The sequence below is a fragment of the Mustela putorius genome, unplaced genomic scaffold (assembly GCF_011764305.1).
Source record: "Mustela putorius furo isolate JIRA1106 unplaced genomic scaffold, ASM1176430v1.1 tig00000508_pilon_pilon_pilon, whole genome shotgun sequence".
Lineage (NCBI taxonomy): Eukaryota > Metazoa > Chordata > Mammalia > Carnivora > Mustelidae > Mustela > Mustela putorius.
Genome location: NW_025421402.1, coordinates 1,995,197 through 2,063,562, shown reverse-complemented (window position 1 = coordinate 2,063,562; position 68,366 = coordinate 1,995,197). Strand labels below are relative to the sequence as shown.

The 68,366-nt window shown below is 54.5% G+C and overlaps 3 protein-coding genes across 10 annotated transcripts in view; all 3 read left to right on the top strand.

Moving 5' to 3' along the window:
- The first annotated feature begins 22,158 nt into the window (after positions 1-22,158).
- TNNI1 (troponin I1, slow skeletal type) lies at positions 22,159-35,529 on the top strand. The gene is made up of 9 exons (XM_013058139.1): positions 22,159-22,245; positions 25,596-25,634; positions 26,271-26,274; positions 27,862-27,903; positions 28,543-28,674; positions 29,573-29,662; positions 30,823-30,999; positions 31,932-32,041; positions 32,949-35,529. Exons 2-8 carry the CDS (start codon positions 25,624-25,626, stop codon positions 32,037-32,039), a joined length of 564 nt encoding a protein of 187 aa, XP_012913593.1. The 5' UTR covers positions 22,159-22,245; positions 25,596-25,623; the 3' UTR covers positions 32,040-32,041; positions 32,949-35,529.
- Positions 35,530-41,712: 6,183 nt separating this feature from the next.
- On the top strand, positions 41,713-58,623 carry LAD1 (ladinin 1). 3 transcript variants are annotated; one of them, XM_045080995.1, is made up of 11 exons: positions 41,713-42,069; positions 51,106-51,243; positions 52,938-53,772; positions 54,268-54,372; positions 55,167-55,210; positions 56,571-56,643; positions 56,750-56,887; positions 57,223-57,309; positions 57,578-57,652; positions 57,819-57,851; positions 57,977-58,623. In XM_045080995.1, the coding sequence occupies exons 1-11, from the start codon at positions 42,032-42,034 to the stop codon at positions 57,980-57,982; spliced, it is 1,572 nt and encodes a 523-aa protein (XP_044936930.1). In that variant the 5' UTR covers positions 41,713-42,031; the 3' UTR covers positions 57,983-58,623. The 3 variants fall into 3 exon arrangements, with proteins under 3 accessions (XP_044936930.1, XP_044936932.1, XP_044936931.1); XM_045080996.1 differs by lacking the exon at positions 57,819-57,851 and having other exon boundaries at positions 41,714-42,069; XM_045080997.1 differs by lacking the exons at positions 57,578-57,652; positions 57,819-57,851.
- A 3,728-nt stretch (positions 58,624-62,351) lies between these two features.
- Positions 62,352-68,366, top strand: part of TNNT2 (troponin T2, cardiac type) — a 19,468-nt gene continuing 13,453 nt past the window's right edge. Inside the window, exons 1-4 of one of the 6 annotated variants that reach the window (XM_004756266.3) lie at positions 62,352-62,481; positions 66,997-67,048; positions 67,982-67,992; positions 68,097-68,111. In XM_004756266.3, coding sequence (XP_004756323.1) covers positions 67,011-67,048; positions 67,982-67,992; positions 68,097-68,111 — 64 coding nt within the window. In that variant the 5' untranslated portion in view covers positions 62,352-62,481; positions 66,997-67,010. The remainder of the gene's footprint in view (positions 62,482-66,996; positions 67,049-67,981; positions 67,993-68,096; positions 68,112-68,366) is intronic. The other 5 variants (XM_013058137.2, XM_013058135.2, XM_004756265.3 and 2 more) reach the window with 5 other exon arrangements.

Sequence of the window (68,366 nt, the reverse complement as noted above, 5' to 3'; positions counted from 1 at the left end):
TTCCTTCTTACCTCAGGATATTCTAGAATGTTTCCAGACTGGAAGGATGTCCTTTGGCCAATTAAAAGTGCTATCCCAGGGGTGCCTGGGTGGCTCAGTGGGTTAAAGCCTCTGCCTTTGGCTCAGGTCATGATCCCTGGTCATGGAATTGAGGTCCTGGAATTGAGCCCCACATCGGGCTCTCTGCTCTGCGGGGAGCCTGCTTCCCCCTCTCTTCTTCCTGCCTCTCTGCCTCCTTGTGATCTCTGTCTGTCAAATAAATAAATAAAATCTTAAAAAAAAACGTGTAAAGTGTTACCCCCAATGGCAGGGAAAATCAACTCCTAGAAAAATAAATTCCCCAGTGCAACCTAAAAAAGAGCTACTTTGCAAGAAGCCAGCCCAAGTCCCTGCTCACCTCCTTCCGCCAGGCCAAGAGAGCACAACCAAGAGCTTCCTGCTGTAACAATCTACCATGATCTTGGTGGCTTAAAACTGCAGACATGTATTCTTTCCCAGTTCTGGAAGCCAGGAGTCCAGAGTCAGTACTGGCTGATACCAGCCTGAAAGCAGGCCATTGGTAGGCCATGCTCGCTCTAGAGGGTCAGGAGGAAAAGTGGCTCCTGGCCCCTCCCAGCTTCTGGTGGCTCCAGGCGTTCCTTGGCTGGTGGCAGCATCACACCACTCTCCAATTCTGTGGTCACATTGCCCTCTTCTCTTCTGTCTGTGATCTCTCTGTGCCTCTCTCTTAAAAAGATGCTTGTCATACCATTTACAGCCCGCCCGGATAGTCCTGAATAATCACCGTAAATGTAACCCCATTTGCAAGGTCTTTGCCATGGGAGAGATACTCACAGGTTCCACGGATTAGAGTATGTGCATTTTGGGGGGCAATTACCAAGCCTACCCTGGAGGGTGTGCCCAGGAGAGAAACTGAGGCATAGAGCAGCCCAACATTCTAGTCTCAGTCAGAAAATTAAGGACGGGAGCCCCAGAACAGACAGGGGGCCAGCTCTGCCTTTGCCTCTCCTGGTATGGAGGGAGTCTGGCCCTGCCTTCTCCTGGATCCCTTCGTTCCTCTTTCCTGGCCCTCCCCTCTGCTGGCGCCTGCGTGGGAGGCCCTGGCTGCATGACAGGGGAGTCTGGCTTCAGAGCGGGGACTCTTCCTTTTCTCTCCTGAGAGCAGCATCTTTCCCCAGCTCCAGCTTGGTAGCCCCACAGGGGGAGAGGTTGTAAATCCCCCACCTACCCACCAGAAACAGCTGGGTCCCAGGCACCCTTTCCAGGCCTGCTGACCACTCCCTGGGCCTGAGCTTCTGCTCCTGTGTAAAGCTGGAGAATGGCCCCAGTATTATTTATCATGATACTTAAAACTGCCCGTCCTGCTGGGATCCAGGAAGGGGCAGGGTCTGCTTACACCTTGGGGTGGCTGGTGATGACCACAGCAGGAAAGGGCTTGCCTGGGTCACATGAGCCTCCTCTTTGGTCATCCCTAGCATCCAAAAGGCCTTTGTTGGGCATTGAACTCTCCAGGGCTCTGGGATGAACCGGGACCAGCTGGAAATACCCATATTGGCCCCAGGGTGAGGCTGCTGGAATCTGTTTACTTAGCTTTCTCCTCACCAGACTGTATGTGTCTAGGGAGTAGGAACTTTGTTTATCTTTGCTTGATAATAAATTCTTATAAATGGCCTGGATAATGCTGAAAGTTTCCAGCTGTCCATAATTATTCTCCCTCTCTGCCTCTTCTGACACCGAATTCATTTGGGAAAGTTGCCATGGTTCGAAGGGTGTGAAAATGTTTCACAAAGTTAGGAAATCACACACCTCAGGGATGATTATTATTTCTTTTTAAAAAGATTTTATTTATTTATTTGACAGAGATCACAAGTAGGCAGAGAGGGAGGGGAGAACAGGCTCCCTGCTGAGCAGAGAGCCCGATGCGGGGCTCAATCCCAGGACCCCGAGATCATGACCTGAGCCAAAGGCAGAGGCTTAACCCACTAAGCCACCCAGGCGCCCCAGGGATGATTATTATTAGAGTCTCAGAGAGGCTGGAAGTGGACCCTTATCTGCGGGAGGGTGGGGAGGCTGGTTCATTAGCAGGTTCACGATGGTAATAATCTCTCTACTGGTGTGTGCTGGTAATAAAATTTCATGGGGCTTTCATAACACCTATCTTATTTCATCCTTCCCACTGCCTGGAGCAGAGATGATCCTTCTCACTCGTGGTAAAGAAATAAGAATGCAGAGACATTTAGTAATCTGTTCAAAATCACCCAGTGATTGTGTGATGTCGGGGCTGGGATCAAAACCCAGGTCTGTGGGGCTCAGAGCCGGCCAGGGCAGAGCAAGGAGATGCTGTAGGCGCTGGGGTGGGAAAAAGCAGGACCAGCAGGAGGGACAGCCAACAAAAACTGGAATATGAGGCCCAGGATAAAAGTTGGGCAGTTTTAGGGGTGCCTGGGTGCCTCAATGGGTTAAGGCCTCTGGCTTTGGCTCGGGTCGGGTCGTGGTCTCAGGGACCTGGGATAGGGCCCAGGTCAGGCTCTCTGCTTGGCGGAGAGCCTGCTTCCTCCTTTCTCTCTCTCTGCCTGCCTCTCTGCTTGTGATTTCTGTCTGTCAAGTAAATAAAAAAGTCTTAAAAAAAAAAAAAAAGTTGGGCAGGTTTAGATCCCTACCCTGGGTGACTGAGGGTGGTGGTCAGGCCATAATAGCATTTTATTGAATGCTAAATGTGGGCCAGGACTCTGCTAAGTGCATTGTGTGAGTTATGAATGATTCATGCAGTAAAGATAGTAAAGGAACAAGGATGGGATGGAAAATGTGAAGATAGAAAATGGGAATTGAGGTTTTTCAGGAGAAAGGGGCCTGGGGCAAAGGCGTCATGATTAACTGCATGCTTGCTGGCTCAGAACAAATCCCAGCAGATGTGTAGGCCACTTTGGGCTGGGAGAGAGGCATGAAAACCTAGCACTCCAGAAGTGGGCTGGGGTGTGAGCCTGGACACTCTGGCGCCGCCCCCTGGGCTCCGATTGGCCCCGCCCCCAAGTCTCAACAGAAAGACAATAGTCCCAGAGAGCCACCTCCTCAGGGGACAGGACAGGCGGGTGCCAGCCTGCCCAGCAGGACAAGGAGGCCTTGTCCAGGCCTCCGGTCCAGATCCTGCTCCACCCTCGCTGGCCCTGGGGGGTGGTCGGAAGTTTAGATTCTGGGGTGGGAGGAGGCCTGGAGCTCACAGTAAGGGCCAGCGCTGGGGCTGGGGTCACCTGGAGGTCTCCAGGGAGCCAGGGTGGGGCTGGGGAGCAAGCTCTGGCTTCTGAGGAGTGGAACAGACATGTTGAGGCTTCCAGACCTTTCTATTTGATCCACAAGACATCCCTGTGGGGCGTGAATGGAAGGGATGATTGGTCCCATTTTACAGATGAGAAAATAGAAGTTCGAAGAGGTGGAAGCTTTCCTGGAGGCCACCCAGGGAGAAAAGACAAAAGAGGAAGCGTCTGGATTCCTGCCAGCATGGGGAGTGCGGGGAGGAGGTGGGGGCTGAAGAGTTTATTGGCGGCTAAGCAGACTCAGGAGACCAGAGGCCATCTGAGAAGACGGAGGCAGGCTCCTGTTAGCCTGTTCTCCGCCAGTCCACCTTTTGCGTCCCCCATTGCCCTCCCCCCAGCCCGCAGGCCCCCCGGGGGGCACAGGCCAAGCCTGCAGCATTCCAGGAAGGGAGGCACAGGGTCCCGGGCCGCACAGCCCAAATCTGCTCAGCTTCTCCTTGAAATTCCACACACCCTGAGCATTTGGCAGGAGCCCGGAATGCGCTTCATCTGAACAATTTGTCTTTCATGGCGCATTTGCATCAATTACCCCATTGTTCCTCTCCCCTTTCCAGGACCACTAGGGCTGCGGAGGAGCTCCGTGAGCGCTTTGGGGGCGGGGCAGTGCGCGGCGCGGGGAGGCAGGGGCGCTCCCTGGCGGTCCAGTCTGCACGCACACATGCTGGTGCCCCTGCCGGGCTTGTCAGGGGCGGCAAGCTCAGCAAACTTTCCCGGGTGGCCACCCCAGCTCATCCCTCCCAGTCCCCAGGGTTTCCGGCTGGAGCAGGAGAGAGATTCTGGGTGGCAAGAAGACACAACACATGCGGATCAGGCACTTCATAAGAGGAGGGGTGCTCTTGTGAGAAAAAGGGATTGTCCCTGGGTCCAAAGCCAGGCTTCCACCCCCCCCCAACTTCCCCCACACCTGCATGGCCATAGGTGATTCAGCTTTGAGGTTCAGGGCCTCTAGGAAATGAGAAGCCTGCCGGGGAGAACAGTGTACAATGGCGCTAAAATCCTGAGTGTAGATGCCTACCACACCAGGTCTGAATCCAGGCTCTGCCCCTGGCTGGCTGGGGGCCAGCTGTTTACCCTGATGAGTGTCTGGTCCTTGCCTTGTTTGTTTGTTTAAAAAAAATTTTTTTTTAAAGATTTTATTTATTTATTTGACAGAGAGAGATTACAAGTAGGCAGAGAGGCAGGCAGAGAGAGAGGAGGAAGCAGGTTCCCTGCTGAGCAGAGAGCCCGATGCGAGTCCCGGGACCCCGAGATCATGACCTGAGCCAAAGGCAGAGGCTTAACCCACTGAGCCACCCAGGAAACCCTAGTCCTTGCTTTGTAATCTGGTGGCAATGATAGAGTCAATCTTCATGATGGGTGGATTCTGTACTTGCAAATCAGCCTGCTTGCCAACATTTATTAGTAACCCCCAATAGATACTCAGGCAGTTTAGCCATTGTTTGCAGACATGTGTGGACCCGGGAACAATTGGCCTTGTGCAGAGCCCACGTTCCCAGCTGCCTTCTCCTGTTGGCTCTGTACTGGAGACGACCACTCCTTCTGCAGTCTATTTAGTGCCACATTTTTTGCATTTTTGTACTTTTTCTTGGTCATTTCCCTGTTGACAAAGGCTGCCTAGCACCATGCTGGAATGCAGGCTGGTGTTCCTAAGCTCTGGGAGCCTGTGATGCGTCTCACAGAGAAAATATGTGTCTTTTTTTTTTTTTTAAAGATTTTATTTATTTATCAGAGAGAGAGAGGGAGAGCGAGCGAGCACAGGCAGACAGAATGGCAGGCAGAGGCAGAGGGAGAAGCAGGCTCCCCGCTGAGCAAGGAGCCCAACGTGGGACTCGATCCCAGGACATTGGGATCATGACCCGAACTGAAGGCAGCTGCTTAACCAACTGAGCCACCCAGGCGTCCCGAGAAAATCTGTGTCTTAGAAAAGCTTCGTGTGGGGGTGAGTTACGGTGCTGCTGGCCAAGAGTTCAATGTTAATGAATCAACAGTATGTATTAATAAGGTGTCTTTAAACAGAAACACACAGACAATCAGGTTCTGTGCTGATGGGTTGGGGAAAACGTGGTGACCAGAGGCTCACGGGAACCTAACCCGTATTTCCCCAGGAGCAGTGGTTCCGTATTTGCTCATTCAGTGTTTGGGCGGCTTAATGGAACCCAAGAACCCAGAGTAACGAGAATCCACCATACTTACCTCACGGCTCTGCTCTGAGCCTGGACTATGTCCCGGGCGGCCCTGCAGTTCTTACACTCTTTGTTCTGTGATGTGTGCATCCGTGTGTCCATCTCCTAAAGCCCCTCAGCTGCTCTGAGCTGGGATCGCTCCACGGGCACACACAGAAGCCTCGCTAGCCAGCCTCTGCAGCTCAGATGTGGAACTTCCAATGACTCTTCATTCATTTGGTTTCATTGAAAGGTCCACACTGTTCTTGATGACCCTGGAAGACTTTCCACAGACATGACCTCATTTGCTTCTCACAACAATACTGGGGTGACAGCGTCATTGTTCCCCTTTCATAGGTGAGCCTGAGGTTCAGAGAGGCTACATCCAAGTTCAAGGTTACCGGGTTATTTAGCTGGAGCCAGAAAGCTGCTCATTCCACTGGCTTTTCACCTCCAGGCTTGTCCCTATTAAAACATGATGCTCAAGGGAAGGTAAGAGCCAGACCTTGTAAGATTTTATTTATTTATTTGTCAGAGAGAGAGAGAGAGAGAGAGAGCACGAGCAGGGGGAGCGGCAGGCAGAGGGAGATGCAGCTGCCCGCTGAGCAAGGAGCTCCATGCAGGACTTGATCCCAGGACCTGGGGATCATGACCTGAGCCAAAGGCAGCCGCTTAACCGAATACACCACTCAGGCGTCCCTTGCTATTGACACTTTAGCGTGAATGAGTGCACTGAGGTCCCCAAAGAAACTGGCTGAGAGCAAGTGGGAGATGACTATCTGAGCGACGCCTCTGCAGGTAACCCTAGTCACCCCACTTCTCCTACCTTCTTTTTGCCTGCAGCCCCTGCGGGCTCTGAGTCACCTGCGCAGCTGTCACCGTGGTTACCATCCTACACACTCGGTACATCACAGCTACACTCCCTCCCCCATCTCACCCACCTGCCCACCCCTCCCACATCCTCTCAATCAATTTAGTTCTATCTCAAGTTTCGGTTAAATTAAAAGTATTTGCATATTTTGGGGCTATGTAAATATTTTGCCTATCCAAGCCACGTCGTCTATGATGATTCACATCCCCTGTCATACAACTTCGTTCTCTGAAGTTAAGTTGTGCCCTGTTTCTATTTGCTCAGTGGTGTGTGTGTGTCTGGGACCCTATCGACCTCTATTTTGCTGATGGCGGAAGAAGTTCAGGACATCCAGACCCACAAGTGAATTTAGGAATGTTCTTTCCCTCTCTGCCCCTCGCCTTTCTTTCTTTTTCCTTTTAGAACTTCTCAGCAGCCACCCCCTGCCCCACCCCCACCTCCTGCTCTAATCCGTGGGGGGCCACTTCCCTGTGCCTCCCCCAGAGTCCAGCCTGGTCTCAGGTGCTTTCCTCCCCATCACCCTGGGAACTCCCTTTGCCTCTTACCTACCCATTCTCAATCTCCTAAGCCCCATGCCTTCCCCTTCTGTGGTTTGCTCCTTCATTTTGGGGAAACACCATCTCCAGAAGCTTCCTGGGAAAAGACGCAAGAGAGTTTTGAGGCTTTGCATATTTGAAAACATCTGTTCCCTGCCTTACAGTTAACTGATAGTTTGGCTGGGTATCTCTAGCATTCTGGTTGGAAATGGTTTTCCCTTAAAATTTTGAAGGCAGTTTTTGTTTTTTTTTTTTTTTTTTTGTATTCTAGCTCCCAGTATTGCTGTTGAGAGACCTACAGCCATTCATTCATCTTTTCAGTCTTTTGCATATGACCCACTTTTCCTCCCTGGAAACTTGAAATATCTTTTGTCTCCTCTCTCTTGGGTCTTTGTTGTAACAGAGCCCGGTGCTTGGTGACCCGACCCCTTCCGTTCTGGGAGGTGTGGGTTTAATTGCTTTGATAACCATCTCCTTCTGAATTCTCTGATGTCTCTTTCTGGAACTTCAAATAGTAAAATATTTGACCTCCTGGATGATCCTATAATTTTCTTATCCTTCCTGATCTTTTTCCTATCTCTTTTTGTACTTTTGGGATGATTTCTTCAACTTTCTCATCCAGCCCTTCTATTGAATGTTTGATTGTTGCTATCGTATTTCTCATTTCCAAGAGTTTTAAAAACACTTTCTGAGTGTTTCTTGTCCTTTTGACACAGCCCTGTGTTCCCAGTTCGTGGACAGAACAACTTCTTTCTCTATTAATCATAGTTTTTCCAAGTTTTATTCTGTTTCTTGCATTGTGTGCTTTTTCCGTGACTTTTAATCTGCTTGTTTTAGTTCTCTTTCAACTTAGATGTCTTCCTTAAATATCTGGTGATCCTGCAGCACCTGACTGGCTCGGTGGGTTAAGCATCCAACTCTTGATTTCAGCTCAGATCCTGATCTCAGGGTCCCAGGCTCTAAGCTCAGTGGGGAGTCTGCTTGAGGATTCTACCTCTCCCTCTCTCTCTGAAATAAATAACTAAATCTTAAAAAAAAAAAAAAAGATTTATTTATTTATTTGACAGACAGAGATCACAAGTAGGCAGAGGGACAGGCTGAGCAGAGAGCCCGATGCGGGACTCGATCCCAGGACTCTGGGATCATGACCTGAGCCAAAGGCAGAGGCTTTAACCCACTGAGCCACCCAGGTGCCCCTAAATAACGAAATCTTTAAACAAAATCTGGTGATCCTTAAATGTCCACTTATATATATATGAACTTAAGACACTCAAAAGCCAATTGGGAGCTCTGTGTGGAGTGGGGCTGGCCTCTCCTGGCTCTGACTTCCGGTGATCAAGCCACACACTTGTGGCCTTCTTGCAGGACCCTCAGATGTGAATGCCTTCTCTTGGGGTGGCCAGTTTCCCTGGATCAGAGTCTTCACATCTCCTACCAGGTAGTAGGAACGAGGCTACTCGTGCCTCCACTCCTGGAACAGAAGGAGGAGGGAGTGCGTGTGTCTTACCCTTCCATTGGTCAACTTCCCTTCATCCCTTTGTTTTTAGGATGATGCCCCTGTTCTCAGCTGTGCCTGCTGTCCCAAATCCCAGGACTCTCTGGTCCAGGGTATCTGGAGACAACACCTCTCTTTTTTCACTAAGGCCTGAAACCCTAGCCTTTCGGTGTTTGCACTGAAACCACGCCCACCAAGATAACCAAAGACGTCCCACTTGCTGAACACGGTTGGTGGAATGAGCTTCAAGGATGTTGACTCAGTTGATTACCCCTCCCTCCTGGGACTCTGTCTTCTCTTGACTTCTATGCTGAACTTGTTCGACCCACATTTCTTTTCCACTCTGGATTCCTTCCTCGGCCTCTCCTTTCCACATCCATTCTCCATGGGGCTTCGTCCTCGGCTTTCTGTTCCCATCGTTCCCCTCTCCTCTTTCCTGCCGAAGATTGTCCTTCTAATTCCCTCTTGAACCTCCTCGGCTCCTTGCGACTGCTGCTGCCTTCATTCAGGTCCTCCTCAGCAGTCACCCCTTATTGTTATCATTATTTGGTTACGTTTGTATATTATTTATATGATAGTATTAATGTTTATTGTATTTGTTTATTATTATTATTACCTCTCAACAGGATCCCTGGGCCTCCAATTCTTCCACTCACTAATCCAGCTTTTATAGCGCAGTCTCTTGTGAGCTTTCTACAATTCACACCTGACTGTGTTACTCTGTTTACAACCCTTTAATAGACCTTAATTAAACGCACCAAGACTGGGCTCCCTGGCCCCTAACATGTAGATCAGGTTTTGTGACTTGTCCTCATCCCACATGTACTCCCAGCTTCATCTCCTCCTGCTGTCCCCAGTCTAGTCCTTCACACCCTAGCAAGAGCAAACTGCCCATAGTTCCCCAGCCCCCATACCTCATGCTACTGTGCCATTCTTTGGGGCGTGATGCCCTTTCTCCTTAGTTTCCTGATGAACTCCTATACCTCTTAAAAAACCTAGCTCAGGGGTTGCTTCCTTGCTGAAGCTTCTTTTGAGTACACCCCCCCCACCGCCTTTTTAAAATTTAAGTAGGCTCCCTGCCCAGTCCAGTTCAAACTCATGACCCTGAGATCAAGACCTGAGCTGAGATCAAGAGTCAGACGTTTAACCGACTGAGCCACCCAGGCGCCCCTTGAGTCCTTCGGAGAGAATTTATCACACCTTGTCAGTACTGTAATAAAACACATAGTTGTGTGTATAACAAAAGCTTGGGAGTTTTAAAATATATTCATGTGGACCACAAAGCAGGAGATGAAGGCTATCTTCTGTGTGCATTTCAGTCTGAATCATGAAGAATTCGCACTGAACAAGGTAGGGGGAGGATACCAGGGAGGGTCTAGCAAGTGTGGATTTCATCCCAGGCTGAAAATATTTTGAGCTGAGTATGCATGAAGATAGAGGTGTTGGTGAGTATAAATACCATTTTGTCACAGGCTATGAACTATCTTGGCTCCCTGGCCTCCACAAGGTATCCTGAGAACCTCAATATCCTTAAATAGCAGAAACAGTAGTAGGAATATTCTTCATCCTTCCATACCTTTATTCTTTGCCTACGGAGTCAAGAAATGGTCCGTTTACTCCCTGCTTCACACTGCCCTCTAGTGTCAGCTGCCTTGTCCTGCATCCCCCTTTCGTCCGCTTCAGCCCCGCTGGTGTCCAGAGAGGGCCAGGGGCTGGAGGTGCCCCTCCCTGGAAGGAGGCTCTGTAAAGCCTTGGAGTCAACTGTGAACACACGACTGCCTCAGGCACTCCCCAATCCCCCGTGGCTGTTTGAACGGGTTTTTGGAGGGTTTCTGTGTTCCATGGAATTGGTGTGTGTGAAAGCTTATAGCTCTCAAAATGTTTATGAATGCTATGGATTTCAAAAGTTTTCAAAAAAGTTCTATCCTCTCCCAAAAGTAAAGAACCACATAACCACTTAGATCCTCCAAGGAACTTCTAGATTGCAGGGAGACCCCACCTTGAGAAAGATAAACATTGGGACGACTTGGGTGACTCAGCCGGTTAAGTGTCTGCCTTCAGCTCAGGTCATGATCTTGGGGTCCTGGGATCAAACCCCCTGTTGGGCTCCCTGCTCAGCGGGGAGCCAGCTTCTCCCTCTCCTTCTGCCTGCCGCTCCCCCTGCTTGTGCTCGCTCTGTCAAATAAATAAATAATATCTTAAAAAAAAAAAAGAAAGATAAACATTGTCAAAGCACCTATATTGTTACAGTAATTGCACTGAAAAAACCACTTCTGTCAGAGATGCTGTATTTGTCGCTTTCCAAGCTTTCCTACTGCAGTTGACCCAGACTGCCAAGGGTGAACAAGGAATGCACTCGGGGAAAGTTCTGCCGGTGATCGATAAGGGCCCGGGACTAGACACACTCTTGATTGTTTATCATCTGGGGGGAGGGGTGGGGGAAGAGATAAAATGGAAAGGCATTCACATTCTCTTAAGTTTTCACGACCAGTCTCATATATATAGTTGATAGGTACCACAAGAAAGTCACACACACATTCTTTCTGAGAGAGAGAGAGAGAGAGAGAGAGCAAGCGCTCTCCCTCTGGTGGCAAGGAGGAGAACTTCATCTCCAGCTCCTAAGAATTGGGATTTCATCTCCTGGGCATACAGAGATTAATGCCAGTTTTCTCATACAGAAACACACAGAGGACGGAAATAAAAATCACAGCTGCACAAACTGTTTCATGCACTTTCTTATGAAAATTTCCCTAACTTGTAATTTTAGGGACATTTTATTAAATCACAAATCCCCAGAGCTTACATGCAGTGGCCAATCCTGCCTTTAATAATATCTTGGGTATTATGAAACTTATTGATTAATTCCTGTCAAACGAATCTCACTGAGAGGGAGTTTTTTTTCTTTTTAAGATTTTATTTATTTATTTGACAGAGAGAGATCACAAGTATGCACAGAGGCAGGCAGAGAGGAAGGGAAGCAGGCTCCCTGCTGAGCAGACAGCCCCATGCGGGTCTCCATCCCAAGACCCCGGGATCATGACCTGAGCCAAAGGCAGAGGCTTTAACCCACTGAGCCACCCAGGCACCCCAAGAGAGGGAGGTTTTTTTTTAAAGGTTAGTTACCATGTGGAATCTGAAATGATATAATGAAGTTTTCATAGTCAATTACATTAAAATCCCATTTTTAAAAAAGATTTTATTTATTTATTTGACAGAGAGAGACACAGCAAGAGAGGGAACACAGCAGAGGAAGTGTGAGAGGGAGAAGCAGGCGAGCCGGATGTGGGACTCCATCCCAGGACCCTGGGATCATGACCTGAGCTGAAGGCAGACACTGAACGACTGAGCCACCCAGGCACCCCCAAATCCCATGTTTTATGTAGCACTTAAAAAAAAGATTTATTGGGGCGCCTGGGTGGCTCAGTCATTCAGTGTCTGCCTTCAGCTCAGGTCATGATCCCAGGGTCCTGGGATGGAGTCCCACATTGGGCTCCCTGCTTGGTAGGGAGCCTGCTTCTCCCTCCGACCCTCCCCCTCCTCATGCTCTCTCTCTCTCTCAAATAAATAAATAAAATCTTAAAAAAAAAAAAACAAAAAACCTCCCTCTCAGTGTGCGCGCACACAAGTGGGGGAGGGGCAGAGGGGGAGAGACTGTTCAGGCAGACTCCCTGATGAGCATGGAGCCCAATGTGGGGCTCAATCCCAGGACCCTGAGATCATGACCTGAGCTGAAACCAAGAGTTTGATGCCCAACCAGCTGAGCCACCCAGGTGCCCCTATGTCACACGGAATGCATCTCTGGCCTGTGTGTGATTTTGTAGCAGTATGCATTGGGCATTTGGAAAATATTGGAACTCTGATTTCTGCCTATCTTCCAAATGTTAACACACTTTATATGTTATACTGTGAGTTTTCTTAAAGTCACATTCGTTCACATCACCCCTGATCTCTTCAGAAAAGTGTGCGTAATTGGGAAACTCTTGCGTTCACAAAGGCAGATACAAATTTTTCAAGACTTGAACTTTCCCCCCAAAGCCTGGATTTTATAACTGACCACCAGTACACTCAGCTGTCGTCTTTGAAGCGAGAAGCCCATGTGTTTCATTTTTGAGAAAATACCTACCAAATATTCAGGTCCAACTAACCAGAGTTTTTCAATTAGTTGTTCCATCAAGTCAAAATGACACACCATGAGAAAAGCAGTGGGCTGGGTGCCTGGGTGGCTCAGTGGGTTAAGCTGCTGCCTTCGGCTCAGGTCATGATCTCAGGGTCCTGGGATCGAGTTCCGCATCGGGCTCTCTGCTCAGCAAGGAGCCTGCTTCCCTCTCTCTCTCTCTCTCTACCTGCCTCTCCATCTACTTGTGATTTCTCTCTGTCAAATAAATAAATAAAACCTTAAAAAAAAAAAAAAAAAAGCAGTGGGCAGCACCGCACTCCCTCCCACGTTGGTAGAGAGCTGATGCCTCCGCTATATGCGGACCATATTTAATTGAAGACAAGGCACACTTCCTCCTGTTTCATCTCGAGTAAAGCTGGCTTTCCCTCCAGGGAACATAGCGTGAGGAAGCACACTATAATCGCTAGGGGCACGGGTTTGGCGCTCCGGGCTATTCCTGGCCTCACAAGTTTTCTCCAGCCTTTGCACCGTTAAAAGAAGTGATGCCCAACCAAGGGTCAGCAGACTGTACTCCGAGAGGCACTGGCCTGGACAAGCACTGGGGAAGGGATGGTCTGTCCTATGAGGCTCACCATAACTTCCACCTCCTGCTCTGGCTGGGAGAATGAGTTTCACCCCAACTCCTACCCCCCACCGCCCTCCCTTTCGTGTTCCCTATCTTTGCTCCCATGGTTTCCCTCTAGACGTACAGTGCCGTTTCCCCTGCTGGACCGGCAGCAAGCAACCCGAGGGCAGGGCTCTGCGTCAGAAAGCCTCCTGTAGGTGACCCCTGCGAGGAAAGAGGGGATGAGTGGGACCTGACATGTGGCTTGGAAATCTGCACTGGGGAGGACATAGAGGAGGCGCTCCTTTTCCTGGCACAGAGAGGCGTGTAGCAGCTTTCCTATTTCTCTGCCCCAGTGTGAAAAGGGGTGGGGAGCTTCTGCCTTCAGAAAGAGATTCACCCAGCCTTGGGGTTTTGGTGAGTTTGTTTTTCATTTTGGCTCAGGTCTTTTTTTTTTTTTTTTTAAGATTTTATTTATTTGGGAGGAGAGAGAGTCAGCATGAGTGGGGGGAGGGGCAGAGGGAGGAGAAGCAGATTCTCTGTTTAGCAAGGAGCCTGATGTGGGGCTCAATTCCAGGACACTGGGATCGTGACCTGAGCCGAAGGCAGATAGATGCTTAACCAACTGAGTCACCCAGGAGCCCCTTGGCGTGTCTTAAAGGAACTTCACTGGAACCTTGGATCAGGAAGCCGCTTCCTGGCCAATTTCTCCCCAAGATTCCGGAGCCACAGTCATGGCATGGGGGCAGGTGAGAGAGAGGGTGAAGAATGAGGGTTGGAGTCTGCAGGGGGGGCGGTTGGAGCAGAATGGTGAGGGGAGGAGGAAGCTGGCCGGGCCCTAGGTGTTCACCTGGCATCAAGGCAGAGCCCTTTGTCTGTGTTGGTGCCTCTTCCCCTGACGTTCCTGGCCCCAGCCTGGACATGGGGTGAGGAGGTGGTCATAGTCCAGGATGACCTCGGAGAGGCTAAGTTTACCATCAACAAAGGCCCAGCTGTCCAGCTGTTGTTTCTATGTATGTCCCAGCACATTGTTGGAGGGGAGAGTGGTTCATCACCTAAGTCAAGGTCAGGAACTAGCTATGGCTGCTTCTCCCAGGGGGAGAGTGCCCAGACCTCTGGGTGCCAAGAACTTGAACAAGATGGCTTCCCAGATAGCCCTTTCCCTGCGCCCTTAACCATGAGCACTCCCACCTTACTTCAGGACCCTGGGGAACAAGCAAGGATTCTCCTGAGCCCCAAAGGACGATTTCCTGGACTGTCTTTGGTCAGAAGTGTTCTCTCTGTGTTGTTCATTTGTCCATTCATTTATTCAACAAACACGTATTGAGCACCTACTATGTGTTAGACACTGTGCTGGGTACTGAGGAAACAAATGAATAAGACATGGTGTCAAGATTCAAGTTTGTTGTGGCTTCAAAATTGTGGGTTAAGTGCAGGGAAAGAGGGACACCTGGGGGCTGTGGAACCTGGATGAGGGCTCCTAATGCAGTCTGGGGTGGTCTGGGAAGGCTTCCTGGAGGAGGCAGTGTAATGCTAAGATTTGGAGGAGGGTAGGTGCAGGGGGCTGGAGGTTTAGTGGGAGACAAAGGCCTTCTGAGAAGCCTCTGCTGCTCCAGCAGCTTTGAGCAGCTCTGTATGGCTGGAGCTAAGGGATGTGGAAGTCAGGGAAGCTTCAAGAGTGAGGTCCCCTAGGGCACCTGGGTGGCTCAGTGGGTTAAAGCCTCTGCCTTTGGCTCGGGTCATGATCTCTGGGTCCTGGGATCGAGACCTGCATCGGGCTCTCTGCTCAGCAGGGAGCCTGCTTTCCCCTCTTTCTCTGCCTGCCTCTCTGCCTGCTTGTGATCTCTCTCTCTCTCTCTCTCTCTGTCAAATAAATAAATAAAATCTTAAAAAAAAAAAAAAAGTGAGGTCCCAAAGGGCATGTAACTTGATTTTGATTACGGGGTTTGCATTTCATCCTGAGGCCACTGATGGGGGAAATGGGGAAGTGACATGACTGTATCCTCATTTTCAGAAGATGGTTCAGGCAGCAGGGGGATCCTAGAGAGGCTGCAACCAAGCGGGCCACCTGTGGTGACCCAAGATGACAGAGGCAGGTTGGGGACCCCGAGCAGGGAGCTGGACCAAACTCGGGGCTTCACTGATCCTGGGGAGTGGGGGAAGAGAGGAGTGGTGGGTAACCCTGGGATTGGGGGGGTTGGCTCGGGGGGGTGGCTGTGCCATTTTCTGTGATGTGAAGAACAAAAGGAGGGACAGACATGGGGTTTGGGTTGGGACCCAGGTGTGAGGAGGGGCTTGCCGATGGCTGAGCGAGCATGGCAAACAGGCAGCCGCGCGCCCCGGTCTGAGGCGGGGGTGTCCCCAGCAGGAGACACAGCTTTGGCACCAGGGAAGGACAGTAGGCTGGGATTCTGTCCCCACTGACTCACTGTCCCCTCTTAGCCCTGGGACTAAGTTCAGCCTTCTGAAAAGAAGAAAACAATGTCTTCTGCATTCTGGGAAGAAGGAATAGAGGGAAAGCTATGAGATAGGACCAGGACCCAGGAAACCTGTGTCCAGGTGCCCAAGCCTGGCTTGGAGGCCCTGGCAGGGGGGTGGATCTGAGGCTCACTGTGGTGTCCCCAGGGCCTGAGTCAGTGCCTAGGACCCAGGCTGCCTCCATCATGAATACCTGAATGATGGGATGGCAGCTGTGTGGGGACTTCCAGAGTCCCCTGGGTCTAGAGCACTAGGGGGGGGGGTAGGGCAACAGGCAGGAGGTGGGGCAGGGCCATCTGGGTTGTGTGTCGCCGGCTCTGCTGAGGAGTGGCGCAGGTTGAAGTCAAGCCATTGATCCAAAGGGTTGTGTCTGTCCACAGTGGGGGCCTTTTCTAATTGGCCTAACTATAGTAGTTCTTAAGGTATCTCTTCCCCAGCCCAGCAGTGTCAGCACCAGCCGAGAACTTGTCAGAAATGCAAATTTCCAGGCTCTACCCACAAACCTGCTCAGCGAATCAGAAACTCTGGGGCTGGGGACAGGGAATCTGTGTTTTGCCAAGCCCTGCAGGGGATAAAGGCAGACAACCATGGTGCTAGCAGAGGCGGGCTCTTCTGACACCCTGCTGTGCCTGAGCCCCATCTGGGGCCAACAACTTTCTCAGCGGAGAGAGAAAACTGTCCCTGGAGAGAGGTGGTGCAATGCTTTGAACCAGCTGAGCTGCATGGACAGAAGAGGGGTGTGGAGTCCAGGAAGGCCTCGAGGAGGAGGTGGCTTCCAGCAGGGACTCCACCGACTGACTGAAAGCAGAAGAGGGAAACGTTGCTGCCTCAGAAGACCGCAAGCTCCAAGATACAGAAGGGGAAAGCCAGGGAATTCGGGTGGGAGGCAGGAATGGACTCATGTGGCTCGGATGGAGGGGCAGGCAAACTGGTACCTGGGCAGGAGAGGCCTGGCTGGGGATACATTGTGGGGGGGACAGGGAGAGGAGGAGGTGGAATGGGGAGAGAGACACAGTGAGCTGGCTTCTGGTTCCAGCCTTGCTGACTGCTCATGTGCCCCTTTGCAAAGATTTTGTTTCTAGCGTGGGGTCCACCCCTGGTCTGCCAGCTCACTCTTACCTCTGTCCCCCCACATCCCCACCCAACCCCACAGAGTCGGCCCCAAACCCCACCTGCTTATTATGGGATTTCCGGAGAAGCAGCCTGTTTTTCAGGGACCTGTCCAGGCCAGGGCCGGCCCCAGGCTCTTGGGTGCGAGGGCTTAGCTGGCAGCACACAGGAGGTCTGGGCTGGGACTGGGGGTGGCCTTTGGTCCCCCTTCTCCATTATAGCCCTGGGCAGATAGGGGAACTGAGAAGGACTCAGGTCGGGCAATGCTGAGCTGGAGGAGAAGGTTGCTCAAGGGTGGACACGAGAGGCTTGGGCAGGGTGTGGGAGGAAGTCAAGGGTGTGGGAAGGGGGTGGGGACCGTGCAGAGCTTGGAAGGAGGGAGTGTGACAGATGCCTGCTGTCGAGCTGGGGGTCAGCCCGCTCTTTGCCCAGGCTCGGGGCCTTGCTGGGGCTCTCCCTGCCATGCCCTCCCCAGCTTCCAGTGCCCATCCCAGGCCCCAGCCAGGCCTCCCTGGAGGGGAGGGAGAGGCCTCGTCCTGATGGTGTCTCAGCGCGGACGAAACTGGCTAACACCATCTGTCGCTGCACAGCAGACTTCTTACAATTAGGTAGATAGAGAACAGCTCATCAAAGCATCACTTACAGCTTCTAACGTTGGGGCTTTGGGGGCCCAAGGTTGATCCGTTCCAGACTCCTGGCAGAAAGCCTCCTGCTGGCTGAAGACACATGTGGCCCATATCTCTGTGTCTGGATGGCAGGGGCAGGGCTGGTCAAAGAGCACAGAGATCTGGGTGCTGGTCTCACCACGGACCCTTCCTTGCCGTAGGATCTTGGGTGAGCGGCTTCATCATTCCAAGCCCCCAGTTTGCTCGTTGGTAGAATGGGTTGGTGATAGTACCTACCTCAGCGTGTCACCTTGAGGCTTCAGTGAGAATCTCCTCAGAGCTATCTCGTTCGTCAAGCATTCACTTTGTGCCACACATTTACAAAGCCTATCAGACACATCACCTCACTTGGGCCTCACGGCAACCCTCTGAGGTAAGCACCGTTATTGACCCATTTTACAGAAGATGAAATAGAGGCTGGGAAGGATTAAATTGTTGAGGTTACACTAGGGAGTGTTACTAGCGAGTTGTGTGTCCATTCCCTGGCTTGTCTCCAATGCCATAGGCTTTAATGGCGAGTCTAGGTTGTGGCAGAAATTTGAAGGGTGAATCGGAAAGCTTTTAGTTCCTTGTTCCTTCTGCCCTGGTCTCCTCAGCCCATAGCCCTGCCTCCTCTCAGAACACAGCTGCAGGGAAACCTGGCCCTGGATCAACTGATGGGCTCACGAGGAGGTGGATGGAGAAGGCAGGGAGGGGACTGGGGGCTGCTGAGGTGATGGCTGGAGTGCGTGGGGGCAGGGCTGCCTGGGAGGCAGGCTGAGCCTGTCACTTGCTAACCTGGGCTCCTTGGCTTCCCAGACAATGCCTGGACAGTCTCGAGGGCTGTCGGGCTGACAGGTGTCACCACTGAGGGGATGGGGCCTTGACTCCACAACCTACAGCCTTACAAGGCTTAGCTCCTCTGGCCAGACACTTCCTTCCTCGCCCTGTGGCCTCCCCAGCCCTGGGACATTGGAAGCCGTGGGACCGGAGGCTGGAAACCCCTCCAGGTTTTTTCCCCTCCCCTCATCTACCCCAAATTGCTCCCTCTTCCTGGGTTGGCCCCTTTCTCCCTAGATCCAGCGAGTCCTGGTTCTCATTCCTTCTCCAGCAATTGTTGCATCTGTTTTCCATCGAGCGGGGAAGTCTTGGGAAATCTGAGAGGGCACAGACCACCTGGACCCAGGTCATGGCTGCCTCAGACTCTCCCTGAACTTCAAAAGAAGCTAAGAGAAGGCCATCAGCTTTGCCCCAGGGAGAGCGCGTTCCTAAGGAGGCCAGGCTCGCCCTCGGGCCACTAAAGCAATCATCTGAATGAGGAAGCCATTTCAGAGTTTCAGAGAGGACACCACTGCTGGGTCAATCACGGTGACCCTACATTGTGTTAGGGTCCAGAAAACCTACAGCAGGGTCAGGCTAAGGGCAGGGGGTGGGGGCACCAAAGCTCCATTCACTGGCTCTGTACAGGGTGGGGCTGGAGATGAAGCTGGTTAAGGTGTGTGAACGAGATCAGTCTGAGCATTTCACACAAAACTGTTCACAGAAGGGATCACAAGAGAGTGAGTGCAATCTCACGTGAGAGAATAGAGAGCCAGAGGACGAAGGTTCTAGTTGGTTAGGGCTGGGGCGGCCAGGTACAGCTGTGGGGGTTGTTCAGCTCACATGGACCTCGGAGCAGGCTGGGCCCGGCTGCAGGAGCCCCCACTGGCTGTGGGGCACCGCTTTCCAGGGCACCTGGAGGGCACGTGTGAGGGTAAAAGACAGAGCCAGGGTTATAGGAGAGTTCAAGGAAGGATGATAGGGAGACAACTGGGTGTAGCCAAGGGGACAGTGTGCCAGGCTGGCCTTTAGGAGACCTGGCCCACTCACTGTGTGGCCCCTTCTCTCTGGGCCTCTCTTTCCTCCAGGCGACAGTGACTGCCCTGGGCAGTCTTCCTGTTCTGACATCCTGGGATCCTCTGGACAAGTTCAGAGCTGACTTCCAGGAAGCCAGGCCCTGGTGGGCTGGATTCTGGCCAGGGATGCGTGAGGGTCTGCTCTGGGCTGTCGGGCCCAGAGGACACTGGATCTGAGTGCCACCAGGCCTGCCATTTTTCTTCCTGGCCTCCTGAGCCCAGCCCGAATCATAAAGTCCTGGTCTCGTGAATGTCCAAGACATTACAGAGTATGTTAGGGTCTCACTGCGGGTATAACAAATTTCCACAACCCTAGTGATTTGAAAGAATACAAATTTGCTATCTTACAGGTCTGGAGGGCAGAAGTCCAAAATCAGTCTCATTGGTCTAACAGCCAAGGTGTCGGCAGGCCTTCTTCCGTCTTGAGGCTCTGAGGGGAGAATCTGTTTCCTTGACTTTTCCAGTTTTTAGCAGCTGCCCGCATTCCTTGTCTCAAGGTCACATCCTCTTTCTTCCAAGCCAGCAACATAACAGCATCTTCTCTCTTTTTTGATCTTTCTTCCTTCATCAGGTGTCCTACTACTGACCCTGATCCTAATGCCTCAGTCTGATAAGGACCCATGTGATTAGACTGGGTCCACATAAATAACCCAGGATAATTCTCCAACTCAAGCTCTTTCATTTCATCAGATCTGCAAAGTACTTGTTGCCCTGGTAGGTAACATGTTCACGTTTTGTTCATTAGGACATGGGCCACATTGGGTGGCCTTCATTCAGACCACCACAGGGAGTACTGCTTGGGGGTCTTACGGGGCCATGAGGACTATTTCTGGCTCTGTGTCTGGGGACGATCTCCCCTAGCCAGGTGGGTGTCTGTGCAAAAAAAAAGAGACACAGCCTCAGAGTTCCCATGACCGTAGCTCCTGCTCCACAGGAAGGATGGTAAGTGGGCAGATAAGCACTGAGCTGGGGGTGGCTTTTAAGGAGGGTGACAGTGAGCAAGGAAGGCAGGAGAAAGTCTGCAGAAGCACACTCGGCCAGGGCAGAGAGTGGGGCCCAGGGCCAATGCCATCCAGCGGTGGCCCCCTCAGCCGGGTCCTGGGCATCTTCCCACCAGAGATCACCGCCTTGCAGGTGGACCCAAGAGGCCTCTGCCTCCAGAGTGGTCCACAGGTGAAGGAAGACTGGGGCAGGTTCAAGGACCACAGGGAGTAACAGTCCCACTTTTGAAGGCCACTTGTGAACAGACAGCAGGTAAGAGGCTGACAGGTCGGGGTGGAAGTGAGAGTGGAGAGCTGGACCACACGGTGTGGAGCGGTGTTGATGGGGCCTGGGATGAGGCATCCTGGCCCCACTCTGTCCCATTAGGGACTGAGCATGGCTGACACCCCAAGGCCCTCAGAGGCTGTGATTCATTGTGGTCCCTGCTGACCCTCATTTGTTCTTCCATTTGTCAATGTTTTCTTAGTGCTTCCCCTCCAAAACACAGAATTATCCAGATAATTCATTCTTTTGGTGCATCTTAACTTCTTGTAAGAAAGTTCTTGTATAAATGATAAACATGATAAGCCAGTGCTCTAAACTCTAGTGGACTCACTCCAGCCTTCAAAGACACCCTTCTCTGACCTCCCACTGCCCCTTGGTGGTTGTCTGTCCTTACTGTCCGTCCCAGGCCCTGCACCCAGAATCCTCTACCTCTAAGCCCTTCAACTTCGCAGACCCTGTCCCTTCTCCCTGGTGGCCTTCCAGCATGGGAGCGTTCCCAAGTTGACCTGAGCAGAACTGAATTGGAGAGGCCTCTGTTGGGCACCAGAATGGCAGTAGCCGGAGGACGGGGCCTTCCGTCCCTCCGTAGGCACTGTGGGTGTGTCTCCTTAGCACACCCCTGTCCACCAGCTCTCTCCCCCACCAGCTCTCTCCCCCACCAGCTCCCTAACCTCCCGCTGCCTGGGAGGCCTCTGGCTGGCCTCCAAGAGGGGGTCAGTATCCTGCTTGTCCTGTCCCAGCCTGGGAGCCTGGCCCAGGAGATGACCGACGATAATAGTCACAGGATTAACATAGCAGGCATTGTCTTTCTCTGACTATAGGGTGGGTATTATGTGTTCATCAACTGTCCTAAAAATACCCAGTAAACAGGTGCGGCCTCCATGGCACCAGCCCCCTGGATTCTGGCTGGAGACCAAGGGCAAGGCAGGGGAGAAGGTGAGTTAGTCTTATTGGGTCCCAGGCACGGGATGTGGGTGCCGTTTGGAACCCGGGTAACCTAGATTCCCAGAAGCTCACTTGGAGGGGGGTGCAGAGCGTCCACAGACTCTCAGAACTCTGTGTACATAAAGGTGGGTGCTGCTGTGACCAGCCCCTCGGCTCAGCCCCAGGAACCTTCGCTGGAGTTTGCCTGCCGTGCTGTTGACATCACTCCCAAGCCCAAGCAAACTCTTAGGGCCCATGGACCAGAGCCACATGAGAACCCCCAGATCTAGTCTTTAGCCCTCTTAGGCTTTTGCAGTATGGGCTCAGGGATCTGATTTCTACATTTCCTTGTGAGAGATGTAGGTCAGCGAGACGTTAATCCTCCCCCAGCCCTGTTGGGCCCCCCAAGCCTCCTGGTGCCTCCCCGCCCCCCACCCAGAGCCCTGGGCTATGCACTGGTCCCGCTGTCGCTGCTCAGTGCCTCCTCTGGTCTGGCCGCTCATTCTCTCCCCTCTTCAGCTGGCGTCCCCCTAGGTGGGTGCTGGTTGGACTCAGTCGGTGGCCTCTGTGTGCACAGGATCTGTGTGTACCCTGATCTTGGACACACGTGTCTTCAGGGCGGGTCTGTGGTGTGTGCTGCAGCGTGTGTCTGCTCTGTGAGGGGCGTGTGTGTGTGGTGGGAGGGGGTGGGAGGAGGGGCAGCAGCTCTGTTCTATTTTTACTGACCAGTTGCTGTGGCCCATAGTTTTTATAGCCTCCCCTCTGTCTGCGCCTTACAGTCTGCGGTCCTCGGCGAGACACAGGCCAGCCCAGCTCCCAGAATCTGAACGAGGTAAGCAGTTGCAGCCCAGAACTGCGGATCTAAGTTGAGCCCAGAGAGAGAAACCGGGGCTTGAGTTAGAGAAGACACAGGGTTTGGAGAAGGAAGACCTATGCCATGGCCTGTACATTTGGGTTTGCCAGAAGAACGGTCCCAAGATGCTTCCACAGTCCTTTATCCTTAGGAATGATATCTCTCCTGCAAAACTGTAACTGGAGGTAAAAATCTCCACTGCCCATTTTCAGGCTAAGAGCCAGGAGCAGAACTGCCCACAAGGTTGCTCAAGGGGCCCCAGGGTAGAGCCTGGTGGATTGTGTTTTACCCCAGGCTTCCCAGCAGGTCCCGGAGGGAGAGGGCGCCCGGAGGAAGGCGTTGGCATTGGGAATCGGCAGGGAGGGGTGGCGGGGCTGCATTTGGAAGTTTAGGAAGAGCCTGACGAGCAAGGAAGGTGGGCCACGCCTACTGCAGAAGACAAAGAAGGGGCTCTGGTGTGTGGGACTCCGGGGAGCCTCGAAGACCAGCCCCCAGCCCCTGCGGACTGAGGAAACCATCTTGCCTCTTTGTTCTTTGTCTCTGAGGGACATGTTTGGCTCCCCTTGCCCACCCACCTATATAGCAGGGCAAGAGCCACTGTGGGCAGACTGCCAGCCCCACTGTCCACTGCTCCTGGCTCCGAGAAGTAGAAAGTAGTTGGTGGGGTCCTCTAGAGGGAAAACCAATGGTGACAGCATTTGGGGTTGGGGCATGAGAGTCTGTGAAGGCAAAACAGAGGGCATCTTCTATATTGGGAGCCATGGCTGGGGGGTGGGGTGGGGTGGACGACAAATAGTACGAGCCACTGGATTTGGGGGACTGTCGACCCCACTGCTAAGAGCTCAAGATGGAGGGTGTGAGGGGTGTGGGAATATAATGCTTGTTAATGATCAAAGAGAACTGGGATGCCCTTGAACTGGGGTCCAAGGTCAGGGGGTGGGGAAGAACATGAGCCTAACCAGAAATTTGTGTTCCTGATTATCAGGTGTGAAAAAGATTGGCTCCTGTCCCTATACACACACACACTCACTTACACACTTATCCTTATGCACACGGAGGTTCATACGTTCAGCCTCAGTCCCCTAGGCTAGTTGACATTCCCAGTCCACCCGACAGGGCCTCGGGGAAGGGAAAGCCCAGCTCTGAGTCAACCCCTGGCCATCCTTCACTCCCTCCCTCCGGCGGTGGATTTTCTAATTATCTCCTCGCTTGCTACTTTTGTGGGGGAGATGGAATGCTAGCCCTCCGACCTCACATTCGCTGCTATCTGCATCCTGACTTCTTATCAGGTTTCTGCTTGTCTTCCACAGGACCTGTCAAGGGGTCCCATTCTGGTGGATATCAGAGCACAGGCTGGGGACCCCGGGGTCTGGCATCTGTCAGGGGGCATGCTGGGGGGCGGGCCCTGGAGCTTGGCAGGAGACCGGGTATGGCCCGGGCCAGGAGGGCCCCACACTGGTGACAGTGGGCTCTCCGAGGGAGGCGGGATCATGGCCAAATGCCCACCAGGGGAGAGGCACATCCCCACTCAGCCGAGACCTGCTGCCCCCTGGGGATGGCATTATGGCAGGGCGGTGGTGATGGACGGAAGGACCTGGAGGTGTTTCTTCACCAGCTCGTGTTTCTTTTTGGACTTATTGCTTGTCTTCAGAGGAGTGGAGCCCTCAGAATAAACAGCTGGTGATAAAATCTAATTTCAGCCAAATATCTGGGGAATTTATGGGTTGGATCCTACCTCTCCTTCTGTGCCCCCGGGTGACAGCTGAGACTCCGGGGTCACACTCCCTTTCCCCCTTCTCCACCCCAGGCCTCATCCTCCCCAGGCGGCAGAGGCAGAGGCAGAGGTGGGAGGCCCAGACGGCTTTCTGACAGTTGGGGGAGACTCAGGACAGGTGGCCGAGCCCCATTCATGGGCTGGGGGAGGAGGCTTCACAGGCACACAGGGAGAGGAGAGAGGTGGCTCTGGAATGAAATGACTGAGCCACTTTACAAACATCCTTTAGATTCTGCCCCCCACCCCAAACCAGGTTCCTGGGCCAAATTCTAACTCCTGACCCTGCACGTCCTGCCCCCGTCTCCCCACACATACACAGGTCTCCCCCATCCTTCAACTCACAACCCAGCTCGGGATGCCTGCCTCGCACACCTGCTCCCGCCAGAGTTGTCCTTCTCCGTCCCCTGATCTTTTGCACGACCCCACCCTCTACTGGAATGCTCTTTGTCCAGGCCCAGGCAAGATGGTGGGTCGGGTCTGGCTTTGGAGTGTCCCCCCGTGCCACCCCCTTCTTGGCCTGGGTCCCCCGACTATCAGGGGTGAAGGGAGCCCCAGGACAACCCAGTCGGGGGGCTTCGAACTGTGCTCCGCAGACCAGGGTCCTCACCGAAGGCCGCGGGACTGCTAGGTACCCCTTTCAGCCTGTGGCGCTGGCTCGCATTGCTTGAATTTGTTTTGCTTCCAAGTAAAATTTGGTTTGAACGAAGCGTTTAAGAGCTTTTTTCAGTGGACGACAATTTATCTCACCCCGATTTTTGCAGAGAGGAAAACCGGCCTGGAGAGGGTCAGATAAAGAGAGTAGACCGCAGGATTTGCACGGCCTGCTAGTTTAAGCCCCTTGGGGCAGCGCAGGGCCCCCTACGCGCCCCACCCCTGGGCTGTCAGTCACACTGTGCCCGCGAGGTGTGCCCGCCCAGGCACAAGGACTCGGCCCAGCTCAAGAAGAGCGCCCCCTGGAGCTGGCCCAAATGGCAGTTCCCTAAGTCCCATTGTTGCTCTGTGCTCCCCCTCTTCGTCCGCTGGAGAGACTCTAAACTCAGCACGTTGTGAAAGACCCCAGACCTCACTTTTCAAACAGATTTCTGTGGATTCTATTCTGTTCCCTACGAGGGCTGGCGGACTTTGCTGGAAAGGGCTCGATAGTAAATATTTTAGGTTTTGTATGTTCTATTGCATATTCTTTATTTTACACCCTTTACGCAACACAAGGCCGGGGGCCAGGTTTGGCCTGGGGTCTGTAGTTCGCAGACCCCCGCCCTACGTACCTGTCCAACAGAGCCACTTATGGTTCTTAGAGTGCTTCTCTGCATTTCTAAGATTTTTCTCTGTCTTGTGAGAGAATGAGGGAATGAATGAGTGAATGGATGAATGAGTGAATGAATGAAAAGAAGAATCAATGGACAAATATTTTTCTTGTCCTGGACCTGTTGGAATCCATTCCGTCTGATTTCTTCTTCCTGTTGTCTGGTTTTCCTGGGCCAGGCGGCTGACACAGCGCCAGGGCCCAGCTGGGTTGGGAGACAGGAGTTACAACTTGCTTGCTTTGTGCCCCCAGGTGCTGCCCCCCCCCACCGACCACCACCATGCCTGAAGTGTAAGTAGCCCCACCCACCCTGCACCCCCTGTGCTGCAGATTTCAGCCCCATAGGGGAGGCTCCATCTGTTCAAACCCCGAAGCAGCTCCCCAGGAGATCATGTTCTCATATAGAAACAGTCCTGAGTACTAGGTCCCCTGTGTCACCACATGTCCTGCTAGCCTTTGAGCAGAACCTATGCTCCAGGTTGCCTGGGGAAGACCTCTGTGGCCTCTTACAGAGTTCGTGTCTGCACAGGCCAGATGAAATGCATGTGCCAGGTCATGATTTGGCTCAACAGATGAACAAAGCGTTGGGAATTTGCCCACAAGGCCAGGGACGGAAGCTTTCCCATGCCGGAACCCTGTGTTGAGGCTTCCCTGAACTTCCACCACTCCACCCCAACTTACAATGGCTAACGCCTCCCAGGAAGAACCCAGTAGTCCAGAGGGCCACCGGAGTTGTATTTTGTTCTGCCGGAGCCCTTGAGCTGGTCTCCCTGCCTGATGCCCACTGTCCTTCTGGTGTATGGTTGTCACCACACCATCACTGCCCAAGCTCGTCCACGTTGTTCTGCTGTTTCTTATGTCTTCTGCATTATTCACACTCTGTCTTTTGCTCTTTCCTCCTATCCTTCTTGTGATGGATGCCTGAAGTGAGGTAAGTGAGATCTGGGGTATCTCACCATTCTTGATCACTTGTCTAGGCCCGAGGGACCATCCTGTTTTGGACAGAGTCAGTCCAGTAACAAGGGATGGCCATTGGGTTATTCTACCCCTGCCCAATGACCAAACATCGAGAGAGGAGCAAAGAGGTGTCCTTACACGTCTCTCAGGTCTCAGATAACGCTGACCCTGAAACAGTCCTGATTTATCAAGGCTGCTGAGAACACAGCCTGTGCCCCGTGCAAGGTCAGGAACTGGAGGGATCAGGCTGTGGACTCTGGTCTGACAAGGGTGGGAATCAGCAGCCCTGACAGAAGGGACGTTTGGCACAGAGATTCTCAGAGAGAATCCAGTTTACCGTTTCTCAATAGCTATATAAATCTATCAGTTTTGCTGAGGCTCCTATTAAAGTGAGTTGCCATTGATCAATGGTCAAATGAGGTGGCCTATCAACTCACCAAGAGGTGGGGGGAAACAACACTGCAACGGACATTTGCCGTGGGTGCAAGACAGGATATAAACTGTGGGTGGTAATGATTGCGGCAACAGGCCACTTCTCCCACAAGCACCCTAACCTGAAACGTAGCCCAAACCCCGCTTTAGGAGTGGAAGGGACAAACAAACCCTTCTGAACAGTGGGAGTGGAAGTCCCACATCCCGTGCATGAACTACGAAGCCCATTCATCCTCCCCCATTTTCTCCCTTAGAGCCTGCTCACTATGCCTTCCTGATGCACAGCACAGTTCCAGTAGACCGCTGCTCTCTGGCAGCAGCCAGAATCGACAGCCCATGGTCGGGAGGAGCTACAAGTGCTCAGAAGGCCTCACAGCCTCATTAGTTAGGGGTTGAGCAGCGCTCCTTACTGGCCCCTCCCCTGGTGGCAGGGGGGCGGAGGGACACTGCTGCAAGCTAAGACTTGTGAGAGCATACATAGCAGGCAAGAATATATCAAGTATTTTTAGTAAGAAGAGAGAACAATGTTTTTATACCTGAGAAAGACGAAGATGGATGGTGTTGACATTAAAAAAAAAAAAAAAAAAGAGCTGTGATGTCTAACAAGACATACATCCTGATGTGTGAAATTCACAGCTTGTTTCCGGACATGATAGATCGTCGAGGTACTGGGATATTACCGTGCCGAGCGCTAAGCGGGTGTGTCTGTTTCATGCCTTTCAAAGGACTCGAGCACCCATGATGTCATTCTGTTTGTAATAATTCTGTGGACTGAGGAAGGTGGGTCTCCGCTTCCTTATTTACAGATGAGGAAGGAGGTGGCCATAGAGGTCATGTGACCCACACAGGATCCCACCAGCACTAGAACCAGGATTGAAAGTGAGGGCTTCAGCCTCTAGGTCAAGGTCAAGGTTGAGGTCACTGACGACAGCATTCCTCGAATTTGAGGGGTTAAATCACAAAGATGGGGAACGCTAGGATTCTGGGACGTTAGGATTCTTAGGACGTTTAGGGGCGAGGATTCTGGGTATAATGGTGGTGAATCTGGAGGACACACATGCTGGCCTAGACCAGATTTTCCGTCTGCAGCCTCTACTTCACCACCCGTCTCTCTCCTTCTCACCATCAGAGAAAGTCCAAGATCACGGCCTCACGCAAGCTCTTGCTGAAGGTGAGGCTTTGTGCTGGCTCTGGGGGGAGAGCCAGTGGGAGGCAGAGGGGGTGTGGTGGAGACTCTGCGGGGGTGTGGAGGGTCAGGGGATAGTGAAAAAAAGGAGGCCAAAGGGCGGAGGCTGAGGAGGGAGGCCGGCCATTGCCTGGAGCCAGGTGGTCGCTGAGTGGAAACCTAAAACTAGGAAGACACGGCTCCTGCCCAGGTTCCTGAGGGAAGGCAGTGACCAGTTTGTGGGCATTCATCCACGGGTGGCTGCCAGAGGGCTTGCTTTATTTTGGCCAGAGTTTCTCTCTTTGGAGCTCTGTGGGCTGAAACAGAACAGAAGTGGCTACGGGGAAGACTGTGAGGGAAAACAGCTCTGGGGGCCTAGAGACACTGTGTGTGGTGGCCCAGGGTTCCTTCTCACCTGGCCCACCTGCGGGTCGCACACACACCTGCAGGCCTCGGGACCATCTCATCCACGTGCTCCCGGAGCTGCCTGCTCTGGGCCTTGACCAGCATGAGAGGACACGGTGCTTGTAGTGCCAGGGGCCAAGCCGGTACCAGCCTGGGGTCCTCCTTCCCCTCGAGCCCTGATGTTGGGTTGGGAGCGTGAGGGCCCCGGGTCCATGGTTCAGCAGGCTCTGTCCTGTGCAGAGCTTGATGCTGGCCAAGGCCAAGGAGTGCTGGGAGCAGGAGCACGAGGAGCGGGAGGCGGAGAAGGCCCGCTACCTGGCTGAGCGCATCCCCACGCTGCAGACCCGCGGCCTGTCCCTCAGTGCCCTGCAGGTGAGTCTGCGGGGCTGAGCCCCGAGCCCGGGTGGCCAGAGCCTGCACTAACACTGGGGCTCCAGTCTCCGTTCCTTCCCTAGGGGCTCTTCCCTAGCACGGTCTCATGTCCTCGCACAGGCCTCTAGGGGGTGGTGCTGGTAGATCCCCTTTCTTTCTGTCTTTCTTTCTTTCTTTCCTTCCTTCCTTCCTTCTTTCCTTTCTTTAGTTAGATTCCATTTCACAAGTGCAGGGAGGGAGCCTCGGGACATGTCCGTCCTTCCCCCTACAAATAGGTTTTTAATGTTTGAAAAACACAGATAACTGTTTAAATGCCAGCGACTGCAGAGAAAAGAGACTGGAAGGAAATACACCAAAATGTCACCAAGGGTCACCTCCCCCCGGTGGCATCACTTGTTACTTATAGTTTATTCTTTTTATTTAATACTTAGCTTTCAAATTTTCTATAATTTGCTTATTTTTTTAAAAAAATATTTTATTTATTTATTTGACAGACAGAGATCACAAGTAGGCAGAGAGACAGGCAGAGAGAGAGGAAGAAGCAGGCTCCCCGCTGAGCAGAGAGCTTGATGCAGGGCTCCATCCCAGGACCCTGAGATCATGATCTGAGCCAAAGGCAGAGGCTTTAACCCACTGAGCCACCCAGGCGCCCCTGCTTATATTGTTTTTGTGGTAAGAAAAATTTTTAAAGAAAACAATGACATTCAGAAAGGAAAACAAAGGGTTTACGCAGGGAGCTCTTAGCAGCCATGAACCTCAGAGGGAAGGGGTGTATCAAGTCCTTTCCAGAATGTAGGTATTGCAAAGCCACCGGGCAAGGAGGCAGAAAGGGAGGCTGGGGTCCAAATGACTCCTCTCCCCTCTTCTGTTCCTGTGCGACGAACCTTGCTTCCCCCAGGACCTGTGCCGGGACCTGCATGCCAAGGTGGAGGTGGTGGATGAGGAGAGATATGACATTGAGGCCAAATGTCTCCACAACACCAGGGAGGTGAGCTTGTAGGAGGGGAGGGGCATGGCTAGCCCAGGCTGGTTGCGTGGTGGGGGCAGGGCATGGGCACTGATGCTGGAACTTCGGACTAGGTCCCCCTCCTTCTGCAGGGTTTGGCAAGTGACCACGTGGGAAGTTCTGGTCCCTCCAGTCCGGCCCCATAGGGCTGGAGATGGGCAGGGAGAGGATAATCACACAGATGAAAAGCACAGACTTCCTCCCCACCTGCCACGCAGGCTCTTCGGTCTAAGAGGATTTGCCCTCTTTGCTCACCCACGCCAACAATCACATGCTGGTTAATAACCTCTTCCCTTTGTGGATGGCTCTCATGCGCACTGCATCCTTTGATCCTCCCTACGCGCTTCTGGATGAAGCAGATGCTATTATCTGCACCTTACAAAGGAGGACGCTGAGGTTCAGAGAGGCTGAGAACTTTAGTCTGGGTCACACAGTGGTGGTTGTGGGACCAGGGCTGGTCGCTACCCCCCGCACTGCGGTGCTCAGCGTTCCCTCGGCGTGGGGTGTGGGAGTAGGAGCTCCGTGCAGACTCTCCTCCCATGTGGTGGGGCAGAGCTCCTGCTGCTCTGGCGGGCTGCTCCTGGGTGCTTGTTTGAGCAGGGAGGAGGGGGTGGAGCGGGATCAGAGAGATTACTCTCTTCTCTTTTCTCCCCAGCAGAAATGACGATTGGTGACATCACTAATCTCCCCAGAATTCCCTCCAGAGATAGCACCCTCGGAACTCCCCCTAAGGGGTGTAGGACTTGGGGGGTTATCCACCTGACTGGGTCAAGGCTGTGCTCTCAATGAGCTGCTTTGAAGGCTCAAGGGGAGGGACTAGTTAGAAGCAGGAATGGGCCACAGGGATAGGAGGAAGCAGCCCCACACTGTGAAGAGCATTCCAAGCCAGACTTGTGCTGAGTTTGGTAGGACTGCCCCATCTATTCCCGTTACCATGACAGAGATGTGTTTTATCTGTCCATTTATTCATTCATTTATCAACAAACACCTGTGGTTGTTCCGAAAGGGATGGGTGGGTCTGAGTGTCCCAGAGGGTCTGGCCTGGAAGCTGGAGAATGTGGGGTGTAGCTTTGGCTGGAACCTTAGAAGGTTGCTCTGGGGTGCTCCCTCGCCATTGGACCCTTGCTCCTTCTCACCTGCAGATTAAGGACCTAAAGCTGAAGGTGCTGGACCTCCGTGGAAAATTCAAGCGTCCACCACTGCGTCGGGTCCGGGTCTCGGCTGACGCCATGCTCCGGGCCCTACTGGGCTCCAAGCACAAGGTGTCTATGGATCTGCGGGCCAACCTGAAGTCAGTGAAGAAGGAAGACACCGAGAAGGTGAGGACCCTTCTTCTCAGAACCTTTCACCCCCTGTCCTATCACCTGTCACTCCGTCACATAACCTCAGGCAGGAGCTCCTGTTGGAGGCCAGGCAGCCAGATAGAACATTCTAGAACCCTCTTGGAGTGATGGAGCCTTGTGATTCTCCTTGGGAGAAAGAAAATCTCTTTGCTCCCTTCCCTCAGGCTGCTCTCAATCTGAGGAGGAAACTGGGACTCAGAGGAAGCCAGACTGAGTAAGAAAGTAGAAACAGCACCCAGTGTGAAGAGAATGTGCAATTAGGGTGACCAGGGAGATAGTGCCCTCTGTCACTAGAGCGGAAAAAAGACAGGAGGTCATTAGGTCATTGTGGCCATTGGACACATGAGCACAGACATTGGAGAACTGAGTTCAATCACTCATTCAGCAACAAATCACTCAGAGCTGATTGAACTCGATATATGTACTCAGAATGGATGGGCTCTAGAAGGAACATGGATGAAAGACATGGTCTTCGGCCCAAGGAGCTTCATAGAGAGAGGAAATGGTAGGTTGTATGCTGGTAAAATGGAAAATGAGCCAGTTTAGGAGGAGGTAGGCTTCTTAGAAGAGGTGGCCTTGAGCTTGCCTTGAGCACCAGACCAGGAGGTTGGCGTGGGTCTGGAGGCAAGGCTGGACTGTGGTTTACCAGGGTGGGAACTGACGCCGGCACCCCATTGCGATCATCCAGAACTCCCAGTTGACACAGCTTCCTTCTTCCAGTGAAGCCTCAGCTTGTCCCTTGTCTACCCCAAATGTGTCCTTGGGCCTCACCTGTGGGGCAGGGGTGCTGGGATTTCCTCTTGTCAAAGAGGCTGATTTTCCCTCACCTAGTTTCTCTGGTGCCTGGAGGGCCCCCAGTTGCCCCCCGGCCTGCTTGGTCTCCAACATGTGTGTGTGGCCCCCCATAGGAGCGGCCTGTGGAGGTGGGTGACTGGAGGAAGAACGTGGAGGCCATGTCCGGGATGGAAGGCCGCAAGAAGATGTTTGACGCCGCCAAGTCTCCAACCTCACAGTAGAGGTACCTAGAGATGAGCTCCCTTCTTCTGGGCCCACCAGCCTCTAACAGACAATAGGAGCTCCAGGACAATGGCTGTTGGGTCGGGCCCAGTGTGGCACATTGATGGGGGTCAGCTTGGGTCGACTCAGTCCTGGCTCCAGCCCCCGGAGACCTTGGGCAGATCATTTCTGCTTTGGGGCAGTTTTTGCTCCCCTCATCTCCAAAACTGGAGGTTCTCAGTCAAGGTGTACCGGTACCGCCAGCAAGGTTCCGACTCCACCCCTGAGCCGCTGAATCAGTAACTCTGGGGGTGGGTCCAGAATCTGGGTGATTCTCCCCTAAGACCTTGAGATCCACTGGGTTGGATGATCCCTGAGGACCCTCCAGCTCTGACTTTCTCAGAGTCTAAGCTTTTAAAAATACCTCTTGGCAAAGTATCCCAAACTCAGAGTCCCTGGCCTCGGGGGCGGGGGGTCCCATTCAGAGAAGACAAGACCACCCCCTGCCACCCCTGAGGAAATTGCTAGAGAAAGCAGCAACATTAGGCCACATAAAAGCCCCACAGAGTGCTGAGGCCTGCTGCCTTGCCCTGGCACAGGAGGCCTTCCAGAGCCCTGAGCTCTCTGAGGAAGAGATGGGCAAGGGTTAGCAGGTACAGGAGAAGGGCCTGTTTCAAGGCCGAGGTGCCAGGAAAGCACAGAAGTGGGAATTAACCAGCTGAGGGAGAGGAGCCACTGTAGGGCTTCCGAAAGGGATGGGGCGCTTAGCTTGGGCCCTGGCTGAGAAGCTGAGGCTTTATACAAGCCCTTCTAGATGATGGTCCAGCCTGGATGGGGGCAGTAGGGAGGGTGCTAGGGGTGAGAAGTCCCAGAACTTCACGCCCCCCAGGGAAATCTGTAAGATAGCTTCTGCCTCTTTTCCCCTACAGGCCGGCTTGCTGCTCTGTGCTCTGGGCTTCCGCTTCCCGCTCCTCCCTCCAGCCCAGCTCCCCTCTCTGCCTCCCACCCTGCATTTCTGGAGCCTTCCATCCTGATCCCACCTCTCCCCTCCAGCCTGAGTGCCCTCCTCTGGAACTGGGATTAAACAGACACCCGAGAGGACACACAGCCATGTCCGAAGACCTCCCCCCTCGCAGGGTAGAGACCCCAGGTAGCTGAGCTGGGGAGGAAGAGGTGTGGCAGCACCTTCCCCTCTGGCCCCCGGCTGCAGCCCTGCACTGCTTCCCTGACCTGTAGAGTGCCCCCCCAGGCATCACAGCTTCTCCATTAAAAACCAGGCTCCTGGTCATTTCTGTAGCTCTGGCTGTGAATGCTCAGAAGAAAGAGAAGACAGGGAGTCTGGAGAGTGGGATGAGGGTGGTTCTAGGCAGGAGCTCGGGGTCCCGAACGGAGGTCCAAGGAATTGGCAGCTGTCTGCTGAAGTCCCTCTGGGACCCATTCTGCTCAGCCCCAGTGACATCACGCAGCACCCTCTCAACCACCCAGGTTGCTCAGATTACCCAAACCCTAACCTCTGCTGCAGCCCCAGCCCCTCCTAATGAGGGCAGCCATCAAGATGGGCCTCTCCATTCAGAACCCCTCGTCTCGCTTGATTTCACAATTCCCTTTCTCTGCAAACCTGGATCACCTCTCCCTGGTAGCTGCTGGGTGTTCCTGGCTATTCTGGACTGAGAGGTCAGGGTGCTTTCAGCCTCTCTCGGGGACCCACAGGCACCGAGTGGGAGTTGCTCCGCACCCAGGCCCCGCCTGCAGGGACACCTTTGCAGTTCTACATCTGGCCACTAAGTGGCTCCTTTCCCCATCGCAGCCCCTGGGGCTCTTCATTCCTTTGGACCCCTGTCTGCTCTCTCCACCCTCATGCCCTCTCCTCCCACTCATTTTCTCTTCAGGCTCCTGTAGGGTCATATCCTCTGGGACATATCCTCTACATCCGCTGGCCTCGAGGTGGGCTGGACAGTGATCTGTCCTCTAGGTCATGTTCTTCCTCCATTCCACTGATGTCTGGACCCAGAGGGTGAGGGGTGCCAGCCTGCTGGAGTGGAATGGGGGGAAGCGGCAGCCTCTCTCCCTGCCCTCCCACATGCTCCTCCTATGGAGCAGAGACCAAAGTTCTGGGAAGAGCAGAGCCTGGTTTTTCAGGACAGTATCTTGGCGACTCCTGAACTAAGCCTATAAAACCGGGGCCCTTGGACTTTTTCACCACCCCAGCACTGGTCCCAGGAGAGGCTGAGCTGTCTGAGGAGTCCCCCTTCCTCCTGCCCTGTAACTCCCTGTTCTGTCCTCAGCTCCCAGTGTATTATTTGCCATAAATACCAGAAGCTGAGTACAAAGTGCACTGCCAACTACCCCCTGGGGCAGGGTCTAGATCCCGGGGCTGCCCAGCCTGCCAGCCCCTTGAGGGACCAGCAGCTTGAGTGGATGAGCGGAGGCAGCACTCTGCCCAGGCTTCTTCTACAAACAGCTCAGTCGGCAGAAAGGCAGATGTGTGCAAAGAACACGACTCCAACCATACACAGAAACCCTTCGGCACAAACACACCGCAGAAGTGAAGCTGGAGAACCTGATGGGGCCAGTCCGTGCCCCAGAGGATGGGGTTGGGCTCCATGCCCAGGCAGCGACGGAAACCCACCCTTCCCTGCCTCCCAGGGCTCCTCCTTGCTGGCCTGGGTCCAAAGCATGGTCTCCTTGCTCTGCCTCTGCTCAGCCCTTTGAGAGAGCCTGGCCCCAATTTCCAAAGCCAAATCTCAGTTAAACCTCAGTTCCGCCAGTCGACTATTAACCTGGGGCCCTGGCAGACTGGGATCTCCACCCTGCCTACAAAGGCCGGAGACCAGCCCCAGGCCTGACTCAAAGCAAACACTGGGTGCCCCGAGCCCGTGGGGCCAACTCAACACACCCAAGGTGAGGGCCCTCTGGGAAAGGGCCACGGACTCACACAGAGGCTTCCTGGAGGTCGTCATCTCGTCCTTCCTGTCTCCCAGCAGGGCTAGACCTAATCCATCCCCTAGGTGGGCAGAGCAAGGGCAAAGGGGCCAAAAGCTTCCTGAGAGCGAAGACCCGGGGAATGGCCTGGGTGAGGGAGGAGGCAGGCTCCGTCACAGGGCCGCTTTGTGGGGGAGAGCAACGTTTGGGAGGGGGCTGCTCGTGGAGTCATATCCGTGAACAGGGCCTGGATGGGAGGCACGGTATCTGGAGAGCCATGATTCTATTTCTTTTCACGTGGAGGCCCAAGACCGGACCAGATTCAGGGGCAGCTGAGCCGGGAGCTGGGCCTCCCAACGAGAACAGCTCCCACTGGCAGCCCGCCGAGTATACGCCGGGTGCCACCGTTCACACCCTCACATTTCACCCTCACAACGCCCCTCTGAGAGAGAAGCACAGAGAGGTCACTGCCTTTCTGCCCTGTGGCCACACAGCCAGTGGACGGAGGGGCCAGGATTCAACCCAGGCAGTCAGAGTCCACATGCTTAGTCACTATTTTAGTAATAATAAAAATGATGCTCAATGCTTTATCAGAATTATATCATTATATTCTCACAAAATGTTAAGAAGTAGATACTTTTTAAAAAAAATTTATTTATTTATCTGACACACAGAGATCACAAGTAGGCAGAGAGGCAGGCATAGAGAGAGGAGGAAGCAGGCTCCCTGCAGAGCAGAGAGCCCAATGTGGAGCTTGATCCCAGAACCCTGAGATCATGACCTGAGCCAAAGGCAGAGCCTTTAACCAATGAGCCACCCAGGCATCCCTAGATACTCTTTAAAAAAAAAAAAAAAGATTTATTTGAAAGAGAGCACGTGTAGGGTAGGGGCAGAGGGAGAGGGAGAAAGAGAGAGAATCCCCAGGCTGACTTCCCAGATCTGGGCAGAGCCCAGCTGGGGGGTGGGGGGTGGGGGGCTTGATCCCAGGACCCTGAGATCATGCATGACCTGAGCTGTAAAACAAGAGTCAGCCACTCAACCGACTGAGCCCCCCATGTACTCCAAGAAGGAGACACTCTTATCTTGGATTGCCAAAAGAGCACCTGGCTGGGAGACATGAATTAGTTCACCCCGAGTGGTAGGTTTGATAGCTGCTCTCCAACAGTTGGAGCCTAGGTCAGCCTGCCTCTGGGGTTGTCCTTTCCTGGAGTCAGACCTGTCACAGAGAGCCCAACCAGCCCCTTTCCCCAGGGTCAGGAGCCCTGCTCAAGCAGCTGAGGAATTCCAATATCCTCATCCAAAGGGAAAACATTCAAAGGAGATGCAAATGGCACCCAGTGAGGTTTTCCTCCAACACCAGGGCCAGAAGTAGGGGTGGTGGAGGGATGGCGGATTTCCTGGGATGCCTGTGGTGGGCAGGAGATGGACTTCCTCCCTCCTTGGTAGGAAAGCCCAGGGCTGAATGCCACCTGCTACCCCCTGCCTGTCCCAGAGCCCTCAAGATGCCTGCTGCTGCCTCTCCCTTCTCACGAGGTCCTTGTCTCCATGAGGGGGGAGGTAGGAGTCTGGGCCCCTGTCTATCTGGAGCCCACCCCCAGCAGGGAGATCAGGACAGGCCCATTGTCCAGGGCTGCCAGGGCTAAAGGGCCTGCAAAGGGAGGGAGCAGAGTTAAACATTAGCCCCAGAGGCCCCCCACGAAGTGAGTCAGACTCCCCGCAGGGATCTGGGCAGGGCAGCCAGGGTGGGGGGGCAGTTTCGTTCCAGCTGGGTGATCAAGCTACTGAAAACTGGGACAGGTTGCTGGGACCCACGCAGTCTCCCCAAAGCTTGTCAGCTGAGGCTCCTTCGCTGGAGCTGAGCAACAGGGGGCTCCTTGGATTCCCAAGACAAACTCCTAAGCTGGTCTGTGGGTTCCCTGAAGCCAAGCAGCCTGAGTCTCTATAACCCCAGGGTCCTGGCACAGGAAAACTATGGTCAATGTCTGCAGGCCCAGGGAGGGCAAGTGACTTGTTCAAGGTCACAGACATAACTGGGAGGAAAACATAGGTCCCTGGACCCCCAGTCTCCTGAAAAGAACTGGATGTGGGCTGAGCTTTAATATCTCAGCCAGAGGCAGAGTTCTGGTGACCTGAGCATGTGGCCCATGGATGGCTGGGCTCAGCACACATCTGGCTCCAGGGGAGGGAGTCATTGTTTTTTAAAGTTCTTACTTTGCAAAATTAAATGGTATCAACACCATTTGGGTATTCGTATTTTAAAAATATTAGTTGGTGGAAACCCAAAGCCTGGGAACCACTGCCCTGAGTATTTTAGGGTATGAGTAGGATTACCTCATTTATTTGTTTTCTGCCTTTGCCAAGAGCCATCCGGGATGGCTCAGCTGCTCGGTGTGAATACAGGAATGGGAATAAAACGGAAATGTCAGGGTGTGATTTACAAACCTGCTACCCTGGGGCCAGGGTCCCCACTCTGGCCTCTTTGGAGAAGGAGAAGCTGACCTATGAGCTATGTGGATAGGGGTGGGGGGTGGATTCCAGAGCTGAGGTCAGTTCTGGGAGGAGAGACACGCCCCCTTCCCCCATTGCTGGCCGGGAAGTCTTGACAGCCCTTGCCCTTGACCAAGGAACTCCCCATGTGACCAGCCCGATCTCCACGGATTGTCCTTGGAGGAAGCAACCAGCCCACGCTTGTGGCTTTTAATGCATGTACAGTTGAAGAGCAATAAAATGAACATCCTTATCCCAAGCACTCCTGTTAAGAACGAGGTTGTTGTAAATGCTTTCACAGGCCCTTCCTCTCCGCAGAGGTCCGGAGTCCTCAGGTCTGCGTTTACCATGCTCTCGGTTCTCTTTCTAGTGCTGCTCTGTACTTATGTACTCCTAAACAAGACATTGTCTACTTTTGCATTTTGGGGGGTAAGCCTGACATAAAAGCGTGCTTCCCTGCTTTTTCCCCTTCCAGGTGAAGGTGGTGAAAGTCACCCCTGTTGCTGTGACGTGACAAAAATACCATCGCTTATTCACCCATTTTCCGATGAGCAGTCATGGAGGTGGTTTCCAGAATTTTGCCACCGTAAAGAGTGCTGCTTGGAATATTCATGAGCCTCTTTTCTGCTCTGGTCAAGAGCTTCTTTCCCTAGGAGCGCAATTGCTAGGACCTCAGGAACCATATCTTCCCCTTTGCCAGATTGTTCCTTGTGCACCCCTTCCAACAACGGTGGTAGTTGCTGTTGATCCATATCCTGTTTTGCCATATCTAGGAGGCCAAGGGATGCTTAGAACCCCCTTCCCCATCTCAGCTCCTCCCGACCCTGCTCCCAATGTTATACTCAGCAGGGTCTTTGGCCGATCTGGGTTTTCCTGTTCTTCCCAAAGCAAGTTAGTGTGATTCTCCAAACCTTGATTGAGCACCGACTCTACTAGGTGTAGAGTTGAGGGGATACTGAGGGGAGTAAGGCATTTGCTCTCAAGACACTCAGGAGACACACATGGAGTCAGCCCAGGGGCACAGATATCTGGCACATTAACACGTCCCTCCCAGGCCTGTCCTCGGGAATCCCTCCCTCCTCCCGCCCCCTCTGCAGTTCTCCGCTGGGTGCTCTGGAAAACAAGCAAAGCTCTCATACTCCCACATCCCGCCATCTGTTGGACAGCTCCTCCTGGCTTTCTTCATGGACCTTAAATTTTAACAAGTAGAGGTCAGGGACACAGCTGACCATCTCACCATGCACAGACAGTCCTCACAACAAGGAATGATCAGGTCTAAAACATCAGTCATGCTGAGGCTGAAGAATCCCTAGTGCTTTTAAAGTCACCTTCCTCCCCCAATTGCCTCCTCCTGCCTTCACCCAGCTCCTCAGCCTAGGGAGGTGGGAGTCCCAGTCTTCCTTCGCTGCCCACAATCCATTGAATCAGTCCTGACGATTCAGCTTTCCAAAGCTCTTGCCAACACTTCTCTTCTCCCCTTTCCTGGCTGCCCTTGCTCAAGCCCCCTTTGTTTCTTCTGTGGACTATACAAAATTACTGGCCCCCTCCTCCGCCCGCACACACAACATGGCCTCCCACTTCCAATCTGACCTCTAGTCATACTGCCTCCAGAGCTGTCTGTCTGGTCTATGACGTTTCCCACTCAAAGGTCATTAATCCTCCCTTTTTGTTCAAGATCCACATACGCTATGGTGAAAAGGTAATACCTGAGCCAAACACAGGGTCCTTTCTACTATCTGTCCCCCATCTTTCCCTTCAGCCTCGGAAGGCGCTCCACGCCTCAGGCACAGGAGTCTTCTCTCCTTCCACAAACACCTCCCACTGTTGCCCCTCTGTCTTGGTTGATGCTGTGTCCAGAAGCCGGGTGCTTGGCTGCCGTTTCTGATGGCTGAATTCCACTTACCCTCCAAAGCCCAACCCTGATGTTCCTTCCTCTTTAAGACTTCCCAATCCCTCCATTAGAGTTAATCCCTCCTGGTGACATAATTTCAATTTTTATCAGTCTGTCTGGAATGAGGCTTGGGTGTATGTCTCCATTGCTAGAGTGGGAAGGTCTGGAGGTCAGGAGCCAAGGCCTTACCATTTTTGTGTCCCTGAAGTCAAAGCCACTTGGCTGATTGTCGTGGGTAGAATTCTGGTTCCCAAAAAGATATATTTAATTCCTAACCCCTGGTACCCAAGAATCTGACCTTACCAGGAACTAGGGTCTTTGCAGATGTAATCAGGTTAAAATGAAGTATGTCTATCTGACTGCATTCGGTGGGTCACATGTAATGACTGATGTTTTTCTCAGAAGAGGGGAATTTGGATGCAGACATGGAGACACAGGGAGAAGTCCTTGTGATGGCAGAGGTGGAGACTGGAATAACACAACTGTAAGCCAGGGAACTCGGAATTACCAGTAACCACCAGAAGCTAGGAAGAAGCAAGGAACGATTCGCTTCTCCCCTAGAGGCCGTGGAGGCAGTGTGTCTCTGCCCATAGCTTGAACTTGAACTTCCAGCCTCCAGAACTGGGAAAAAAAATACATTTTTGTTGTTTTTAAGTCACTCATTTGTGGCACTTTGCTATAAAGCCCCAGGAAACTGCTGCATTGACAGCACCAAGCACAGCACCTGGCACATGGAAAAAGCCTAGTAAATCTGTAATGCCTGCCCTCAAAGAACTTTGGGGGCTTTAATATGCACTTAATTTACTTTTCCTTACTTCTAGAATCATCCTCATACCAACCTTCCATGTCTTTGGGTTTTTATATCCATAGAGAGGCTGCCAGATTTTGGACTTAGAGCTGCTTGTACTGTCCCCTGGCTTCAGGAAGTGTCCCTAGAAGGACCAGGCATCACGTGACTAGTAGGAGTATTTTTCTTCCTAAGTTGAGGTGCCTCTACCGACAAACCTTGGAAAGAGCATTCCCTAGGTCCCCAGGGAGACAGGCTCCCTCTCCCTCTACCTACTACTCCCTTGTGTTGTGCTTTCTCTCTCTCTGTCAAATGAATAAATAAAATCTTAAAAAACCAAAATGAAACAAAAAACTTTCTGGGGCCCTTGTCAACTTTGACACTGCTCACCCCAGTGCTGCCAACACTCAATGATTGACTCATTTGATTCCCACAGTCTGGAAGGAAGCAAAGTATCATTATTTCCACTACATAGATGAGGAAACAAAAGTGATTTGTCCCAAGTCATATGGCACCTAAATGGCAGAATCCGAACTCAAAGCCACATCTTCAGGCTCCTAGTCCAGCCCTCATTCCTTAAATCTCACTTCTCATGGCCTAGGCCAAGAAGAAAGGCTCCCTGGAGGAGGGGGCCTTTTGGAGAAGGAGATCCCTTGCTGGGTGTCTGTGTTTCCAGGCTTCTGCTCAGCAGGGGGCTTGCTCATTCCTGTGAGCTCTGGGAGCTGGAGGGCACCCTGGAGACCATCAGTCCTGCATCAGTGCCAAAGGGAGGCCAGGCTGGGGAGCAAGGCCAGAGTGCGAGCAGTTCTGTCTCCCCTCCTTCTCCTCCTCCCGGTGCCTGGGGCTGCATCTTATTCCTCTCAGAGCAGGAACTGCTGCTGCTGACCTTGCAGTTCTGGTCCATCCGGGGAGATAAGATTCTCTGCACTCAATGCACTGGCCGTCTCTCAGCCCATCTGAGACTGGTTCCTGGGTAGAAAGCCCCTGGTCCCCACCAGCCCAGCTGCACACGTGAAGGGAGCCAGGTGGTGCTGGTGTTGCCTGAGAGGCCTTCAGAATTCAGTCCCGGTTATGCGTGCTCATTCCTTCCAGGGGAAAAGCTGAGCTTCCCCTGCCCTGTTACACAGCCTACCGCGCCTGCCCAAAAATCAGCGTCCTCAAAGCCTGGACAGTGCCTTCCACATCGCTGTGTTTTCAGAACTATGGGCACTCGAGTGTTTGCTGACCTTCATCTAAGGCTCTCATCTAGGGAGAGGCTGGCTTTGCACGGGGGCGCGTTTTGTAGTTTTGTCTGCGGCACAGAGAAAGCACTACCCGGCTCCTCTCCTGGGGCCTCTTCGGGGCGGCGGGCCGGGCTGGGGGCTGCAGGCTGGGAGGCGCTCGACGCCCCGGACCCCAGATGACGGTACCTGCTCCCACTCTCCCGCTCGGCTTCCGCTCTTGGGTTACTCCGGGCTAAGTCGCTTTACCCGCAGCGAGCTCGGCCCGACCCCGATCGTCGGGTCCCCGCCCGCCGCCCCCCTCCCGGCACTCCGGTCGGCCCCAGGCGAGAGGAGGCGGCCCAGCGCGGAGCTGGTCCAACTGGTTCTGAGCAGGAAGTCCCCCTCCCTCGCCGCCGGCGGCCGATCGACCCCGCGCAGGCCCGGGAGTCCGTCGGTCCGTCCGGGGGCCTGCCCGACAGCTAGCCGGCGCTCGCGGGCTCTCAGTAGGGGCCGCCCGGGGCGGAGATCAATGCGGCTGGGCGCGGGCCGCCCACAGCCCGGAGGCCGCTCGGGGCGGCGGGTGCGAGCGCGGCGGGCCGGGCGGGCTGAGATAAGCGGCCATGTGACCTTACCTGGGCCGGGCGGCGGGGGAGGGGCGCGCAGGTGAGGCGGCGGCCGCCCGGCCCTGCACGCGCACACGGCGGCCGCGGGCTCGGCGGCGGCATGGCTGGCGGCAGGAAGGACTGGTCCGCGCTGTCCAGGTGAGCACCGTGGCCCGCCCGGCAGCCGCGCCCGGCTCCTCTCTGCTGCCGCGGCGTCGGCCCCCTTCCGCTCCCGGAGCCGGGCTCCGAGCCTGGGTCCTGCTGCTCCTGCAGCTCCTCAAGTCGGGACGCCGAACCGGGGGTGCGTGCGGTGGGGGGGGGGGCGGGCAGCCATTGGGGCCGAACTGGGGAACTCTTAGGTGACAGGGCTCGGGGCGGGGGGGTGGGGGGGTGGGCGTTCTCGCTCCCCCTAGGTTTCCTTTCCTCCCCTCCGGAACTGAGGCCACACACAGGGTGCTTGGGGGAGGCTGGTCCCCGGCCGGGAGAGCCCCCCCCCATGACCCCATGTGGGGTGGCAGGGACATTTGAGGGGACTGGGGAGGTGTTCAAGAGTTACCGCCAAGCCTCCCCCCGCTGCCACTTTCTCTGGTAAGAACTAGGAGAGCCGGCCTCTGGGGAGGTGTCCCTCAGCCCCTCTTGGGGCCGAGGGGTGGGGACAGCACTCTCTTTGGAGGATCAGAAGAATGGGATCAGTGAATAGAGACCACTGGGCAACAGATCCTTTTCTCACTCATGAGGCTCAGATTCTGAGTGTGGCGTTTTGGGGTGGTGTCTGTACTCGGTGACTTCAAGATAGTTGCTGTCCCCTTTTGTGCTTCAGTCCTTTTTTGTTTTTTGTTTTTTGTTGGCTGGTCTGTCAGAGGGTCAGGACACTGGGTATCTTATCCCTGTCCGCTGGACATCCTGTCAGGGTTGGATAAGACTGGGATGTTGGGGGGTTGTCCTGGAGGCAGCACCCCTCACTGTGGCCGGTGACCCCTGGTGACTCCTCTTGGAGATACCCTGCACCTCCCCTTGGAAGTGTTCACACCAGCGTCTTGGTCTCATCCCCCACGGTCCCTGCCATCCGCACCCATCTTGCCTTTTGAAGAAACTGAGGCCCGCGTAGTAGCTCTGAGCTGGATTCTCTCTGCAGGGGCAGACCAGCACCTTACCCAGGCCTTCCCCATGAATGTGGTTTTTAGGCATTCGCCAGTGTTCTAGTTTCTCCTTCCCCTCCCTCCAGAAGGGCTCTAGAGCTTCTCTAGAGTCTCAGGCCCATCCTTTCCAGGGCTGGGGGGGTCCACCTCCTCAGACCCTCAGGACCTCCCATTGCTCTGAAGCACCGTTGCCTAGTAACCCCCCATGTGGGGGGGGCAAGGGCTCTAGAGAGGGGATAAGGTAAGCCCTGAGAATGGAAGGAACTCAGTGCCCTGGGAGAAAGAACCTAGGCTGCCCCAGAGGTTGGACACACCCCAGGGTAGGTCTGTGCTGAGGGTGGGGTTTGGGGGTCCAGACCTTGGACTCTGCACGTGGGCCATTGTGCATGGGGGTTGATGTGGGAGTGTCTTTGCTCCTAGCTGTGGGCATATCTGTGCCTGCGGACGTGTGCTTGCATGGGTGCGTGCAGGTGTACGTGTGGGGGCGCATGTTTATGGCTCATGTGGTGTGGAGACGTCTGTGTGGGTAGATGCTTATGTTGCTGAATTTGGGCCGTAGAAGTCTGAGTACTTTTGGTGTGAATGTTTATTGAAGACCTCAGTATAGTGTATTGGGTGAAAAATGCAAACCACACACTCCTTCGGCAGGAGCTCACTGGCTGGTGGGATGTGTGTGGTTTTGTGTCTGAGAGCGTGCCTGGATACGTATAGGGTGTGTGTGTGTGGTGGGTGGGCGGCTAGAGCACGGGAGCTTTAAAAATGGGAGCAGGGTCTGGTCTTAGCTTGTCCACTGCTCAGATGGACATGGGGCTGCTGGGGTGGGGCCGCGTTCCCACGGGATGTCCAGGGCAAGTGCCAGGCACACCCTGGGGAACCAGTCCTGCCACTGGAGCCCCTGGCCTGCCCTCCCTGCCGGCCCCAGCCCTCGCAGAGCCCCGTGGGCAGACACAGCTGCTGCCAACGGTCCTTCTGAGGAGGCACCTGGAGCAGGGGACCGCTCCCGCTCTGCTCCCCGGTTGAACAACAAGCCTCAGCGGGCAGGAGGGAAAGGACTGTGAGTCACTGTCAACCGAGTCTCCCAGGCTGGGGAGGACTGTGATGAGGGTGTGACCGCTGTGGCTCCAGGCAGGGTCCAAGTGGGAGCGGAGGGCCAGCCTGCCATCCATCCTTGGCATAGTATAGTAGACATACGGAGGCTCCAGCCCTGGGACGGGGCGGTGGTGAGCTGGCTGGCAGGGTGCCTTGCTCAGTGGCCTTGTCCTTTCCTCGCTGGGCTGGCTGGGTGACGGGTGAGGCTGGGCTGGGCCTGTCTGCACTGAGCCGCCCGTGGTTAATCATTTCCCGGCCTGGACCTGGAGCAGCCTTCCCACCTCCCAGCTTGGCTCTCCGTCCTCCCCGGACACCTCTCCCTAGCCCATTGGGGCTGAAGGGGACTTCAGTGACTCTGCATGGTGACCCTTCCTTGTGTAGAAGGGCAGCCCGAGACCTGTTTTCCAGAGGGGTGGAAGACTGGCCCAAGGTCATATAGCCTGTCAAGCTCCCGTCTGCTCTTTACTTCAAAGAGTTGCCAGTCCTGCTCCTTGAGGCCCAGGGTTCCACTGATGTTTCTGGGGCCACCTTCCCACCCTTTCCCTACTTTAACCAGAGCAGCAGAGCCTTGATCTGTTTTTCAGAGCTTGGTTTGAGGTCTCCCGCAGGGAGGTTCTTCCTTAGATCTAACGTCTCTCTGTTCAGCCGCTGATAGCAGCGGCGTGAGTGCAGTACTGGGGAGGATAGGGGCCCAACATGGAGGCGAAGAGAGGGATGTTGTCCCCGGATGAAGGCCAGGAGGTGGAGGAAGGGGTTGTCAGGAAGGAGGGAGTGGTGGGGTGGCTGCCTAGGGCTATGGCCTCAGCTGGTCCCACCCCAGGTGGTGGGACCCAGGTTCCATTCTGGGCCTGGTTCTGGTCAGTGTGTGGGCCACAGGCTTCCCCAAACCTCTGCTCTCCCAGGCTGCACCGTAAGTTTTGGCTTGCCCTGGTCTGGGGAATCCCACGTGGTCAGAGGCCCTCCCAGGCTCCTCTGTGCCTTCCTCTGAAGGTACACTGACCCGCTGTGGCAAAGGTGGGGCCTCACTCTGGCTTAGGGGCAGCCCTCCTTGGACCTCTTTTCTGGCATCTGGTATTGTGGTTAAGGGTATGGGCTTTTGAGAAGCTGATCTGGGATGGAATCTCACTTTTTGCTTTTGATTAGTTGTGCTATCTTGGGAAAGTTGTTCACCCCAGTGACCTTCCATTTTCTCATTAGTGCAATGGGGGTAACACCACCTTACCTCACGGGGTCGTTATGAGGTTTAATGTCCATGTTATTTATAAAGTACTTAGAATGGGGCCTAGCATTATAGTAAGCACTTAGGTGTTAGTACTGTCACTTCTTGATTCCTTTCTTTATTGACGTATTATTATTTACCACATGCAACAAATACTTGTGTGCTACTGAATGTTAAGCACCGTTCTAACGCCCTTACTTATCATATATTTATTTATTTTTAAGATTTTATTTATTTATCTGATAGAGATCACAAGTAGGCAGAGAGGCAGGCAGAGAGAGAGAAGGAAGCAGGCTCCCTGCTGAGCAGAGAGCCCGATGTGGGGCTCGATCCCAGAGTGGGATCATGACCTGAGCTGAAGGCAGAGGCTTTAACCCACTGAGCCACCCAGGTGCCTCTATCATATATTTATTATTGGGGTTTCAACAGCTGCACCTGCTGAGGTCCCTCCTGGAGACTGACCCTTGCCCCCTGCTCCCAGTTCAGTTCATTTCCTCATCTTATAAGCAAGAGTTATCAGCAGTAATCTTCCCCCTACCTCCCCCGCCGGGTGTGGTGGTGGTCAAGGTGGTGGAGGTGAGTGATTCATGTTCTGCTAGGGGTTGAAGGCAGCCCCATGATTCTGGAAGAGCTGGGGAGTGAACTGTGGGGTCCTGGCATAAAGCTGGTAGGCCAGCAGGGACACCTTGGTCTCACCTCCAGTCTTAGGGCTAGGGCTGGCCTGGGGAGCAAGTGGGATGGGGGGTGAGTCATTTCCGAGGAGACCAGGCTCTGGCAGATCACTCTCCATATATGGCCACCCTGGAGATAAACAAATAAGCTGCTTCCCCCCAGGGCTGAGAGGAGTGTGTGTGGGAACGGGGTTGCTCAGGACCGAGGAATCCTGGAGGCTCCAGCCCAGCCCAGCGGGGTGTGGCCAGGAGAGAGGAGCTTCTGGCTTTGTGGGGGCCCTTTCTCCAGTGGATGGATCTCTCAACTCCGGAGGGCAAGAGCTGGCCCCAAACTGGACATCAGGGGCGAGAGTAAGTCCAGAGAAGGAGAGCTGAAAACATGGCCTCAGATGGGAGCCAGTAGAAGCTGGTGTTTATTTCCAGGTGTGATGGAGAAGGGCTCTGGTCAGAGCCTCATTAGCCTTGACCACAGAAGTAATTAATTAATTTAAAGATTTTATTTAAGAAAAGATTTTGTTTATTTATTTATTTGACAGACAGAGATCACAAGCAGGCAGAAAGGTAGACAGAGAGAGAGGGGGAAGCAGGGTCCCTGTGGAGCAGAGAGCCCGATGCTGGGCTCCATCCCAGGACCCTGGGATCATGACCTGAGCTGAAGGCAGAGGCTTAACCCACTGAGCCACCCAGGCGCCCCCATTTGCCCAACTTTAAAAAGAAAACAAAACTTGATATGTGTCTATTGTATATAAATTATACCTCAATTAAAAAACCATTCCTTGAGTCCACATTGCACTGTGGCTATGTCCCGTTTCATTTGCTTTTCTTCCTCCAAAGACCTGTTGGTCCTCACCGGTTCCTCCTTCCACTGTTCTTCCTTTGCTAGTCCAGCCTGGCTCTGGCCCCAGCCCTCGAGCTCCTGGGGACCAGCACCTCTGTGCTCACTACTCTGTGTTGGTTTCTCCCCCACCCGCCTCGCCCAAGTGGCCTTGGACAGGACCTCATTCCTCCCTCCAGGTTCACACTCTGCCCTGGCTTTCCTCCGGTCTCCCTGGCTCAGGGTCTTGGTCTCCTTTGCACCTATGCTCTCTCTCACCCTGAACAGCCAGAAAGGGACACCCCCCACCCTTGACAGCTGACATCTCCTCAAACTGCCTCCCTCCCCACCATCTTTCCCATTTCACGAACAGCACCAGGAATTGCTCAGGCCAAAAATCTAGGAGTTTTCCTTCTTTCTTCTCTTAGTCTCTGCCTTCATCCACATCCAGCCCATCTGCAAGTCCTCTTGGCCGTATCTTCAAGATGTGTCCCCAGTCCATCCCTCTTTCCTTCTCTGTGTCACCCCCACAGTTCAGGCCAGCAAAGCTCTCACCTGGGCCATGGCAGGAGCCTCCTAACAGGGACCCCTGGATCCCTCTCCCCCTGCCACCCTCAATTCTTCTTCCATCAGTGGCCAGAGAGATTAAATAATAATAGTAACAAATTCTATCATGTCACTCCTCCATGTAAAGCTATCCGGTGGCTCTCTGGCTCACTTGAATAAAACCCAGATCCTTTCCCTGGTCCATGAGGCTCTTTCCTCTGGCTTCTCCTCGATGTCTAAGCTCTCTGTGGGCCTCTCTGGGGCTCTGGCTCCTCCTTGCCCTGAACACCCAGCTGTCACACCCAGTGCTTTACCCGTGCTGTGCCCTCCTCCCAGGACACCCTGCCACCAGATCCAGCTCCTCAGAGCTCTCAGAGAGGCCTCCCCTCCCCGTCACCTTCTCTCACGTTACCCCTTACCTGGTTCTGTTGTCCTCGTGTCACTTCCTGACATTGTTTGGTTCAGGCGCTCATTTCCTGGCTCACTGACCCCACCCCTTGACCCCTGCACTCGGTGCTCCTGGGGATGGAGGTTGGGGGGAAGAGCCTGCCGGCCTCCTCTGCTGCACCCCCATCCCTGGGACTATGTCTGGCATGTAGTCGGTGCTCAAAAAAATATGTGTTTGGTGAAGGCTGGATCAACGTGATGTTGGGCTTAGAAAAACAGATTGGAGCCATTGTGTGGTGTATCCTCTACATTTACAGAAGGAAAACTTCGAAGAGGAAAGCCAGGGATGTCCACAAGGGCGGTGGAGTAGGATTCCTTATGAGAGGCTGCCTGGAGAACCTTTCCTGGGAGGCTCCAGAGATGCATTTCATATGCACTTCTGTTTGTGGAATCCATGGGTTTGCATGATGATTTTTTTTTTTTTCAGAAACATGTCTGTTCCTTAACTTGAGGCTTGGTTGCGGGCGATACCCTGCAGGAGGGGGAGAGGCGCAGGAGGACTGGGGCTGGGCCACAGGACAGGCTGGGAGAGCAGGTTTGACACCTGACGTGGCAGAGGGAAGGCCTTAAACAGCAACTCTGGGAGGGACGAGGCTTTTCCAGACACTGCCTTTCTGGAGGGCTCCAGGTAGGGAGAGTCCCAGGAAAGCTCCGGAGAGGGCTTGCTCTGCTGACTCTCCCATTGTGCTATTCCCAGCCCAGACCTTGTCCTGGGGTGCTGCGTGAAGCACGTCCTCCTGCCCAACAAACCCCTCACCTCTGTCCTCAGGCTTGGCCGGGCCCTCCCTCCTGCCGGGCTTGCCAGTTCCTCCCCAGCCCCCTGTCACCTCCATTAAAATCCTGTTCACGCTCCAGGATCCAGCCCAGGGTCAGTCTTGTCTGTGAGACTTTCTGGATAATTTTGGTTTACAGTAATCATTCCCTCTCCTGCAGAGCAATGTCTGTGCTTTGGTTGAGGGACTTATTGGGGGACATGCTTTTGTTTCTCGGTAGATAGAGGTATCTTTAGGGCAGGGACTCTGCCTTGTTCTGTGAACCGCCACCCCCCCCGCCCCCGCCACCCCCGTTCCTGACTTGCTGGTCCATTGCCGTTGCTCAGCAATGATGTATTTGGTCTTTGGTTGGGATGGAAGGTTGGGTGGATGAAGGTGGGGTGGGCTGGCCGTGAGGGGGGTGGGAGGATGGCAGGGCAGGGCTTAAGGTGATTGGTGGGGAGCGCCTGCGCGGCTCAGTCGGTTGAACGTCTTGACTCTGGTTTCAGCTCAGGTCATGATCTCAGGGTCCTGGGCTTGAGCCCCGAGTTGGGCTCCCTGCTCAGTATAGAGTCCGCTTGGCCCTCTCCCTCCCCTTTTGTCTTTCCCCCTCCTTGCTTGTTTGCAGTCTCTCTCAAATAAATAAATCTTAAAAAAAAAATTAAAGATAAAAGATGATTAGACAGGGAAATGAGGGGCGACTGAGTTGACGGGTGTTTGGATAGACAGGTGGCTGGGTGGATGGGTAGCAAGTGAGGAAGGAGATGGGTAAGGGGGTGACTGGTTGTGAGAGTGCCTGACTGGTCCTGTGAATGCAGAGTGATAGTGGGGAGGGGGGACAGGAACCCAAAGTAGAGTGTACAGAGTCCCCCTGCTCCCTGACAAGTGAAAGCTGGTTCTAGGACGTGAGAGAGACTCAAAGAGCTCCCGAGAAGGGAGGCCGATACTGGAATCTTTTCTAGGTGTAACTGGTCTTGTTTGTGGGGCTTCCCAACTCTGAACAGCTGAGAAACCATGGGTTGCTGGGAAACTCGGGTTTTTCTGTGCTTGTCCATTGATGGCTGTTATCTAAGAATCCAAAAAGAGAAAGGAACTTGTCAAGCGTATCCATCTCCTTCAGACAGAACCATGCCCATCCTCTCATGTTCGTAGCCACCCCCAGAGAGGGAGGCCCCGCATTCCCACTCTGGATTCTAGAGTCAGGTCTAACCCAGTGGTTGTCCTTGGAAGTGGTTTTGGTGCCTGCCACCCCACCTCCCCTCTCCGAGGGACATGGCAAAATGAGGAGACATTTTTGATTGTCACAGCTTGGGGGGCTCGTACTGAGACATCGAGGGTAGGGGTCGGGGTGCTGTTCAACCCCTATAATCCAACACAGCCCCCGCACACGGAGTTACCTGGCTGAGATGTTAGTGATGCGTGGGATGAGAAGACCTGGTCCAATTCAAATCCTTTCGGTACCTTTAGCTGAAATTTAGTACACATGTAATGTGAACCACAGATGTGAACCACATTTAAAATAGTCCTTTTTTAGGGACGCCTGGGTGGCTCAGTTGGTTGGATGACTGCCTTCAGCTCAGGTCATGATCTTGGAGTCCCGGGATCGAGTCCCGCATCGGACTCCCAGCTCCATGGGGAGTCTGCTTCTCTCTCTGACCTTCTCCTCGTTCATGCTCTCTCTCACGGTCTCTCTCTCAAGTAAATAAATAAAATCTTTAAAAAAAAATAAAATAAATAGTCCTTTTTTTTTAAAAAAGATTTTATTTATTTATTTATTTGACAGAGATCACAAGTAGGCAGAGAGGCAGGCAGAGAGAGAGGGGGAAGCAGGCTCCCCACTAAGCGGGGAGCCCGATGTGGGGCTCAATCCCAGGACCCTGGGATCATGACCTGAGCCAAAGGCAGAGGCCCAACCCACTGAGCCACCCAGTCCATTAAAAAATAGTCCATTAAAAAAAAAAAAGATTTTATTTATTTGCAAGAAGGAAAGAAGGAAAGCACAAATGGGGGGAGCGTCAGAGGCAGAAGGAGAAGCAGGGTCCCCACTACGCAGGGAGCCTGATGTGGGGCACCCATCCCAGGACCGTGGGATCATGACCTGAACCAAAGGCAGACACTTAACTGACCGAGCCACCCAGGCGCATCTAAAGTTGTCAGTTTTTCTATAGACGACATACTAAGAAAGTAAAAAGAAACAGGTGATCAGTTTTAATAACATATCTCGTTTCCCCAGTATATCACAAACATGATCATTTTAACGTGTGATCAATATGCAGGATTATAAACGAGATATTTTAGAGTCTGTTCTTTGTATCAGGTCTTGGGGATGCTCGTGTCTCTTATAGCACGTGCCGGTTCCAGTGTCCCATAGCCCCCACACACAGCCCAGGCCGAGTGGGTGTTTGCGGTCTTGCCCCAGCGCTGCAGGGGTCTGGCTTGGGACTGGGGATCTGTGGGTCCAGGGGTCCAGGGGTCTGGCCTGGGCTGCACTGATTGTCCCCCACTCCCTGCCCCGCAGCCTGGCCAGGCAGTGGACCCTCGAGGATGAGGAGGAGCAGGAGCGGGAGCGCCGGCGGCGACACCGGAACCTGAGCTCCACCACGGACGAAGAGGCTCCCAAGCCCGCCCAGAATGGAGACACGCCTGCTGCCCGGAGGTGCTCGGGTCGGGGAGGGCAGTGGTGGGAGGCGCCAGTTCCCTGTCCCAGGGGACCAGAATGGATGTAGCTGCCCCCGACAGACCACGTATGGCAGGTTTGGCCTGCCTGGTGAACGTGACCTAGGGTCTGAAGATAAGCTCCCGGGTCCTCTCCCTCCCCAGACTGTGCTCCGTGCACCAGGCTCCAGCCTCCTTGGAAGCAGAACCCCGTCTGTGGGTTCATACCGTCCCTGATGCTTTGCTGGACAGAATCAATTCTTCCAGTGTCTCTGAGCCAGAGGCCTCATTATCCAATTTTACAGCTGCAGAAACGCCACAAAGCCATGTTAGATACACAGGCCACTTGCTGAGATGGCTTACCCAGGGAGTGGCGGGGTCAACTTTTCCTCTGGCTCTCTCAGGCTCTATGGCTTATCCCTTTCCACCCCCCAACCTGCCTCCCTGTCCCCCTGACCCTCCATGATTGGCTCTGAGGGGAGGGACATGGGGGCGACTCTCACCGTCTGGATTGTAGGACTGTGGGGGACAGCAAGTTCCCCGTGTGCCGGGGCGGTGGTGGGCACTCACAGGGAAGGAATCTCATTCCGCCCACCAAGCCTGGCTTGCACATTGGGAAGCTGAGGCCCAGTGAATTGACTTTGCCCTAAACCACACGGAGGGCAGGAAGGTGAGGGAGGAAAAGGAGCTCCATTGGCTGAAGGCCAAGGGCTGGATACCTTTTGGACGGTCTCCTCATGTTGCTTTTGTTTCCTTGGGTCCCCGAGGAAAGGGACAACCGGGTCACGCCCCGGGTTGCGCCAGAGCCATGGCCACCACGTGACTACCAGGAGTGCAGGATGGCCTGCCGGAAGCTCTGGGTTCTACTCCCCAGTTCCATTGCTCATTATCTGGGTGACCTTTGACCAGTCTCTGGTCTTGATCTGAGCCCTAAGGGGCGAAGACCGTTTGTATTCCCTTTGAGCTCCAAGACCCAGTATGGGGCCTCACACCTATAAAGAAGTTGTTCCGTGTTTGTTGATTGAGTCTGAATACAGAATAGTTGGACCTTATAGAGGTTTATCAACTTTTTTTTTTTTTAAGATTTTATTTATTTATTTGACAGAGATCACAAGTAGGCAGAGAAGCAGGCAGAGAGAGAGAGGAGGAAGCAGGCTCCCTGCTAAGCAGAGAGCCCGATGCGGGGCTCGATCCCAGGACCCTGGGATCATGACCTGAGCCGAAGGCAGAGGCTTTATTTATTTATTTATTTATTAAAAAGATTTTATTTATTTATTATTCGACAGAGAGAGATCACAAGTAGGCAGAGGGGCAGACAGAGAGAGAGAGAGAGAGAGGAGGAAGCAGGCTCCCCACTGAGCAGAGAACCGGATGTTGATCCCAGGACCCTGAGATCATGACCTGAGCTGAAGGCAGAGGCTTAACCCACCGAGCCACCCAGGAGCCCCCATCAATTGTTTTTGAAAGCATGGTGTGCTTTGTTCAGATGACTTCCTGGAAACCCCATATGTAAGGCAGGTGAAAGTCATCCTTACTTAAGGAATAGTTGGGGGGTAGGGGAGGCCAGGGCTCTCTTTCCTCACCCCCTCTCTGGCAGGCCTGGAAGCTTCTCCATTGGGTCAGGTACCCCCAGGTCTCTCCCACCTCTGATATCTGATTCTTACCTCCCACCTCATCTCCCATCTTCTGGCCTAGACTGCCGAGTGTGGAGGAAGCAGAGGCGCCCAAGCCACGAACCTCAGCCTCCAAAGATGAGGATGAGGACATCCAGGCCCTCCTCAGGACCCGGCAGGAGCGGAGGCAGAGGCGGCAGGCGGTGGAGGCTGCGCGGGCCCCCAGTCCGCAGGAGACAGAGGAGGGAAGGGACGGCTCTGGCCCAGGGCAGGCCAAGCAGCAGCCTCTCATGCCCAAGAAGGAGGTGGAGCCACCACTTCCGCGGAGACTGAGCCGGGAGCGGCGCGGCCCCTGGACCAGGGAGGAGGAGAGCTCGGTGGCCCAGGAGTCCGAAAGTGGGAAGAAGGAGGTCTCAGAGAAGCCTGCGGTCTCAGAGAAGCCCCCCGCTCCAGGGAAGACATTAGTACTTGGAAAGAGACTGGTCTCGGAGGAAACCTCCATCTCAGGGAAGGCCTTGGGCCCTGAGAAAACATCTGTGTCAGAGAAAAGAGCCGTCTTAGAGAAGAAGTCAATTCTAGAAAAAACAAGTGTGTCGGAGAAGCCGCCAGCCCCCAGGAAGACATCAGACTCAGAAAGGAGAACAGTTTCTGAGAAAGCATCGCTCTTCGAGAAGTCTCTGGTGTCAGAGAAGACCCTGGCCACCGAGACAAAGCTGGCCCCAGAGAGGGCGGCCGCCCCACAGCAGCCTCAGGCAGGGGAGCAGCCGGCCTCTGGGGGAAGCCAGCCCACCTCCACCACGGGGCAGAGTGGAAAGGCCCTCCCCGAGAAGATCCCCCCGTCCTCCGCCAAGCTGAGGGAGCAGGGGGCGCCGGCCCCTCCGGCTGCGACTTCCCGCCTCCCGCCCATCACGTTGCAGGTTGGCAGTGCCCCTGCCCCTCCCAGCCCTGCACGTGCCCCTCTCGTCCTGCCCCAGGTGGTCTCTGGCTCCCTTGCTGTTTCTTGTCCTCTCACCATGAGGCTGGCTTGGGCCGTTTCCTTTCTCCCTGCCTGCTTCTGGTCCCTGTCAGAGTAGACACTAGCACAGGGCAGGTGGCTGGCAGCTGAAAAGGGCATTAACTGTGGGGCAGGGACCACCTGCCACCCTGCACCCCGTCCTCATCAAGGGCCTGGATTTCAGGACCCCCGCAGCCTTTCGGGAAGCCTCAGGTCCTTCCAGAAGTTCTGCTGGAAATCTGTCTGGTGGCCTGGTTCCACAGAACTGTATTCACCAGCCCCACAGCCGAGGCGGAGGGGCAGGAGGCAGCTTCCTTCTGCAGCTCCTGGGCCGGGCCGTGCCACACAGGGTTCCCATGGCGGCTTGGGCTTTGGGCTACCCAGACCTCCTGTGTGACACTCCCCCCACTCCATCCAGGTGAAAATCCCAAGCAATGAGGAAGAGCTGGACACACTCTCACCCACCCAGGCCACCTACAGCAGCTCCCTCAAACGCTCCAGCCCCAGGACCATCTCCTTTCGGGTGAGAGCCCAGGGCGCCTTTGTTTCCAGTCCACTGGAGGGCAAGCCAGGGAAATAGGCATTTATTATCCAGGCCTTAGGTTAGATACTGAGTGGATCCTTTGGATAGAGGGGTTTTGGATTCTCATGGGTGGCCAAGAGCCGATGACTCGGATTAACTGAAGGAGAGCAGGTTCATGACCCAGGGGGCAGGTGTGGATGAGGCTGAGCAGCCCCACCTAGTGGGCAAGGCCAGAGCTGCAGTAAGAGGGCACCAGGTGGGTTCAGCGGCAGGGGCCCCCAAGCCCACCTTCATCAGCTCCTGATCTCACCCAGGAGGCTGGCATAGGGTAGGGGCTGAGAACAGTCTGGTTCTCCTGAACCAGAGAGTTCCCTGCTCTGCCTGTGCTCTCGTACTACAAGTTGTACAAACTGGAGACTCTGATCTCACCTGATATTTACTCTCGGTTCCTTGGTTCACCGGTTGCCCCAATGTGTGCCAGGCCCTGGGGAGGAAGCTGGAGGCCTGGTGTTGATCAGGGCTGGTCCCCGCCTGGCAGGGCTCATGGGCAGTGGGGAGGCAGGTGGGAAAACAGATGGTTGGGGTGGTGGTGGGGTGGGGCACAGGAGGGGCTTCTGACTCAGTCTGGTGGGTGGGGGCAGGTGTCTCCCAGACAAGAGGAAGGCCTTTAATGGAGGTTTAGTTGGGGGTTGGAGGAGGAGGAGGAAGTATTTGGAGAGCTGAGCCCTTCCCTTCTGGAGGGCCGTGGCCTCCTTGGGATTCTCACTCATCAAAGCCTTTCCTTTTTTTTTCAGATGAGCCCCAGGAAAGACAACTCAGAAACAACCTTAACCCGCAGGTCAGGGGCCTGGTGACTCTGGCTTTGTCTGATCTGGTCACATTCAGCCTGTGTGTGCTGAGCACCTGCTGCCTGTCTTCCCAGGCAGGGGCCACGGGGTATCTGAGGGGAAGGTGCCGTCCTTGGCCAGGGCTTCAGATCCTGCAAGGAGCTTAGACTGACACAAGTGACGGAGGCCCAAGGAGATGGAACGGGGACGGAAGGGATCAGGGAGAGCTTCTTGGAGGAGGCAGGCTTGGGTGGGGCTCCGAAGGTAGAGGAAGTTGGGGTGGCGAGGGGGAGGAGAGCCTCGGAGGAGGGGGACTATGAAGAGTGCAGGGAAGGGGAAGCCCCTGCTTTAGCGGGCCTGATGTTGGGGGAGGGGGTAGCTGGGAATCCACGTGTTCCCGGAACATCCCTGTGCCCCATAATTTTGACGCAAATCGTTTAAGGACTGTGTTTGGAAGAAAAGAAACGGAAACAGGGTCTGAGAAGCAGTTGTCCTCATATATTAGGAATTACACGCACTTGTGCTGTGTCCTGCCCGTACACATTGGCGGAGGCAGGCTGTCCCGGCCGAGGCCTGGGGTGATGGTGGCAGCAAGGGGGTCCACAGACAAATAAGATGTGGCAGCTCACATCGGACCAGTAAACCTGCAGGAGCCCCCAGCAGGGTGGTGTAGGGACAGGAACGTGTTCCCGGAGTGGCTGCAGCAGCCCAGCCTGCGGGAGGCAGAGGACACGTCCCAGAGCAGTCGACTTCTGAGTGGGACTCGAAACAGAGGGCCTGGCCCAGAGGGGAAAAGCCCGAGGTACCCGGTCACTTGGCACAGATGCCCGTGGAGAAAGGGGTTAGAGCGGGGCGGGGGTGGGGGAAAGCTGGTGTCAGAAGGGGAGGCAGGGACCAGACCATGAGAGCCTTGTATGCTGTGCCAAGGAGTTTGGTCCCTGCCCTGTGGCCCAGGAGGTTGTGGAAGGACAGGGTGGGCTGTGTTTGAGGTGGGTGGGATGGTCTGGTGGCAGGAGGGGGAGAGCTTGGGGTGGCAGGCAGAGGGAGTGGGGGAGGGTGGTCGCAGTGGGGGGGAAGGTGGGGACGGAGATCCAGGAGACGTGTGTGAGGTGGCCGTGACAGGACGAGCGAGGAATGGCCGATACTTCTGGTCCTGGGGGCGTCCTGCTGAGTGGGCTATTTCTAGGGAGGTGAGGAAAGTCCCTGGACTTTTCTAGTAGATTTCCACCTCGGCCAAGTCACTGGAGTCTCATTCAGTGAGGGAGGCTGTCTTCCCTTTGCCCAGAGGGTGGGTGGGCAGTGCTCAGGCTCCGGGCAGGCTGAGGGCAGAGGTGTCACTGGTCTGATCTGTCCTGCCCTCCCGTCCCGCAGCGCCAGCATGAGGCTCCCCGCTGGCACAGTCAAGTTAGGGGAGAAGCTGGAGCGATACCACACAGCGATCCAGGTGGGCAGGGCTCTTGTGGAGGGACCTCGGGACCTGACTGGCCTGCTGGGTGGGGATCTGGGCGCCTCACCTTCAAGGGTCAGCCGTCTGTATTCTCTGTTTCCAGAGATCGGAATCCGTCAGGTGTCCTGGCTCGTCCCGCACTGAGTTCTTTGTGGCTCCCATGGGCGTAGCCAGCAAGCGCCACCTCTTTGAGAAGGAGCTGGTAGGCCAGAGCCGAGCAGAACCAGCCTCCAGCCGGAAGGTGAGGGGCTCGAGCCCAGCCAGGGGTCTTTAGGCTGATTAGGCTTGAGGCCTCTGGATGCAGAACCAGACCCTGGCCATACTAGAAAGCTCCGTGTTTCCATGTGTGTTTCGGCAGAACCCGCTGTTGACTCGAGTTGTCATTCAGGAGCCCGTCTCCTTAGCGGCGCACAGCGGTCCCTGCGGTGGCGGCGGGTGGGGGCCTTCCCGGATATATGTGGCCCTGCTGAGTGGATATGAAAGTGAGGCAGAACGGTGTCCTTGTGCCGGGGTGTTGGAAAATGTCTTGGTGTTGCTGGAGGCCGCAGGCCCTGAGATGCAGGCCTCTCTTTTCAGGAAAACTTGAGGCTCTCAGGGGTTGTGACATCCAAGCTCAACCTGTGGATCAGTAGGACCCAGGAGTCTGGAGATCAGGACCTGCAGGTACATTGTCCCTCCCTGAGATCTTGGTCTGTGGGCCTTTTGTGTTAGAATTACCTGGGTCAGAGAAGGGGCAGCCCTGAGGGAAATGGAGACCTTCCAGGAAGGGAGACCATGTGGAGTGGGGGGGCTAAGCCTGTCACCAGGAGGCAGGAGAGAGGAGGGGTGGGTCTGGGGTCTTCCCACACAGGAAGGGAGGGGCCTGGGGATCCTAACCCCCTCTGTAGTCAGCCTTATTCCACCCCCCTCCCCTTATGACGTCCCCAACCAGGATCCACGGAAAGAGTCAGTGGCCCCTAAGAGGACCCAGTGGGGAAAGAAAGGAGACTCCTCCCTGGATGTCGAGGTGAGGGGCAGAGAGGGCCTGGCCCTGGGGAGACCCTGCCCCCCACTGCCACCCCTCCAACTGCATAGTCCTGGTACCCAGAATGTCCCAGGTCTGCTGTCAGGCTGGGTTGACCCAACCTCAAGATTACTGGTTGAACCCCTGACCTGGCTTCTCTTTCCCGCAGCTCTGCAAAGCCCCAGCCCCCTTCAACAAGCAGGTTTGGGACTTCTGACCAGTGTGGGTGTGGGCCTTGGGCCAGGGGATGCCTTCCTGTCCAGAGACCCCCTTTCCCCCCAGCCCTAGGAGCCTCCTCGCCTTTTCTGACAGACCTTTGCCCCACAGGTATGATGAACCGGGCCAGGACACACCCGCAAGTCTGCATCTCGGGGGCCTTCCCTCAGGCCAGGCCCTGCTGCCAGCAGCATCCCTGTCTCTCATCGCCCCTGCTCCCGCTCTGCCTCTGGACCTGGGGCCAGGAGTGTTGGGGAGACTCAAGCCAACTCCTTCCCAGTCTAGCTTCTGGGGGTGGGTGTGCCCTGCCCCCTTCTCATCCCATGGCAGGCACAGTGGGTCCTGGGACCCAGTGTCAGCACCCTGTGGCCTCCATGTCCTGTCCGGAGGTGGCTTCCAGGCCCTGCTCCCTTGCAGGGGCAGGGCGGTGCTGTCTCCCGGGAACTCTCTGCGATCTGCTTCTAGCAGGTGCCTCCAATATGCCTATGATGTCTCTCCCTCACTGAGGCCTGGAGCTGAGCACCTCAGTCCCTGGGGCCTGCCTCCAGCTTGCTGAGACTGTCCGGGAGCTGCCCTGTGTCTTCCGTGTGCCCCGTCTCCCCGCTTTGTCTGCCTCTCACTTCCTTGGCCGGCTCCTCCGGCCAGGAACTCGGTGCCATTTTGTGCACCCCTTCACCCCCTCTCTGGAAAAGCTGTTCTCAGGAAAGAGCTGATAAACTCCTTTACTCTCAGGTGACCAATAAGACCTTAAAAATGGATTCCTGGCTGGAGGATTTACTTTCCAGTGGGTTTGTCTACAGGATGTGAGGGGGACTGTTGTGACTGGATTGTGTGTGTGTGTGGGGGGGGGTCACTTGTCATTCTCCCTGCAGCCCCCTCTTGTCCTCACACTGAGGTGGCTGACACCCCATCCAGCATCATGACTTGGTGGGGAGCTGGGGGGGCCGAACTGCCACGGACAGTGCCACGCTTGCCGCCACACTTCCCCAAGCAGGGTCTCCCGACAGCCCCTCCTCCCCTCCCCCGATGTCGTGGCCCCTGTGAGCTTGGGAAATGCTGAGCTTTCTGAGAATCTAGGACAGACCAAGCTCAGTCAGTGTGGCGCCCTGTCAACCCCCTTAATGCTGTAATTAAAAAAAAGTATGTATGTATGTGTGTGTACACATATGTATATTATATATATATATTACAGATATTTATGTAGTCTCTACTATACAGATATCTACACATATGTACTCCATACTACACACACACACATCTCTATATCTATATCTACATTTTTTCCCCATTTGAACTGGATTAGAATTCTACCTAATTGCTCGGGTTTTACGCAGAACCAGCCGGGGAGCAGGGAAGAAGTGCAGAACCTTGCCCTCTTCCTCTTTGTCCCCCGTCCCCAGGCCATACCTGGAAAACCCCAGGGTTTCTCAGAACACCACCCTTCAGGGCGTCACCAGGCCTTAGTTCCCCAAGCTTGTGGGCGCTGACATAGCCAGCTAGGGATTACCAGCCTTGTCCCAGCCTATGTGTGAGTGAGGGCTCCAGTCTTGGGTCCTTTGGTCCAGGAGACAGAAGACCCTCAGGGCCCCATACCTACAGACTTCCCAGGCTGGCCCGTCTACAGCTGGTGGGTCTCTTGTGGCTGGTCCTGTGCCTGCACTGAGCTAGGGAGAGTGAGACTTGGAGGCCCCGCCCTGTACCCCACTAATTCCCCCAAAGGCTGGAGCTCTTCAAGAGCTCTACCTCCAGAATTTGAGGACAAAACCAGGGACAGGGGGAGGGGTGTGATGAGAATTACCCAGAAACTCAAAGGACCTGCTGGGAGCTCAGGGTTCAAACTAGGACCTGGGACTTTGGGATGTGCATGTTCTAAACTTTGGCAAGTTACCTGGCAGGTGAATTTGTTCTGCTGGTAGAACTGTCCTCACATAGACCTTTCTTGGGAGAGGCTCCCAGAAACTCTCCTCTAGAATGGAGCCCTGGTTGGGGACTGAGGGGGGCTGCCTTGGGCCTCGTGTCTGAGAGGTCCTGGCGGCTGCTTCCTTGGGGTGTTGAAACACTTCATGCCCACACAGCATCCCCGGGTGACCTTCAAGGACAGGCTGCAGGGTGGAGTGTGGGGAGACATAACCCCACAACTCCCTGTCCTTTGAATTCATGCCTCCCCCACCCCCCACACTGCCCAACATCAAAGAGTACTTGGCCTCATTCCTGGCAGGGGGATAGACACCCAACAAGGAGACAACTATGTGCCCAAGATGATTTCAGTGGGTGAACAGGTGTGCGGACAATCAGCACGCTGATTTCAGGGTGGCTAAGTGAGCAGGGGAGGACTCTTGGGGGGGTGGGTGACACTGAGCATCCTCTGGAGACACAGCAGGTCCCCCTACCCATATACCCACGGCTCTGCCTGGCCTGCTCTCCTGCCCTAGTGTCCTTGGGGCCCCACACAGGACGTGCTCTCCTTGCAGTTTGAAGCTGCAAGCAGTGTTCAGCTTATGCTGCTTCCCCTATAACGCCAGGTAAGCACCATCTCTTTGTTTCCTCTTCCCTTCCACCGTTAGCTTGAGGAGGGAGCTCTGTATCTGTTTGCAAGGACCGGGCACCCACGACAGCCTGGGAGCAGCCCTGCTGTGTCCAGATGTGGCTGCTCGAAAGTGGCCTTTCTCCCTGTCTGCCTGTCCCCAGCTTCTCTGAATTAAATCCCTGCTTTAGAACACTTAGTAAAAGCCTCACATGGTCCACGAGTGCCAAGAACCTACTGGATTTTTTTCCAGGGGCCTTTGGTGATTCAGGCGCCCAGGTACCTCTCCTAGGCACCTGTGCAAACAAATCACGTCCTCTTGGAAAGATTGTTAGGTTTGCGAGGAACAGTAACCCACTGATAGTGGCTCAAGTGACAGGAAGGTCCAAGATAAGCAAGTCCTGAATTCCAGGAGATTCCAGGCCAGGACACAAAGCAAGGCTGGGGTCCTGGTGGGCTAGAGAGGAAAGCGGGACCATCGTGCTTTTCTTCCTTTTTCTCCGGGGCAGCCTGGTTGTTCCCCGTTCCTCTGTCAATCTGCTCCCCCCACCCGCCCTTCTCTGGCTCCTCTCTGCTGGCCTGCAGTCCCGCTCCCCCACGATGTTGAGCAGCAGGCACGTGGCCTCAGCTCACCCTGTCGCAGAGCTGCTGGTGGCCTGGAGGGCCACGTGGCAGGAATAAGCCTGGAGGTGGGGAATCAGGCCATTGGGCTCTAAGGCCCTTGGGACCACAGAGGAGACGGTGTCAGCGGAGTTGATGGGGCAAGAGCATGATAGTGGAGCCGGGGAGCCGCAAGCGGAAATCCCACATTCTCTAGAGAACAGTGGTGGCTGGGGTAACGGAATAGCTCCTAAGGCAGCAGGACTGAGAAGAGAGTCCAGAACTGGGAGGCCGATGGTCCGGTGGAGGGGAGGAGGCTAGGAGAGGGGGAGACTGGCTTCCTTCACCCGCGGAGAAACAGACAATGTGTGCATCACTGATGGGCAAGATCTGAAAGGGCTGGTGGGGTTTGGAGCTCAGGGGCACATGGGAAGAGGGGGCCTGGCCCAGAGGAGGGGTGTTGCTTCTCCAGAGGTAGGGGAGGGGCCTTGAAAACTCAGAGGCATTGAGGGGGAGAGTTAGCTTGGACTTGCTTTTCCCCTCCATTTCCATCCTGTATCGACCCCCAGGATGTCCTGGGCACTAGGCTAGGGGCTGTGGACACAGACATGCAAGCCAACCACAAACCCCCTGAGTCCTGGCCTAAGGATCTTGCATTCTAGTAGGTTTAGCAGATCGTGGTCCCGTATTCCTTCATCTACAAGCTCTAGGGGGATGAACTTTGGCGGTCCTCGTGGTCCCTTCAAACAACCCAGCTCCCTGCCCGAGGAGAACCATCATTCCAGACTAGAAGTTCTACCTTGTATCTGACCCCCCAGTGCAGTTTTAGTCCCTTCCCAGGGAGGAGGGCTTGTCACACAGCTTTAGGGGGCAGGGGAGAAGACCCACTTTGCAGATGGCCTCCCTGAGGCCTGCCGAGCCTGCCTGCAAGGCCACTCAGCCCCGTAGAAGCAGCCAGTAGCCTGGGAACTGGCTTCCCCCACAGCATCCTTTTCAGTATAGCTGCACATAAGCCCTTCCCTCTGCCCCCGATACCCCTGGCCCAGAGACTCATGCAGCGCCTTGGACATTGCCATCTGCCCCCCAACCCCACTCCCAGCCTGTCGTCCCAGGCCTGGGCCTCTGGCATCTGCTTTATCAGGATTCTTAAGAGGGACAGCTGCTTTATGTTACATGGCTGCTCCCTCCTCTGTTCCCTGCGTATCTGTGCTGGTTTTAAATAGCTTATCTGAGCAGCTGGAAAACCACATGGGCTTATATGGCATGGGGTGCCTGTTCCCTTAGCCCTGTCCCTGGCACCTGCTAAAATAGCAGCCAACACCCCCCGTGCCCCCGCCTCGTCTCCTGCCGCATATCCCTCCCACCATGGGGCTTGGCTTCCGAGGCTCCAGCCCACAGTCCTGCTTAAAGCCCTCTCCATCCCCTGTCCTCACCCAGTCCCTGCTGAGGCTGAGCAGACACCTCGGGATCGGTGGGCAGCTGCTGGCGTGAGGTAAGACTCGGGCACGGCTGGAGATGGGGGTGCAGAGAGGAGAGGGGCAGTGTCTTCCTTGGCACCTTTGTGCAGAGTTTGCCCGTGTCCACACTGCGTGGATGTCAGAGTTGCTACTGGTCCACAGTCCCTTCAAGAAGAGGCCATACTTTAGAGGAGGTGTTGCAGGGATCGGACTCCAAGACTAGCACAGTAGGACAGCAGCAACCCTTGGTTAGAAGTTAGAGCCTTGAAGAACTGAGTCCCAGCTCTGCCACTAAAGATATTTTAGCTGGGGAGTCTTGGGGAGTAACTTTTCCTCCCTGGGCCTCAGTTTCCTCATCTGTAGAATGGACAAGATAATCACCAGGCCGCTGCCTGCTCTAAAGACAATGAAGCTCTAACCAACAGGGTCTCCCCCAGATTGCTCAGCCCCATGCCTCACCTCCAGGCCCAGGGCCCCCTGAACCTTTCCAGGCAGGTCCTTCTGGACTCAGAGCAGAGCAAGACTGTGGTCTTATCAGTCACAAGAGTCCTGGTGGCCAAATTCTCATCTCCAGCAAGTCAGCGTCTGTCCTGGAGGCACTGAGAAAGAGCACAGGTGGCAGAGAGGCAGGCAGGGACCGCTGGAGCAGCTCTGCAAGCAGACAGGAGACGTTGGTCTGGCTTCCAGAGTCGGCACCATGGCCTCCCCAGAGAGAAAGCACAGCCAAGCAGCATCTGGGGGCTGATGGCAGAGAGACCCCACCACAGGGTCCTTTCACAGGCTGTGAGCCCAGCTCCAGGTGCTAGAGTCCAGCTGCCCCCCTGTCCCCAAGGTCTCTAGAGTGTGACCCCTTGCTCCACCCCATCCCGACATGCCCTGGAGGGACAGACCTTGCTCGGTGTCTGGGAGTGGCAAGAGAAGGTCTTATTCCCTTGGTTTTCGGCTTCTTCGTGGGCAGGCCTAGCAAGTATCTGGGGGAGCGATTGCCTGGAGTGTAAGGAATTTCAAAGCACATTCCAGGCCCCGTGCATTTGGGAAGGCACCTGACCTCCAGAATTCTTCCTCTGACCTGAGTCTCACAGGGCAGGTCCTCCTCTCTGTGCTGAAGAGGAATCTGAGAGGCTCAGGTTACCCACTGGCCCCCCTCAACGCTGTCCCCTAGCTCTCCTGGTGGGCTGACAGCTGCAGGCTTGGGAGGAGTCCAGCTGGATGTTGGGGACAAGGGCTGAGGGACAGGGCCTACATTCCTCAGAGACTCAGAGACTTGTTTCTGCAAGATGAGAATTGGGGCTCATCTATTTTATAGATAAGCTCATCGAAGCCTGAAGAGATTAAATGACTTAGCTAAGGTCACACAGCAAAAACCCGGTTTTAAACCCAGATCTTTTTTTTTTTTTTTTTTTTAAAGTAATCTCAATGCCTAATGCGGGACTCAAACTCATGACCCTGAGATCAAGTGTTTCCTGGTCTATGGCCTGAGCCCCGCAGGCACCCCCACATCCAGATCTTTTGACCCCATGGCCAGGGTTCCTTCTGCCTTGTATTGTTTTGATTTACTCCCCAAGGAAGGTGACCCTGATCTCTGGGCTATGAGGGAATTTGGCTAGAAAGCCATCTGTGGCAGCAGGTGAGGGGCTGGGCGTGAGCACACAGTGGCCTTGGACATTCTCATTCCTCGCCCTACCAGGGCCTGCCTGGGTCTCATTCCAGAGCCACAGCCTCTCAGCCCGTCCCCTGCCCCTTCATCTGTCTTGCCTTTGGGCAGTTGACTTGGCTGCGTCCTCTTGGGTGGATTCAAGCCCTTCCCGGCTCTCCATCCTCACTATTTTTAGGAGTTGGATGGCGCTCCCGGGAGCAGGGAGAGGGCTCTAAGCTGCTCTTTCTTCCTCTGAGCCCCTGAGCCGGTGGCTCTGAGCGGGTGGGAGGGCAGGGCAGGAGAGGAGAGAAAGCTAGAAGCCACGTGCCCCACGCTGGCATGCACAGCTCCCCTGAGAGACTTCTCTGTCCTCCCTGAGGTGACAGAGTCCTCCCAGGGGGCTAGTCCTGGCTACCGCCCTGGGGCTTGGGGCAGTGCCTGTCTGGGGTTTCGGGGGGCTCTTTTCCTTGGCCACTCTCATCCGAAGACCCATTTGGAAATGCTCTGGGGTCTGGGGCTTTCTTCAGCACAGGGAAGGTCTATCCCCCAGCATGACCCCTTACTCGCCTGCCATCTCTTCTCGCCCACCCCGCATCTCAGGGGAGCCAAACCCTTTATGGCCCCCATCCTACTCCAGCAGAGGGAGCAGGGGAGGGTCCTGCCTGGCCACAGCCGGGCTTACGCGAAACCCAGCAGGACCCCACATCTCTGGAGTGGGTTCAGATGAGCCCTGGCACAAGGCTGCCGTGGGCCCCGGGTCGGGGGAGTTCTCCACCCCAGGGGGCAGCCATGAGCGGAGGCTCCTTCAGAGTCCTCAGCCTGAAAGCTGCTGACCCACCCCACCAGAGCAGGGACTGTCACTGGATGTCTTCAGGTGGGTGCCTGGGGCACCTCTCTAGGAGGAGGGGCAGGGAGAGGTGGAGAGGGTGTCGAGGCTTGCTCTCTCTGTGCCCCTGTCCCCTGTGGCTTGAGTCAGAAGTTGGTGGCTACCATGCTGGTGACAGCAGGCAGGGGCACACGAGAAGCCCCACTGAAGTGGCCGCCATCTGTCGTTCTGATGCTCGTCCAGCCTCACCTTCTCCCTTTCCTCACTCAGGCAGACCAATGGCTTTCATACTGCCCCGCTGGAGGGGGGCGGCACCGGTCACCTTTCAACAGGTTGTGCGCTGCTATGTATGGGCCCAGGAGGGTTGGGTTAGAACAGGTGTTACTCGGAGGTCTGCTCTGCGCCAGGTACTGTGTTAGCTCCGAGCCTCATGGCCGCCCCAGGAGGAGACATTTCACAGAAGAGGGAGCCGAGGGGGAGGGAGGTTAAGTGACCTTTCCAAGGTCACCGACAATTGTGAGATGGAGTCAGGATTCACAAGCAGGTTTTCTCACCTCTCCCTGCGGCCTCTCCCTGTAATCACATGGAAATACAATAAAACTGGACGTCGCCTAGTGCCTGCCACTTTTCCCAATGCCCACTCATCCCTCATAAGGATCTGTAGCCAGGGTGTGTGTGTCCTCTCTCCATGGTTCAGAGGGGTTAAAGACCTGCTTAAACATACTCAGCAAGCTGATGGAAGAGGGTTTGAATTGTCCTTCCCTATCCCAGCTAAGGGAGCATCTCAAAATGAGTTTCCTGAGCAAACATTCTTTAATTGGAATTTGTACTGATCAGCGATAGTTTAATGGGCAATCCTAAGAAATGCTACAGGTCCGTTGTACACTTTGCCTGGTCCCTCCCAATGGTACACATACACATCTGTGATACAGATTATAACCAGGATATAGACATGGCCACACCATAACCTTACACAGACTTCCCCCGCTTTACTTACACCAGGCATGTGTGAAATTATTTTATTTTTTTTAAATTTTATTTATTTATTTGACATACAGGGATCAGAAGTAGGCACAGAGAGAGGAGGAAGCAGACTCCCTGCTGAGCAGAGAGCCCGATGTGGGGCTCTATCCCAAGACCCCTGGGATCATGTCCTGAGCCAAAGGCAGAGGCTTTAATACACAGAGCCACCCAGGTGCCCCCATGGGTGAAATTCTATATGGCATAACTTGTGTAGGTTCATGTGTTTATCAGCACACTCAAGACCCCAGACTGTTTTAAAACCGCAAAAATCCCATGTGCCTTTTTAAAAGTTTTTAAGTATTCTCTATACCCAAGGTGGGGCTTGAACTCAGCATCCCAAGATCAAGAGTTTTCCACTCCATTGACTAAGCCAGCCAGGCATCCCTCCTCCATGCCTTTTATCACCATGCCCACCTCCTCCCTCCTTCCAACCCACACGCACCAGTCTATTCTCCATTTCTGTAATTTTTGCCCTTGCAAGAATGTTACCTAAACGAAATCATGTGACTTGGCCTTTTCCTTCTCCAGGAGAGTAATTCCCTGGAGATTCTCCCAAGGCATCCTGCATATCACTGGATTATTCCTTTTCATGGCCCAGACGTGGTCCACACTAGGAATGTGCCACAGTCCATTTAACCAGCCTCCCGGGGGAACTTTGTGCCCCGATGAGCAGACCCCGTAAGTGGGGTTACCCAACTTTGCTGTCCTGAATGCATGGAAAGATTGTGGGCTGGAAATGTTGAGACACTTTAGAAACATTGTTTTGAGAGTTAGAATTTGCACCAGAACAGGGACATTCCAAATGGTTTGCCTGTTAAAGGGCAAGGAATGAAATGGACATGGGCTGGTTGCCCTTGAGGTTATACCCTCACCCCTGCCTCGCAGAAAGAGGAGGAAGCAGGCTCCTCACTTCCTCACTGCGGGTCACAGGGCTGATGAGGGGCGGGCTAGCTTCACCGTGCCCCCCCCCCCCGCCACCCCGCAAGACCTCTTGGGGTGGCAGCCTGGGGCTGAGGAGGACAGGCTTCCCCTTCAGCCCATATTGACATTTTTCTCTTTCTGGAGGGAGAGCAGAGACCATGTCTGACACGGAAGAGGTGGCGGAAGAGTACGAGGAGTGAGTATCTGGAGCTTCCGCAGGCCGCTCCCAGCCCCGCCCCTCACACCTGGCCCAGGAACCTGCTGGGATGGGGGAGGGGAGCTGCTGCGCCCACTCTGGGGCTCTAACTTGTGCCTCTGTGCCTCTGGGCTGCAGATCCTGGGTTGGCCACAGGCTGGGAGACTTTTGGAAATAAAGAGGCTCAGCTCCCAGGGTCAGCTGGGGTTCTAGCTGGCTAGGAGACTTGGAGGCAGAGGCGCTTAGAAGCTGTGTCTCCTGAAAACGGAGCCAGAGATGTTCAGTGACTGTCCCGAAGCCACAGAGTTGATCGTGCCCCATAAAACCTAAATCTGAGCTCACAGTTAGCACTTCGTCTTGGAACCATTCTCCTCTCGAAGTGCCCTGTCCACCGCCTGGGAGTGGGACACTGGCAGCCAAGATAACAGTGATGTCTGGAGGGTGACGCTCACCGGGGCGAGGCAGAGGTATCAGGATTCAGAGCTCCTACCCTCATGGGATTTGTTCTCCTGTGGGATTTAAGATGTCAGATGCTGGAAGTAATCAGCCAAGAGGGGCTGGGCTTGGAGGGTGGGCTGTGGGTGTGCAGGAGCTCTAAGGAGGGGTAGAGCTGTGGAGGCTGTGGTTATCAGGCATATCTGTGTTGGATTTAGATAGGGAGAGAATGGGGAGGGAAGAGTGTTCTAGGGCACAGCCTGCAAAGCTCAGCGCGGGGAGAGAGTGGTAAGTGGGCAGACGTTGTAGAGACCTGAGCAGGAGCCCTGGATGAGAAGACAGGGCCTGTTGGGGGGTGTCTTTGTAGGTGGGCGGAGCTCCATGAGGCAATGAGGGAAATAAAGAATGGACTTATCTTTCGGGAAAGACCAGTGTGTGCGTACTCTGTGTGTGTGTGTGTGTGTAGTGTGCTACTGACAGTCTCCTTCTGCACGGCAGGGAGCAGGAAGGTAAGCACATGCCTATGAACTCATTTGGATGAAGGGCAGCCTGACTGGAAACTGACGCCCTTCTTGTCTCCTCTCTTGCGGCCATGGTCTTCTCTCCTGAGCAGAAGAAGCTGTGGAAGGTATGGAGCTTGGGCAGAGGGAGGGCCAGAAAAGAGAGGTCCCGGCGAATCCAGTATCCTGTCCCTGCCCCTCACTGCCAGCTGAGCCAAGGTCCATGGCTCCTAACTAGGAATCAGTCCTAGCCTCAGTTGCTCAGGTCTTAAGCAAAAGGTTTACACCTGTCTCTACTGTCCATTCTTTTGTTCACACAGAATCACCTTTTTCCCAATTAATTATTTTTATTTTTTTCTCTAATTTTTTTTCCCATGGAAAAT

Excerpts from the sequence above, each read along its gene's own strand:
- TNNI1 (XM_013058139.1), top strand. Across the intron at positions 27,904-28,542 it reads CACGCAAGCTCTTGCTGAAG|AGCTTGATGCTGGCCAAGGC; the intron begins GTGAGGCTTTGT and ends TGTCCTGTGCAG. Across the intron at positions 31,000-31,931 it reads AGAAGGAAGACACCGAGAAG|GAGCGGCCTGTGGAGGTGGG; the intron begins GTGAGGACCCTT and ends GGCCCCCCATAG.
- LAD1 (XM_045080995.1), top strand. The coding sequence starts at position 42,032 with ATGGCTGGCGGCAGGAAGGACTGGTCCGCGCTGTCCAG. Across the intron at positions 53,773-54,267 it reads TCCCGCCCATCACGTTGCAG|GTGAAAATCCCAAGCAATGA; the intron begins GTTGGCAGTGCC and ends CACTCCATCCAG. Across the intron at positions 55,211-56,570 it reads GAAACAACCTTAACCCGCAG|CGCCAGCATGAGGCTCCCCG; the intron begins GTCAGGGGCCTG and ends CCCGTCCCGCAG.